Raw genomic sequence first — 60,948 nt, 5'->3', positions numbered from 1 at the left:
TGCCACAACTTGCAGTATAGGCATTTTGGAACAAAACCTCAGTCTGAATGAATGCCACTCTTTTGCTTCTATGAGAAACCATCACTCCTTGATTGCCACCAAGTTTCTATGGACCCAAAATGAAGTAAAGGAGCAACATGTTTTCTTTGCTTTAATTAGTGTAGCACTGAAGAAGTGATGGTATAATAAGGGTTGCAGGGAAGAAAGGGTCTGGATCAATATCAATGGACAGGACATGGGAAGAGGATGTGAAGGTATCCATATGTGCAAATATCTGGGAAAACAAGTGAAAAGAACAGGGACTAGTGAGGAAGGAACAATACCTGAAAGGACGCACTGATAGACCTACCCACACAGTAGACAGCCAGTGAGGCTTTCCTTACCTGTATGGATAGGAAGGGCAAGAAGCAGGGGAAAACCAACCAGGGTTTGCTGTGGTCATAGTCTGGACTGAGCACCTGCCTGGCCCTTGCCAACCCACTGTAATCTGAACTTTAATTTTTTAAAGTTAGCTTCAGGAGGAGCCAGCAGCAGCACAGAAGACAAGCAGCTTAGGCTGGTGTGCAGAACTGCCTTTTGAGTATGCAGATGAAGAGATCAATAGCAGGCAGATTGTATGAGTAATTGTTCTCTTCCCAGTTAATGACCCTTGTGAAATAATTAAAAGTGTAAAGATGAAAAGCTCTTTTAATAACACGAGAATGAACACAAGAATGCAATTTGTGTGCAAGTTTAGTTGGAAGCATTTGCACTCGTAGGTTAATTGCAGAAAACCTACCACTAATAAAGCATTGATATTTCAAGGTCATTACTGTATGAAGCATACAGGTAAAGAAAAGTAACCCATCTGCAGTCTCTTTTCTAGATGCTGAAACTGTGCGATGTGCACATAACCCAAGTCTTTCTATTGTAGTAAATTTTAGGAAACTTTTTATGTGACCTAAAGCACGGTTGAACAATCTGTGGCCCAGGGGTTGCCTGTAGCCCTCAGGATACATTTGCAGACCTCCAGCATCCCAAGGGAAAAAAAAATCACTTCCTAAATGGTTGCTTTTCAGTAGCAAGCTTTCTCACCTTCCTCCCCTGTCTCCAAATAAGGGAAGGAAAGGGAGCATTATTTTTACTTTTCAATCTCCCAGCAGCTCCAAAAGTGGTCCTAAATTGTTATTGTTGACATTCATCAACTTTGCAGTCAAATTAAAGTGGCAAGATTTGGAGTGTTTGAAGAATTGGGGGTGGTATAAATGGAATGGATTGCTTATTGGAGTCTCCCTTTCCTATTTTATAAATCCTGAAACAGCCCCCTCCCCAAGTAGGGCCAAATTTTTTTAAGCTTGCTGTTTCAAGTGATATAAGGACTTCAGTGATGTAAGGACTTCCTCTATTAAAGAAGCAAGATGTAGCCCCCAACACAGTGGATATTGCCTCTCACTATGGTAGATCATAATTGTTTAATGACACAGTTGAATCTTCTGACTTCATGTGTTCCATATAGTTTCAAGTACGACGTAGTTCCAGATTATCAGTGAAATTTATCATGTATTTTCCCCTTGGATGAAGAAGTTATTTTTCAAAATAATCAGTGTATGGGGGGGGGGGTATAGACTTAATCTTCTGTCTACTTTACTGAATAAAGCCAATTGTTTCTCCCAATTAATAGATCTTTGACCACAAAAACAGGCATAGCCAAATAAGCTACAAGAAAATACAACCCAGCCTGACTTCTCCTTTGATCTGCCTTATACCAAGTAGGAATCACCTGGGAAACATCTGATCACATCAGCTGAGGAAAAGATAATCAATCTGAACTCCCTTTTTTTTGCAATTTTTTTCAACCCAATGGTGGCATTAGAAAGTGGACATGGTCATACCAAAAAAGTGGGTTGGTTCATGTATAAAGAGAAAAAGAAATCACATAAAAAGTGGAATGCTTTCAAAGTGTTAAGTGTTTAGAACATTTTAAAGATATAATCTGTTGCTTGTTGATGGCATCAGTGTACCAGATACCAGTAGAAAATAGCTCAAGTTGAATTTCATTCACATTCAGAAGGAGGCTCTGGGGACCATGCTAGATCATTGGGCTGATACAAATAGCTCATGGACCATTGGCTGCCCATCCCAGGCTTGTCCTTTTCCATTTAGCCAATGTGCTGATTAGTACTGATGAGCCTCAACTGATCCCATGTTCCAATTTCTGTTTCCCTGGCAATATCCAATTATACTGGCTTGCTGAAGCATATGCCTTCACACATGCCTGGGTCTAATATGTTTTGGCTGAGGAACAGCAACTCATCTCTAACATTTGCCATACAGTAAAGTCTCCATATTGCTACAAGTGTCCTGGTGCATAAATGAATCTGAGGTAGAGTAAAAAAGGCGATGGAAATTGCATCCTTCTTTTTCTGGAAATGATTGCTTCATTACTGAAATGAATGTCTATTGCAAGCTATTCAAACAAGTCAGCTAAAAAGTCTCACAAAAACAAGATCATTGATGAATTGCACACACATGTTTTCTTTAACAGAGTTACATCCTGAACAACTAAAAGAACTAAGAGAGAGAGAGAGAATCAGCTTGAGTCTTGACTAAAAGCTAAATTTGGTTCAGTTAGACAAAATATTGGATTCAGAGTATTTCTGAAAAGGTTAGGTTGCACCTTTTATGTAAAATGGAAAAGAAATTCAACTTAACTAAGGCAAGGAACTTGATTTAGCTGGAAGGTGGTTTTTTCTGCCTTTTACATAATGATCAGAAATCTAGGTGTATTTTGGTTTGCATCCAATCAGAACCTGCCAATGCCAGAGACTTAACTCCTATGGTGAAAGGAAGGGTCCCCAAGGTGGGAAGGTGTTTACTCTCTCCATTGTATATTGCCCATAAAAGGGACAGTAGGAGATGTGAGTTGCTGTTACATTTATTTATTTATAATCCAAGATATTACAAGCAAAAGTAAGAAATGTCCTGCTCTCTTATGTGATTGCCTAATCACAAAGCAAGAGAAAAGCCAAACCCTTTCTTGACACATGTGCTATGCCCATGGTGAGATTTCTTTGTGGAATCTTCCCATCAATCCTAATACAGGTAGTCCTCATTTAGCAACAGCTAAATTTAGTGACCATCTGCAGTTACGACGGTGATGAAAAAGTAATTTTACAACCAATCCTTGCATTTATGACCTTCACAGGTCTGCAAAGCAAAGGAGAGCTGAATTAAGATGGTAAGCACAGTTGCAGTTTCACTTAGAGACAGCTTTTCTTAACAACTGAGTTGTCAGTCCTGATTATGGTCACTAAATGGGGACTACTTGTACTACAAACTCCTTGGATTGAAGGATTGTTATGGGAGCAGTAAGAAAAAGGAGTTCAGTTCTGTCCTATTTCATAGTTTTCTTCTGAAAATTAGCCTTTAGGTTGCTCTAACCTATTATGAAGGAAAAATAATGTTGCTTCTTTTCAATGGTAGTGAATTTAGTTAGAAGAAGCAATCTTCAGAGTCAAAACTGCAAGAACAGAAAGAGATAAAAAGCTCATCATGTCTGGCTGAAATTTTCCACAAATAGTAAGAGGACTATAGTAAATATACAAATTGGCTTTGAAAGGCTGTAAATTGTCTTTCCCTAACCTGGTTCCTTCCAACTGTTTTAGAACAGCAGTCTACAGAATTTTCCATTATTATCAATGAAGAACAAAATATTATGGCAAAGTTGCAACTTTTTTCAGGATAAGGCCCACATTTGAGTGAAGCCAAGGACCAAATTAGAGCTAACAACAACAACAACAACAAAAAATCTCATACAAATTTTATGTACATTTAAATATAATTGAAAATAATACAGTTTAATAAATCTCAGTTAATATACTTAATTATATATTTTTTTCTGTCTTTCCTTCACATTAAACATTTCAAGCCCACAGCAACTTTCTCCAAAGCTTTCTGGTCCACAGCCAAAGTTTGGGAGCGTACCTGAAGCCCTGGGGACATAGGTTGTGCCTCACTGCATTATGGCAATGTTTGCTTCACTTGTCAGTCTCCTCCTTTCATCTTATCTCATGTTTGTCTCACTATTTGCATCTCAGTGAGTGGATTTTTGTAGCAAAGTCCCCCGTCATTCAAGGGCAAGTCCAGCAGCCAGCAGACCTTCCACAACTTTCCATAGGAAGTTAACTGTACCAATCGAAGCAAATATTTGTAGCTCAGGGTTGAACTGTGGAGTCCTCGGTGCTCTTTGAGCCTTGCTGTTTTCTTGCGGACGTTCATTGCCAGACTCAGGCAATCAACCAAGCAGCAAACAACACCCCCAGCAACACAAAAACTCCCAAGGAGAGAAGAACACCCCTACCAACACAAGCAGGGCAAGCCACAGTATATAAACTGAGAGCAAGGCCCACTCTCTCTTTGCACTGAAGATGTTGCCCAGTCTGGCAATGAAACGTCTGTAAGAAAACAACAAGGCTCAGAGAGCACCAAGGACTCCAAAGTTAACTGTATTCTGCAGCATTGTGTTCTGCCCTCTAACAGTCTGAAAATGAGCTTGGGTTCCAGAATATCTTGAGTAAATGGGTTAGCGTGATCTTAAGTTGCTGAGAACCATGATATACAGGCATGACGAAGAAGTTCCCTGTGAAAAATAGAAGCCAGCATGACTACCAAGGCTAGCAACATTTTTCTATTGCTCTTAGATTTATGATGTTCTATCATTTTTTGATTCTGTCTCTGCACAACCACAGAACTTCCTATTAAGTAAATAGAGGATTTTGCTCTTAAAGAAAAATTAGACACAAAAAAGAGCAGAGTCAAATTTTATTGTAAATTTAAATCCCTTTGTCTTAATATAATGAAATATTTCAGTATTTTGAACCACATTATTAGCCAAATGGTTATGGTAACTGTTTCAAGTCCCAAAGAAATATCTAATAAGTACTATATTTACTGTTGAAAAAAAATACTTTCATTATATGTTCTCAAAATCTCAATGTTCTAGATTTATAGGACATTATTGGTCATGCCAATAGTTTCATTAACTATTGCATAAAATGTATCTGTTAATTTTTAAGTTAGCATAATTCCTTGTATGTTTCTCTATTGTTTGTATTCAGCATTTCTTTATTTTTCATACAATTGTTTCTATCAAGTTACAGTGAAGTTTAAAAAAATAGGTTCATACAGACAACAAAGTGGGAAGAGATGCATGGATGCTACATCATCTAGACAATGATTGATAATATCTCAAATGATGTCCCTTGATAGGTTAGAAAATAGAGAGATTTTTGTGGTATGTTCATGTAATGTTATATTAAGTTTATAACAAATACTTTATGGGATCAAGTAGTTAATATCTGATATGCTGGCTTATGTTGCAGCTGCTTATTGTTTTTAAAATTTCTTAAAACAAAATGTAATTATTCATTTTAAAAAGTGGAACCAACATTTAACACCATATGCCCATGTAACTTTTGAATACATTTCACAAATAGGCAAGCTAAGAGTTCTTGCAGTTTAAGGCCAATGGGATGCTCTCTGTGTCCAGATAAAGAGAAGGAAAGATTAGTAAGGCTACTATGTAACATACCAAATATTGAGATGCAGTGAAAGGACACGATGCATCACTTCAGCAAATGCTCTGTTAATTATTAGATGGAGTTGAATGACAATGTGCAACACATACAGCTAGGATCTGGAAAACTAGTGGAAGAATTCAAAATCTCTTTTGAAGCTGAATATTGGGGCATGTTTTCACTCAGAAAGGACAAAGAAATGTTCAAAATATTTTATTTCATTTAAATTTGGAAATGTGAACATCTGATTGCTTGAATTATCACCAGAAAACATTCTCTTTTCACAGCTGACTTCATATTTTGAACCTAGGATTTAAAAACGAGACAGCTCTCTTCTCTCATCTAAGTATACCTGGCTTTTATGCAAAGAATTCCAGTTTATATTCAGCTCCGTAGACTGAAAATAACTGAAGAGGTGGAAATTGCAGTAAAACTGCTCCTGCTACCTGTGATACTTGTGAGTATTCTGTATTTCCTGTTTGGGTTGAATGAGAGAATTACTCAGTCAACAAGACAAATGCTTCATGAAGTTAATTTCTAGATATCTACTGAAGCTGAATGGCAAAAAGGGTGGGCAGTCAAGAAGGGGGTTGGCCTACATTGTTGATCAGATTGCATAAAAGAATGCATTCTAGATTAGGAAATGCAATTTATTTTATCTCAGGAGATTGGAACACAGTGATAACAGATACTGGAGTCATGAGTGGATGTCCATTTTGGAAGAACAAATACCAGTGAGTACATTTCTCTTTTTTGTGAATAATATAGAAATCAAAATAGATATTTGGATAAACAAAAACGAACAAAACGGATATATAAATAACTATAATAATAATTTTAAAAAACTCCAGAAGCAGCTGATTTTTGGAACCGTATTTTTTATTTTATTTTTGCAGTGCTTTTAACTGACCAAAAAAAAAGAAAAAAAAGAATCAGTCTTGTTGTCTAGTTGTCATTAGAATAGAGTAACGAACATAGTTCTCTTCTGTTGACAGTACTTAGCTGTTATCATTTGTTTATTCATAGATTTAATTTTAATAAACTGTCTTTGGAAGATGGGACAGATGATAAATCACAGGAAGGATTAAACAAGGCTAGCAAAGGTGGTCTTATCTATGGAGAATATCTACATGTAAGTATGAGACTGTGGTACTGTTTCAAACATGACTGGTCTGCAACTGAATATTTCTCTAGCTTCTGTAGCAGTTTAGATAATCTTTATGATTGTGAAACACTTGATTATTGAAATGAACCTTCAAAAGACTTTCACATTTTAGCTGCAGCTACTTAATCTGTCTTGGTAAGCACTTGCCCCCCACCTTCAAGTGGTTTACCCAAGTGGTTGGGTGGCTGTGCATCCTACTTTATAAAGGTCAGTTTTCAGTTTGAACACTCCCTCCATTAACTATAGTCTTTGAAGACTCTCCATTCTAAGTCTAGTTTATAAAGAATTAACCATCAATAGCATCTCAACTGCAGAATGTATAGACAAACAGGCTACTGGCATAGTTCTTCTATGTTATGGTGAGATATATTGTATTTAACTTAAGCGGTAATGTATTTCCTTTCTTAAATGATGTGAAAGCTATTTTATCTACTGTAGGTGTATTGTTCACAAAGAATAATCAGGAATAGTCTGTCTTGGTGACATAATGTGAACTAGCAATTTTCTCTTTTCCTGCAGCAAAATATGTTTTGATTATTAGCACATTGGATTCATAGGTAGAAGAATATGTTAGACTCTGCCAGTTCTACTATAGATAACAATCACGTTTTTTTTGAAAACAGTAAGGAGGCAGTGAAGTCTTGATGGGACAGGAGGGAAATACCATGTTACACTTTTATTTTTAAATTATTCATCTCTTTTCCAGCAGCATTTCTCTGCCAGACAAAAATCAATAGGTAAAAAGTTTATCAAAACAAGCTCTACCAGTAGAAATGCAGGTTGAAACAAACATGTTCTTATCCAGATCTGTAATTCCCTGCATTAATTTTATGCTGAGAGTAACTTTTTATTAGCTATTGGGTTTTTTTATCCCTCCCTCTCTCTCCCTAAAAGTTATTCTTTTCCTGCTGCTACTGCGGGTAAAACTACAACTAGAGAAAGAACATTTTTCAGCAGAAAACCAGGCCGGTTTGATACCTACTTGCATTCACGTGGGGGGCCTGCAGTAATTTGGTCATATTGAACGTCAGTGCTGGCTCAAGAGTACATGGTGTCCCTAAGCCACATGGACTAACGGCACCACCTCCCTCCAAAGTGAACAGTTGCATTTTTAGAATGATTCAGAAGAAAGGATGGCATTGGCACCTCCTAGCTTTGGCACCCTACTCACCCTTAACCTAAGGCTGGCTCTCTTAAGCCTATATGTTCAAAGACATTGCAGTGTTGGTTCTACTTTAAGGTTGTTGTTGTTGTTGATTTTAAAATATAAGAGACTGAAAATCAACATTGAAGTGTACATATTTAATAAAGATCTGATACAGAATTAAATGACATTATCTGCAGAACTACTGAAATATCACCTTAGTCTTCTTTCTTTTAAAGCTGGATAAAATATTGAATGCTCAGGAACTTCAAAGTGAAAATAAAGGAAACAAAATCCATGATGAACATCTTTTTATTGTGACCCATCAAGGTAAATCCTTCTGAAAAAACTATGTAGTCTTTCCAGTTCATCTTATTATGCAGTGATTACAAATATATGTTTGTGTTTTAATAACAAATGGTATTAGTCTACATAATATATTAATATGAGTAAAAGCATGTGTGCATTTAATAACATTCTTTTTAATTTCAATAACTACATCCCATCTGAAAAATGCTGATGGGGGAATACTATGAAACAGTCTTCAATTTTGGAACAATTCCTGGATTTCTTAAAACCAAAGTAGGTTGAATATAGACTATATTTCTAACTGATGTCAAAACTAACAGGGCAACTGAATATCTATGCAATACAAAGGAAAATACAGATTTTCTGTGATTTTTTTTAAGCATGTACATACACGTACATGGACACAAATCTGATTTTGTTATGTGTGCAATTATTTGTATTTATGTTCTACACATGTTTCCCTGATTTCATTCAGTTTCCTTCATAACTTTCCCTGGTTTGGTTTACTCTAGTAGATAGGTGTTTCTAGTATTGTTTTGCTAACTTTTTAAAAGTTACGCTATTTTTAGTGCAGTAAAATCCAATATATGTATTCTATGTATTTTTCTTGAAACTACTCTTCTTGCTACATACTGCATCTGTGTATGTGTGTGTATAAGAGTGTGTGTGTTTGTGTATAATTGTATGTGTATGCATATTTTATAAATATTTGCTGTTTTGGACAACATTTTAACTGAGAACATGCACATTAGGAAGCACTGTCCCATAGGCATCTGCAGAGAGGGAGAAGAGGAGAAAGATGATGAAACATGCATTATGATATAATGCTGCCATGTCTGTCCTTTTTACTTTTGTGTTGAGATGTCACATGCAAGTACAGAAGGGGCAGAGCTTTCACTGTGACATCACAAGGTACATTTTGAAATTTTGATGAAAACATTTGCTACTGATGCCCCTGCCTTATCATTAGAAATGCCATTCTGCAATGGAGATGTTATTTGCAGAACACGTAATGTCACTCTAAAAGAACAACACAGTGAGTTTCTTTTACAATCCTAACAGGTAAAAACTCGTACTGGAAAATCTAAGGGTCAAATCCTCCATCAACTGCAAAACCGACAGAATGATCTTTGGCCCAATCATTTCTGTTCAATTAACCTATTTCATAGAGCTATTGGGGAATAAAAGAAGGGCGTGGGGAGAAAATTGTCCACACTCATTTGGAAGAAAGGTGACATAAGGGTAACCAGTTGATCCATTCACTACTAATGCTTATTAATGATATCTGTGAGAGCACCTTAGGCATTAAATTGTCTCCAGAATTTGGAGATTGGAGCATCTGGCCAAAATTATGCAGCCATAAAATGCATCATTTGACTAGTAACAGCAATTATACAAAATTAGTCATTTATATACAAAGTGGCAGCACCTTGAATTATCCGTCTCTTTTCAGCCTTCTCATGCTAAATTGTTCTTTCAATAAGGGTCACAGGGAAAATTCATTAACTTTAAATGACAGATAAATTATTTATAACTAGGGGCAAATTTCTCAGCTATATGCTTCTCATAGTGACAAACGTTTTCATATTATAATTTGTTGATACAGAAATCTCTATATAGGGGACTGCAGTTCAAATTATGAGAGGTGATTACAGGATGTAAGGCTGCTGGAGAGCTGATGATTGCAAGTTTAGTTACTGTTTAAATATTCAGATATGATTATCACGTTGTTTTCTCTGAACAGATTCATGGCATGCTTGGTGTGCTCTTTATTATTACTGTGAAAGTGCAATCTGTGACCATTTTCTGCACTGCATGATTACAACTAGCATCCTCTATTGTTTTGACATTGTAAATTCTTCAGATGTACATCTAGATGCAGTTTCAGGGACAAATGGGATAGTGTTTCTTTATAACACCATACTTTACCTATGGGGTTTGTATGCACATTGTTTTTATGTATTTAAACTTTTTCAAATAAGATGTTTGATTATTTGGCTTAAAGAATGAGATTAAGAGTTCTGGGAATTGATGTGATTCTAGTCTGAACCTCTGTATTCAGAGTGGTGAATGTATGAATAATACCAGGGTGGACATCTGAAATCTTTTATTGTCTATACTGAAACTGTCCTCTTAAACCATCAAATCTCAGCCAAAGTATTGAATTGAGCAGGAAAAGCAATTGAAAAAAAAATCCAGGTCAGAAGAACTAGTAGCTACACTGTATATCTACTTTCAGGGAATTTTAAGCACCTTTTGTGTATTAAAAATATTATAAATACAGAGATGAGGAATCTCTGTTCATTCATCTTTATTTATTGCTTGAGAAGTGAAACTAACATTCCTTCCAATTTTAGCTTATGAATTATGGTTCAAGCAGATCCTGTGGGAATTGGATTCTGTTCGACTGCTATTTCAGAATGGTCATGTAAGTAGAATAGAACTGTCTTATATAAATTCTTCTTTGGATTCTGATTCTCATTAAATAAAAATGGGATATTTGAAATTCAACTTGTGAGATCTGAATATTCTGAACATCTGAACACCAAGTTTTGAAAGAAGGATGGGTGCCAGTTAGACAATCCTAAATCTCATATGACTTAAGAGCACAGTTAAAATACTTTGGGCTACACTCCTATCATACTTACCAGGAAGAAAATTCCATTACCTGGAAGGAAATTCCATTGTACTCACTGATACTTCCAAAGACAGGAGGATATGACCATACCAGGCAACAGGAGATGGAAATATGGAAGTATTGAACCTGTGCTTCGAGGCTGTTAGGGATTTACTGGATGGCAGATGGGGCAAAACAAGCTCAGATTAAACCCCAGCAACGTAAATGTAACATAAATTGTAAATGTTATCAAATGACTTTTCTAATTCAAGCAGCCTACTGTGGGTTGTGGTTTTGTTGCTGTGGTTTGCCTTATCAACCAAGTCATAATTATTTCTTTTTTATATACATACAAACTAAGATGAGAGATGAAAGGAACATGCTGAAGGTGGTTACTCGAATGCAGAGAATTTCAATAATCCTTAAATTGCTTGTGGAACAGTTTTCCATCCTAGAAACAATGACAGCTCTGGACTTTTTTGACTTCAGGTACAAAAACTTCAGGCCTTTGATTCATTCACAGTATGTGTGACAGTTACTGTATTCCTAATGGTCCTTGAGGTCTTAAGGTGAATGTACAGGCTACAAAATACTGAGTATATTTCTATCAGAATCAATAGTAATGATACCAGTAATGTATGTGGCACTTCACAGAATCAAGGAAAAGAGGTCTATATCCTGACAGGATTAAAAATCTAGAATATAATAAAGAAAAAATCATAAAGAAGAGAATGATGAAGGCAGGGGAAAACAGGAAAGAATGTAGGCATATTCAAATCACATATATAGGCTTAATTGCAGGTTTAACTGTGGCAAGACTGTGGTAGACAACATAGTTGCAACATTCCTGGATGGCATCTAAGGATCCCTCAAAATAAATATATATTAATGTATTTTTAAAATGGCCAAATCTCACAAGATCACCAACTCACATGTGATTTTAATGCTCCTGAATGGAATTACTGAAATTTCACAAATTTGCTGCTCAGCCATTTTTTTTTAAAAATGGGGTTTTTTGGGAGGGGCTGAAGGCATTTTTCCTATTATACAATGCTGTTCAAAACCTGAAGTGGTCAACCTCTGTAGAACATCCTGCTAGCTAGGAATTATGCTAAAAACTTGTGAATGAGCTAATTTTTCTCAAATCTCTGAAGAAAAATATGAACACAGGAAGAGTACTTCCACCCTCATTCAGGTGTTTTGGATGGTATTCTGGATGTATTAAAACAAATATTAAGTAGTGAGTTCCAACTTAATCCCAGTTTGTAGAAACACATAACTGTGCAGATATATTTGAAAATAAGCCTTACTTAGTGTGTGAGTCACTTCTGATTAAGCATACAAAATGTAAAGGGACTGGGGGGCCACTAGAATTCACCTTATTAAAACCAATGTGACAAGTTAGCCAGGATCAACAGAAGTCTGATTTATTTCCAAGGATAAGATTCTATGATGAAAATTTGGATCCAGGCCAGGGTACCTGCTTGAGCAAAGACTGATTATTCAATAACTTCACCATTAGTTGATGCAATAGATTAACACAAGGAAACCAAATATGCTATTTTATGCAGAATAATAAGATAGTGCTCTTTCTCCTATCCTTAAAGAGATTATCTGAGTCCAGCTTCAGGATTTCAGAGCTTACAGTTCCGATTATTGGAAAATAAGATTGGCGTCCCTCAGAGTTTGAGAGTTCCATATAACAGAAGACACTACCGGGATAACTTCAAGGGGAAGGAATATGAACTATTGCTTAAATCAGAACAAGAGTCAACACTACTGCAGCTAGTGGAAGTATGATTCTTTTTTTTTTTTTTTCATTTTCTACTTGGCCAGCCATGAAGAGTTGTGATCACAAAGGAGCTCCTGCCAGTCTTGGGTTATGATTTGGTCACAACTTTTTCTTTAAAACCCCCCAGCAAAGTTGACTTTTGCCACACTGGACTAGGAGTTCAATGACATTTGCCAAGCAGAAATTGACCATCTCCAATTTACAGGGTTGGGCAAATATTGATAAAATATGAGGAATTAAAAACTGGGTGTGTGTTCTTGGGGGGCGGGTGAAGGGAGGAAGGCTGCTATTCCTAGTACTCTGTCTTGTCCAAGGAGCTGCCTGTCTGTGCTATGCTTTGCTATTGGTTAGTCACTAAGCACAAGCCTGCTATTCATACTTTGCAACCAGTGCTATCAGTTGATCTTTACTTCATTTTGTTTTATAAGGCATGGTTGGAAAGAACACCAGGACTTGAACCAGAAGGATTTAATTTCTGGAGAAAATTTGAAGTAAATGTACTTAAAGGACTAGAACAAGAATCTGCAATGATACAGGTACATATTCTAATTTATTGTGTTGCCCTCGGATACATGAATAAAGCCAGCTTTCCAGTGGTGGCCACCATTCGCAGCAGAACTTCCTGATTGCAGCTCTATGAGAGAGTACATATAAATAAGTTGTTCCACCACGTATGTGTGAGTTTGTATATGGATCAGTTTAAGCTTGCTGACATAGCTGTCTTTATTTATGCATGTGAGTATGGCAAATGGGCATTCATGGGCTCTGCTTGCTTTTGTTGAAATACTGAAAGCAGAATTGTGCTACAAGCTTTGGCCTTTTGGATGTGCGTGCAGTGTTGCGACACGTAATACAAAAGGGAGAGGTCTTACATTATGATTGCACAATGCTGCTTTTGTCATGTTGCCTTCCTTCACCATCCGACAGAAGCTACTGGTGGGGGAGGAGAATATTTACAGTATCTTGTGGCAACATTGCACTAATGTCTTCTCAAATAGTTCAGTTCCCAAAAGTTGGCACGCTGTAGATGAGAAGCAAGACTTATTTTAACATGTTCAGCCACTGAACCAAATAATCTGACAAAATCTAAAAGTTTCATTCATACATTTTTTAAACAGATCTAATACTCAAAGTAAATTAATTCAGGAATGGTTGTGTGGTTACAGGAAAACTGACTTTTTAAGGGAATATATTATTAATAAATGTGATCATCTTCATGTTATATGATAGACTCCTTGTTATTCATTTTTGTGCCCAAATTCATTGTAGGATTACAGCTGTGCAGAGAGTCAATAACTGCTATCCATGTTTAGGATATAGCATGTTTCCCCTAACTAGTGCCTTCCAGATGTGTTGAAAACTGCAGTCTTGACAAAACTAGAGCGTGCCGTGTTAGAGTAAGCTTGTTAACTATCAATTGATCCATCAGCATAGGCAGCCAAGTCCGCAATAGTTTCCATCTCATGCAGACGTCTTTGTGTTTTTTCATCACAAAAACATGGGACTTAGTATTATTGTGAATTAAACAGAGTTTTTGTGAAATAAAACCTCTGGATATATGAAAGACAATTGGAAAAATATTCCCTATAAATATAAGCATAAATAAATAAAAAGCAAAAGGGATTTAAAAGAAAAATTGTCTTTGAAAGGCTAAAGAAGACTCGGAGGAAAAAGAAGAGCAACTGGCAGAGCTTCAGAAACAAAAAGAAGTACTCATGTCATTGTTTGATGAAAAACTCCATGAACATCTTCATGGTAAAGGTAAGCATATATATTAGTATGTGCAGAAGTGAATTTTCAGTTCCTGAAACTATCTGCATTAGAATTTGTATATTATTTTACACTTTTTAATTTTTGCAGGTGACAGAAGATTGTCCTATAAAGCAATGAAAGGAGCTTTAATGATCTACTTCTACAGGTACACAAAAGTTGTATTTGTCTCTGTAAATGACTTTGCTAGTATTAATGTTGTTTCATTGGAGAGTGTTTCATTTTTGTTTTAACATCCTCAACAGACATGGTTAGTATTTTTGAGAATGACATGTACTGAATACAGGTAGTCCTCGCTTACCAACCACTCGCTCAGCAACTGGTTGAAGTTATGACAGTGCTGAAAATATAACTTTACAGCCCAATTATGACCATTTACAACCTTCCCAGCATGCCTCAGTCACGTGATCTTCATTACAGTCAGTATGCCTGACCTGTGGTTTTTAACCACCCACCTTGCAGAGCAGAGAGATTGGAAAGGAAGGGATTGCAAGAGCTCTTTGCTGTTCTACACATCAGAAGCAACGTGATCAAGCCGGCAGCCTGGAGCTGGGAGCTGCAGGCAGGCTACCCAGTTTATGGTACTCTTCTGAAATCTCTTTCTCTTCAATGTCTCTGCTCTGCGGGGTTAGGGTGGGAGAAAAAAACCAAGCAATTTCTGTAGGCAATCTCTCCTTTGCCTGACACCTGGAGTCCACCTTCTCTAAAGTTATTAGTCAAGCTGTTTGCAAACTGATCTCCCCACCCCCATGTAGAGTATAAGAAAGCAAATGGGGGAAAGCTGCCCCAAGTATTTGCTATGATAGGGCCACTTTCATTTATCTAGTTTCTGTTTATGCTTATTTCAGAAGAATAGAAATAGAAGTGACATAGTACTCTGAGAAGAAAAATTAGAGTCTATTTACCATTTTCTGCTGGTTATTTTTAGCTATTTTAGCAGGTCTCAACTTGCTTTAGCACACATATTTATCCCCTTGGATTTTCTTTTTTTGCTTTAACACAAACTGATAAATGGGAATTCAATCAATCTTCTTTTTTTCTTTAAGAGAGGAACCTCGCTTCCAGGTTCCTTTTCAGCTTCTCACTTCTCTTATGGATATCGATGTGCTAATGACTAAATGGAGATGTAAGTTCTCTTTGAGCATTCCTTTGATGCACATAACGTTACTTTCATATCACATTGCTACTATAGCCACCACGAAAGATGCTTTTAAGGTTGACACTCTAAGGTTTTGTAACAGATTAAATATTTATTCCACCCTGGAGTGCCCTAGATTGGGAAAAACTACAGGAAATGAATAAAACTGGCTTATTGCTATAGGCATAATGGTTTAAGTGACGGACCCATAAATTTGAAAGTATTCAGGTATAGCCTCCACCATGAAACTATTCACATGTAGCAAATCATTTTATTTCAACTTTACTTCTACTCATGTGGAATGGGGAATACATAACCCCTTGTTTTTTTTTTAATATAGCAAAGTACTATATGTGATAATATATTGTGTAATAAATATACTCCAAGGTTGTGATCTTATGCATACTTTCTTACAATTAAGTTCTATTAAATCCTGTAGAACATACTTTTAAGAAGACTTTTATAGTTATCCACTTTGAAATAGATGTGTATCTATTTGTTTATAAAGGAAGTAGAACATACTAATATACATAAATGTTAAGTCTGTGGAACTGATCAAACAATGCTCATTTATGACAGTTGTACTTTTTATGTATTAAAATTGAATATGCACTAAAAGAGTTTCTGTATGCTTAGACAACCATGTGTGTATGGTGCATAGAATGATTGGCAGCAAGGCTGGGACTGGAGGTTCATCAGGGTACCAGTATCTACGCTCAACAGTGAGGTAAGTCTAGGAAGCCAACTTCAGGTTTTGTCATCATTTATAAATGACAAGGCACACATCATGTTCATATCATAAACGGATGAAAACATGGAACAAAAATTATTTGGCATCAGCATACTGTCTTCTGAGAGTGAGCAATATTTCCAGAGCAGATTTCTTGTTTTTAAGTTTCTAGAGGAAGTTCATACTGATCTTTTGGTAGCAAACCCCCACAATATGGTAAAGTCTAAACTTTTGCCCACATAATCATGTCTTCCCCTTGTGAATTTTATTTCCCTCTAACCTGTCTGATTTCTGTTCTTCCCATCCCAGCCCATGAATATATATGTGAGCATGCACATGTGTATATACATACAGACATATTCATTCCTCAAATACATTCTTCATGCATCTGATCAGGAAGCATACATACAGAGTAAATAGGAAGAAAAAAAGGGCACTTGTTTACTTTCTCTTGAATACTAGTAAAATCGACTAAAAGCATTATCAGGATTAATGAAGGGATTCATAATTAATGCAGCAAATGTATTACCATAACTTATTTTGAGAACCACTAATTTAAGCTGGACTAGGTTTCTGTTGAGAGTGGTCCAAATTACCTTCATGCCCTTAACAGTTAATCACATCAATAGCTTATTTCATGCATCTCTTTGAGCTAATAAATTAAGTCATTGCTGATTTAAAATGTGGGCGACATCTGTTTGAACGTAGGTGGGAATTCAGGCAGTGGAATGGAGTTGGGGTTGATAGCTGATGGAAAACTGGCTCCCCCCCCCCCTTAATTTGGTTATATTCTGAGCCCCAAGCATCATGGCCATGGATTATGGATGTTACAGTCTAACAACATTTGGAAGCCCAAGTTTGGTTACAGAGAGCTTGCTCTAAGAACTGCATGTTAATGGAAGCAAATTCTGATGGTTGTACTTTGGTTCTATTGATGCAATTTTAGAAATTTTGTTAAATAACATTAAAATGAATGAAGCCTTCCTAAGTGGGAAATATCTGAGAAATTGTGTATAATGTTACATTTTCATAGCCTGCTAGTAGGCTTTCAGTTTGCTAAATAACTTTTTTCTTTAAAGTTTCTTTAAAGAAGCATAACAAATGAATTACCTCAAGAAAACTCTGGAAAGTTCAGTCTAATCCAGCAAGTTGATTCTTATGTCTTTATGATATGTGTTATATCCCAAATAACACTTTCAATTGTAAGAGTTGTCTGCCGTTACAAACAACCTCTTCTCCATTGCCCCTACTGCTCTATTGACAGTATCAAGCATTAGGTGAAAGGCTTTCCCCACCTGTGCATACCTAAGTGTATAGTTTCGCTTTTAAAGATAGGACGATAAGGAGTCCTGGGATCACTACAAAGCTCATCACATTCTAGCTGCTTCTCTCCTGCTGAAGTGACCATTACCAATGCTTAAAACTAGATACTAGTACATCACAACACTGAAAAGCCTTGGAACAAGTCTAGTGTTACAGCTTGAGCCTGCCAGAAACTATAGAATACTGTGGAATACTATTTCTCTTAATATATTTCATTTTCTTTTTCAGCGACAGATATAAAGTATTTGTGGATTTGTTCAATCTTTCAACTTACTTGGTGCCAAGAAACTGGATCCCAAAGCTGAATCCAACACTTCATAAATTCCTTTATACAGCAGAATATTGTGACAGCTCTTACTTCAGCAGTGACGATTCAGATTAAACACTCTCTTTGGACAATCCTTATAACCCATGTTTTCCATATATTGAGCTCCACCTCTGATAATGGTTATGGTGGCAGAAACGTCTGGAAGTTGTGGTATCAACACACCTAGTGGCACTAGATTGGAAAAATTTATAATACCACGTAGATTAAATAATTTATATATGTTTATGTATACATGTTTATGTATATTTATGCACATTATACCATAGGTTTTAATATATACAGTAACTATTTCAGTTAAGTCATTAGAAATATATTTTATTTCTGTCATCTTTATATTTTAGACAACCAGCTCTAAATATTTTAAGTTTTAGTATTATGTTTGATCTGATTTATTAGGCTAGCCCAATGATATTTCTGATTGCTGCATTAGGTTTTTAATAAAGGTATGATTTTATGTTTATTACATTTTTTAATTATGTCTTCAAATTTCCTTGGAAAAGCTTGCCCCTGAAAAAAGTACAAAAATAATGGGCTAGAAAAAGGAAGAAAATTGCATTATATATTAAAAACTGAAGAAATCAGAGATTTGTGCAGGATTGGCAACAATATGTCAGAGTAGAATTGAAGGAAAATGCTATGGCATGTTGTAAAATGCTACGTTCTGAATGAATGAAAAGTTTTTTGAAGGAACTTTCTTCCCATTTTGTTATATAGAAGTGAGAGTTAACTATATCAGCAGAAGCAGAACATCTGAATGGAAATGAGATACTTAAGAATTGTATGGAATAGGTCAAGAATGATAGGTCAAAAGAGATATATCAGAATGAATGGGTGCTAAGTGAATGTGGACTGAATACAAAAGTATGTGATCAGTAAAAAAACAGTTGAGATAGTTCGATCACATAGAGAGAATGAATTAAGACTGAATTGCAAAACAAATGAAGGGAGAATGACTGGGTCAAAAAAAAGTTTGAAGATGGAGGAAGTTGGGTGTAGTTGATGAGATCCTCAAAAATAGAGAAGTTTAAAGAACAAAAAGCAATAGATGGAGGAGCGTATGGCTATAAGCAAAGCAAAGCAATTACAAGCTAGAAAGGTATAGTGAAAAGTTTTATGTAAATTAGAGTTAGTTTTGCATCGCTTTCATTTCTTGTGCTTTTAATTTCTTTGAAATACAGTTTCTTACTTTTCTACATTATTTCAAAAAGAAATAAATAGGTAAGAACATATGGAGGGATGCGGTGGCGCTGCGGGTTAAACCGCTGAGCTGCTGAGCTTGCCGATCGGAAGGTCGGCAGTTCGAATCCGCGTGACGGGGTGAGCTCCTGTTGCTAGTCCCAGCTCCTGCCAACCTAGCAGTTCGAAAACATGCAAATGTGAGTAGATTAATAGGCACCGCTTCGGTGGGCAGGTAACGGCGTTCCGTGTAGTCATGCCGGCCACACGACCACAGAAGTGTCTACGGACAAACTCCGGCTCTTCGGCTTTGAAACGGAGATGAGCACCACCCCCTAGAGTCGGACACGACTGGACTTAATGTCAAGGGAAACCTTTACCTTTACCTAAGAATATATGTAGCATGTTATAGAGGCCCTATCAAACTTTACTGGATGATGGAATCGACTTGCTTTGCTTTAGGAAGAGTCAGCTAACCCACAATCATGACAGATTTCCATGAATTTTCCTGTCCCAATTATTACTGAATCAAAGTAGGATATCATAATGGGTAGCAACGTTTTAAGTACAGACGCAAAGAAAGTAAGTTCTTTTCTGCTCACCTTTATTATTAAAAATCGGATGATATTGGCATGAATATACAGAAAAAATTTCATATAACTTTTCAAGACATTTAATTGAAACTAATTATTATACTATTAGAAATATTTCAACTGTGATCAACTGTTGATAGCAAAAACTTCAAAATTCTATCTATATTATGTGCAAAAGGCTTCTGTCCCCCACTATTATCCAAGTTGGCAATTCTAATTACTGTTGTTTGTTATCAAATTCATCAATGGAGAAGCAAAAACTACATTGGAATATGCTTCTAATCATCAAATGGTGTTCCAGAATATAAAAGGTCTCAAACCAGAATAGAAATATATCTCAGTAGTAGCAGAGTATCAAAGAAAATATGGCTTCTGAACGAGTATTTTTTGAAGTTGGTTCATACATTCTGCAGCATAGCCAATACACTAGTAGATCAAACAGTAATTGAAAACTGTTGGGATAAGCAGATAGGAATCATGTATGCTGTGTATCTCGTGCAGCCAGCACCTAGTTCTGAAGGACTGGCTGGAAGATTCTTCCAGGATCCCAGAACTGATATTGTCTGAATGCTGGCAACAGTCCTTTCTTGACAATAAAATTCATTGTTATAAACTAGTGTCTGCAATATTTGCCACAGATCCTTAGTAGCCATTTCACACAAATACAGCAGAAACTAAATCAGCAATACCTAGAAGGCAAGAAAAACAAGTTACCATTTAATCTTTAGAGAAATCTATTGTGCCTTTTACATAAAAAAGTATTATGACATTTCTTTTGCTCTTAACCTGAGTAGCATACAGAATAACAACAGAACATCCATAAAATATAACACAAAATATAAACATCTAAGTCAAAATAAAGACAATAAAAGAGTCAAGTTAACACACCTTAAAATAACCAATACAACAATTAAAATCCACAGTAATACTGATACAACCATTAACAAAATAACATCAAGTCACTGCCTACAGATTCTTCCCTGATACTTATAGCAGCACTTTGACAGTAGCACATCCTACTCTCAAAGGCCCTCCAGAACAGTTCAACTGTTACCACTTTCTACAAAGCCACCACAGTTGGGCTAATCTGATGTCTAAGGGAAACTATTTCCTAGTAGTGCAGCTATAATGGAAAAGCACTGTTTCCTGGCTTCTGCCTTACTTCATAGAAATAAGGGATCATTAAGAGCTTTTCCTGTGATGACTCTTCAGCCCACACCCTTCATTACACATGACTGGTGTTTCCAATAGCTTTAAGCATGCAGGAATTTCAGGAAACAGTCTTAGTCACTTTTCCAAATGAACAAGAATTACCTTCAAATAAGTGAATGTATACTAATAACAAGACCAACATGTAAATAAAAGGGTTTATAATTGCATGTCCACAATTTTGTTCCAATTTATGACTGAAACTTAATTTTTAAGAAGCTGAATTTACAGCTGTCTTAATCAAGTGTAATTAAGTGTCTAAGCTACACTCAGGAAGGCACTTGGACAGTCTCCAGTGTCAGATATTAGATAACTTAGTTTTCCAGTGTACAAGATACCTGTCTGAATATTCAAACAGGCTCTTACAGGTTTTGTCTGGGGGATCATTCATACCTACATCCAATATAAATCAGAACTTACCGCAAATATTAGAACCCATTTTAACATGAGCATAGCCATTTATTCCCCATGTATGTCCCCAGGAGTTCCGTACAATCCAATAGGGAATTCTACCTGTAAAAGGATTTTGTTAAGTATTTAAGTATTTGTCTTTAAAAAAGAAAAAAAGATGTGTGAATCTGGTTTCGTAGGGTGGCCATCTCACAATACTTCAATATGCACATGCTTATTAAGTGCACAGATGCAGTTATATGCAGTTCCAAAATATAAGCTTCATAATACAAAAGCTGGAGCAATGGGATTAAACTGAGCAATTAAGCTTATAATACGATCTCAGGCATAATACCAGCAATTTGTTATAGGGTTTGTACATATGTATGTTTATCCAGCTATGGAATGTATGCAAGGACTGTTCATATATAGCAAATATAAACTATTTTCCACTGAAGTAAATAAATAAGTAAATAAACTCAGCAAACTAGTAAATTAAATTTACCTGTTCTATCAAAACCAGTTACAACTACAGCATGATTTGGTTCCCCACTAGAACAATGGTATTGTATGATACCACCAAGATAATCTTGCCAGCTAAGTGCATCTACAATTACTGCCAAAGGACCCCATTTAATCAGCATCTTCATCATTTCGTCTTCATGGCTGCTACAAGACACAGAAATAATCATACAGTCAGAATGCAATCAATCATCAAAACACCACTCTGCAATAAAAAAAGCTCTGGACAATGAGTATCAAGAAGTTGACCATTCCTATGTCTATTCAGAATCAGTAGCAACCTGAGCCAGTAAAAATATTGTGGAAAATGTATAATCAGTTCCATAAATTTGATCCAAATGCAGCAGAACTTTAATGCAATGGGCTGGGGGATGGTTAAATGTCCATTAAAGGCAAACATCTGTTAAATGCAAATTTACATAATGTATGAAAAAATTACCTAATTTACAAAACATGCAAAATTTATATATAATTTATGTCAATTTGTACACTTTACACAAGTGCTTTAGTAACTTGGGTGGACTGATTCATCAAACAGGTTTTTCTATTATTTGATGATGAAGTCAAAAGCCAGATTTTGTCTGCTGCATCCAAAGTCTGCTGAATGGGGGTGGGGGGGGGCAAGGAGGCATTAAGGCTTTTTCTATACACATACTTAATTTAGTTCCCAAGCAGAATCCCTATCCAATCTGTCTGTGGTTTTACCAATCACTTGAATCACTTGTTGAAAAGATGCATGTAATAGATTGTTCTACATGAGTCTGCTCTATATCTATCCAGCAGCTGCAGCTACATTTTCAGACAGTTACAAAATAGAGGAACTGAATGTTTAGATCTGATTTTCTTCCCCTCTCCTTGGGGAGTATCTCTACTCACCTGAATAGGACTGCCTGCTAATATATGTATCTACTGGGCAAAACTATTTAGTCTCTAAACAGAGATTTATTTGATATACGATTTCTCACACAGTTAGGAATTGTACCAAAGCCTGTTATTTTATTATTTATTACAGCATTTATATACAAACAATTCCAAATAACTCCATGTGCTTACATGTTTTTTTTTAATATGAAACATGAGCTGTAGAATACAGGCAATGATTGCCTGTATTTTAAAATACTTTTATCAATTTGTCTTACAATAGGCATAATTTTCTTTGAACTGGTTATTCAGAGTTGTAATGATAGATGTTATTTAGCTACTAAAATTGTCCATTCTAGTGTTATTTTAATGAACTCTTTTATTCAACATGTCAACGTCAGTTGAAAATCATTAGCAATCAACCAACAAAATAAATATTTTAAAATATACTGATTTAAAGAAACAAAAAAGAAAATGGGTATTTTTCATTTATACACTGATATTGTTTATACAGATTTATGAAGAAATAAATATTGGTTTTCAACTGGTTGCAAGCATTTGTGATTTTCTTTTCTATTCTGGTTGTTTTGGTGAAGTATTCAGCTATATAACCCCAAACATCTTTAAAGATGTTTTCACTGGCACTATTTATTCTGGCCACAAGAAAAAAGAGTCATGAGAGTGCAAACAGTACCGATTCATTTTATGGACAAATGGGTAAATGTGTAACATATATTTGTCTCCTCACAGATTGACCTGATTTGAATGATGGCATTTACCACATATTTTCCTGCATTAATAAACCATTCTGCTTTGTCATCAGTAACTGTCCTGCATTTAAAAGCAGAAAGAGAATAGTATTACTTATTTGCCATAAGTATAATGGATAGAATTTATTTTGTCTGGAGTACCAGGGAACTCATTTAAAATTCTAGAAATAGAGAGGGACAGAGTCCAAACTACTACTAAATTTACTGAGAACTGTGAGGTAGCTTTGTATCATCTCAAGAGGATCTGTTAAGTTTTTACTGTGTTAATGATGTTCACTCATTATCAAGCTAACATACCTTTCAATATATACGAAGGATACAGACATTCTAAAGATTATACATATATTTATGTCATTCAGTACACCAATTCCTACAGCCTCGTGTGGCACAGAGTGGTAGGCAGCAGTATTGCGACTGAAACTCTCCCCACGACCCTAGTTTGATCCCAGCAAAAGCTGGATTCTCGGGTAGCTGGCTCAGGTCGACTCAGCCTTCCATCCTTCCAAGGTCGGTAAAATGAGCACCCAGCTTGCTGGGGAAGGTGACGACTAGGGAAGGCAATGGCAAACCACCCTGCTCTATAGTCTGCCAAGAAGACGTTGCAAAAGTGGCGCCACCCAAAGGTTCAGACATGACTTGGTGCTTGCACAGGGGACCTTTCACCTTTCACACACACCAATTTCTATTTGTAGGAACCAATTTTTGAACATGACTTCCACCATTCGTGGTCCCTAGTCATACAGACTAGAGTGAGCTGTAACATGTGGAAGGCCAATGCTTCCCCACCTTAAGCTAGTCAGGAGCAACATATTCACATTTATTACAGCCCTAAGGCCAGACACAATAAAGCTATACAATAGTAACAATCTTACATTAATACATATACATACATACATACATACATACATACATACATACAAACAAAAGCAATTAATATACTACGATCCAAAATTAATTAAGAATGAAAATACTAAAATGAATTGAAATAAAATATTATATTAAGAAATTCTAAATCTAAGTGATGGTGTGGTGTATTGTGCAGATGGTAGCACAAAACTGGGCAACCTGGGAGGATATTTTCGCGTCCTTGTCTAAAAGAAGTAGCATTAGATAGAAATCACTCTCCCTGCCTGGAAATTTCCTCAGTAAAGGATATATAAGAATCTGCCTAGAATCCTTATATAGGGAACAATATAACAACATGTGGCTTAGGGTTTCTACTGAGCCATCACCACATGGACATAGCTGAAGGTGTGTAGGAACACCCTTAAAATGTCCAAAAAGGACTGCTGAAGGCAGTGCTTCCAGCCTGGCTAAAATGAAAGCTTTAAGAAATTTCAAAATTGTGATAGATGATAAATAAGCTGGAATGAACCCTTCGGGCAGAAAATGACAGATATTGGGGTGTAGCACCTTACTTAAATTTGTTTGGAGACTCATTGTTTCAGGGTGGTTCTAGCATTATCAAATCCTAATGAGCACAGACTTTCCATAGAAAAGCCCAGCAATTTAATTTTGTCTAAGGCTTTTTTTTTGCCAAGATGACTTAAAACGATCTCTAAATATTAATGGGGCTAAACCTATAGACAACAGAATTAACTTCAGCCAGAAGGTAAGGAGAAACCATGCTCTGGCATCCAATTACACTATACCTATTACTACCTGTACAATGGCATTAATGATACTTTCTGGTACCATCAATATGGCTCTAATAAACTTATTCTGGATGGTTTCAATAGAATTGAGCTTAGCAAGGGAGCAGATTTGAGAGCCATAGAGAAGCTGAGGGACACCTTAGCTTGAAAGACCTTGCAAGCTGCAGGAATATAACAGGCTCATTTGGAATGGTAGAATCTTATAATAGCTGATGTGGTACACTGTGCAACACTTGCTCGGCACAGAAAATGAGCGTTCCAGGATAAGGAAGCATGGAACTGCACTCCAAGGTATTTATGGGTGCGCACCTGTTCAATTGGAGTCCCATTTATTTGTCATATGTGAACCTTATAATGGTGTTGGGCAAAAACTAAAACTATTAGTTTTCTCGTAATTTATTGAAAGTTTTTGATCTGTGCAAAATAAAGCTAGTGCCCTAAGGCTTTTCTCATTCCCACTTGTGAGGTAGACATAATGACTACGTCGTCATACAATGATGCTAGAATTGCAAGATCAGCCAAAATAGGTGGATGATGGGCTGAAACAGCAAGCGCTTGGATTATTCGATTCAGATACAAATTGAAAAGTAATGGAGCTAATATGCAGCCTTGTCTTACACCTCTATAAGTTGGGACTGCTTTAGATAAATGTCCCCAGGGGGTGCATCTAATTTTCAGGGAGATATTTGAATAAAGCAACTGAATAAGCGCTAGCAGCCTTTTGTCAATCGTGGAATGTCTCAGAATATCCCACAATCTCTCCCTTGGTATTAGATCAAAAGCTGACTTAAAATCAACAAAGGCTGCAAAAATTGAACCATGAGAAGGTGTAGAATATCTTTCTGCCAAATGGTGAAGGACCAAACAATGGTCTAGCGTTGAACATTCCTCTCTAAATCCGGCCTGTTCTTCAGCAATACTATTTTCATTTTGTACCCAATCCACTAACTTTGAATATAAAAATCTGGCATAAAGTTTATTTATTGTGTTTAATAAACTGATAGGCCTGTAATTTGTAGGGTTTAGTCTATTTCCTTTATTTTTGTATATTGGTACAATGGCCTCATTCCAGTCAGATGGAAATTGTCCTGTGTTATTAATGTGCGTAAACAAGGTGGCCAAAACTGGGGCCCACCAGTCTTTATTTTCCCTTATTAATTCTATGGGGATAAAATCACCTCCAGATGCTTTACCTGGTTTTACTTGGACAATAAGAACTTTAACCTTCGCTATGGATACTGGCGGCCAATCTGGGAGGTCATTGTAGGAAGGAATCACATCTGCGATTACAGCAGATTCCCTTTTAAAGATGTTCTTAAAATGATCCTCCTATTTATCTACAGATATTTGTGTAATACGGCCAAACTGTCTATCTGTGACTTATTTATTAAATGCCAGAACCAAGTGGAATTCTTGAGTTTTGCTGCTAAAATTAAATTACTCCAATTTTCTCTTATAGCCTGTCCTCTTTTAAATCTTTAAGAGATCTTTATAATTTTGTTTTGAATTGTAAGTAATTTTAAGGCATTTGCAGAGTTTTCCTGGTGAAAGGAAGTTACTGCATTTAAGAGAGCCTTTTTAGCTTTGATGCAGTCATTATCATACCAAGATAGATTTATTTATTGATTTGATTTGTCTCTGCCCATCTCCTCCCATCAGGGGACTCTGGGTGGTTTACAATAAAATGATTGATTAAAACCACCACCATACAATATAAATATATACATGTAAAATTACTCTTAATAAATAAATATAAAAATAAGGGTAAAAAAGTAAAAAAGTCCAAGTGGCAGAGAATCTGATGCAGCCCATATGTGGGAGGAGTGGTCTAAGATACCAGCCATCCCCATGTAGAACTATTCCCTTCTCCACCCCACGTGAGGTGGCAGAGCCAGGTCTTCAGACTCCTTCAAAAGGCCAGGACTCATGGGGCCAATCTCATCTCCGGTATGGAGTAGCCAGGAGTGATGGGGCCAATCTCACCTCCAGGGGCAGCGTGTTCCACAGGGCAGGTGCTACTGCAGAGAAGGCCCACTTCCTGGACCCTGCCAAACTGAGTTCTCTTACAGACTGGGTCTGCAGCATGCCCTCTCTGCATGAATGGGTGGGACGGGCTGATGTTATGGGGAAAAGGTAGTCCCTCAGGTAACCTTGCCCCATGCTATGTAGGGCTTTAAAGGTGATAACCAACACCTTGAGTTGGACCTGGAAGCAAACTGGTACCCAATGCAGCTTGCTCAGAAGCAGTTTAGATCTTCTATGTGCACAAACACAATTTGCTGTTGTGAATCTTGTCAGGGGGGCTTGATCAAACAATAATTGATTGATATAGTGATATTACTTATTCGTATGAATCAGATGAGCAAATTTGGGTATACATTTGAAGCAGGGGCTCTGAGGTCAAAATTCCAGACATAATTTTAGCCAAATCTTGAGACCATTTATTCTGTACTTGCCCCTTCATTGTAATGTCAATGAGGCAGTGGGCTACTTCTAATGATTTGAGATTTGTTTTGGAATCAAAAAGACAAATTAGTGGAAAGTGGTCACTATCAGGGCAAGTTCCAATATAAAAGCAAGCTATGTAACATACAAAGTTCTGGGAAATCATAATATAATCAACTACACCAGCCCCATTTGGGCACCAGAAAGTAAACTCCCCTTTTATGTCACCCCTGACAGTGCCATTTAGTATAACTAGATCTAAACTGTCCATAAATTGAGCCAAACGAAATCCTGCAATATTAAATTTTTGATCTTTAGATTGTCTGGCTGATAAATAGCCCACATCAATTTTAGGGAGCATTGGCCACTTAAAATTAATTTGCAGAAAGGCATCAGATTGGCCAATACATGCATTAAAATCACCAGCAATCATTAAGATAGAATCTGGGTACTGACATGATAGTGAATTTATGTAGGTATTCAACTGATCCCACAAATTATTTATTTCCCTATGCCCACGAACTGGAGGAAGTATGAATTAACAAGTAATACAGCGTAAAATTTAAATCTAAGTAGGAGGGAGAGGAAGATATAAAAATATTCATTAAATGTTACCTTAGATCATATGCAATATAATCTGTAATTGAGATTCCAAAATCGGAACGTTTGAAGTAATGGCACAATCCTGTATGAGCTTTAAAGACATACTCCGAATCTCTCACCAGTTTCACATGTGTCTTCAGGAAAATAAACAAACCAATGACTCATGATTAAATATCAATATATTTATGCTTTTCAAACCTTATGTTTGATAGGTTCTATGCAAATAGGCCAAGGTAATATTGTAAGCAAACAAGTGTAAAATTCCTATTTTCTTCTATTACATACTATAAACAGAAACAGATCAGGAACACAAACTGTTCTGAATTCCTGTTTTTCTGAGGATTTTGTGGAAAATATTATTTGAAGAACTCATGTAATGTCCTAGGCCCACTATCAACATAGTCATTGCCAATCTGCTTGCTTACAAATTCAGTGAGGCATTTGAAGGAATTTTCTGGATAGTCTGACATTGCATTTAACCAGAGATACGGTTTTAATAATTCTCAGATTTGTCTTCTCTTACAAAAACTCTTCACCTATCAACAGAGATTTTAAAAAAATTAATACCTGATTTAGCCAACTCAGCGCAGTAACGGTTGAACCACCATTGCAACCATAATTATTGTATGAACAGTCAATGACCTGCTGTACGCTGAGTTCTTCCAGGACATTTCCCTTAACTGCATAAGCAGATTCTATTCCACTAACAACACTGAAAGCCCAACAGGCACCACACTGAAAAGAAAACAAGCATGTGTATTATTCTTTGAAAAACATTGTTTAAGAAAGCATTTTAATCATACATATTATGTATGCACTATATGGATTTATAATGTTTTTCCGGTAATACATAGTAATCAATCAACTTTCAAAAAAACTCCATTTGATTCCTTTCAAAGAAGTGGACAGGTATTGGTCATTTTTTTAAAACTGCAGAAGTTTTTCCTTGGGTCTTCCAGACTGTTGCAGTATGATCAAAAGACCTGTCTCTAGTCAGGTGTGGAGTTTACTCAAGTCACTTTGAGCCAGTCATGATCTCTCACCTATCTTATGTCACAGGCTTGTTGTAAGGATTAAATGAGGGTGAGGGAAAGAACCATGTATACTGCCTTTAGCTCCTATGTAGTAAATATAAATTAAGTAAAAGCTACACCATGCAAAACTAATATACAATTTTTTACACCACTCCCATGAAAAGAATGGAGAAATATCCTTGCCTAGAAATAGTACTCCTCATATTACAGTGCAAGGCTGCCAGAGAATTAAAGTCTATATGTACAAATCTAAAACACTGGGATTAAATAAAAATGAAATGCAGAGTTTACCTCTCTTTGATTTCTCACTTCTGTAACAACATTCTTGTCCCTCCAATCAAACTTTGCTGGTAAAGGTGAGTCTGTTCCCTGTAATGTAACTTGAGGAACATATCTGGGAACTTTAGAAGGTCTACTTTGTAGGTAAACAGCTTTAAAATAAGACAAATTATTTATTTTGGCTTTGTCACTACTACCATCAGCACAGACATCTTGTTTCGAAAGCAAAACACTTGTATCCTTTCAACTTAGTTTTATATGTATTTATATTTCAAATTTCTATCACCACCCGTCTCTCCTGAAAACGGGACTCTAGGCGGTTTACAGTCAGAATTAAAACACATAAATTACAATATAAATAACTCTATAAAAATAGAATATAAAATATTAATAAAAATATGACAATTTTTCTCTTAGAGATTGGAGGGTTGATTATATACTTAGCTTTCCAGCATTATGGAAGCTGTGGTCCAACATATAAGGAATATAGTTCAAGAATGCACTCTGTTTTTCTGAAGCTACTTATAGACAAGCTGGATAATACCAAATCCTTAGAACATGTTCATTCAAGATAAAGTGATACCACTGGCAAAAAGTATACTTGGTAATATAATGCTCTGTACCTTTAAATTCTTCAGGAAATAAGTGAGAAAACTGATTTATTCCATACAAAGCAGTAATATTGTCACCAAGTGATAATGAATTCCAATGCTTAATTCTCTTAATGCTTTCCTGGAAAAATAAATATACAATATATATAATTATAGCCAAACAATTCTCAAATAGCTGCACTGAAGCCACTGCATACACCTCTGCTTTCTACCAACTACAGACTTGATCCTAACAGGGATGAAAGCTCTTGCAGAAATCAGTGCATCGATTTTTCACTATGTGACCTTTTTGGAGAATACATTTTGTATCTCAAGTCAGGCTATTTTCCTCAGTTCTTCATAATGCAGCTCTCCTGCATAGCTTTCCCAACCTTTAAATTTTTAAAAAAATATTTTTGTTTATTACACATTTAAATCGGCCAATAGCAGAAGTTCTCTGGGCGGCTTACAATAAAACCTGCCCCGTTCAGTCGGACTTCTACTTGACACCAACTAGGGAAAAACGGATTGGTCATCTCGTACTAATTCCCATTTTAATATAACTACTGTCCTTGCTTCCTAATCCCCGTTTATTTAAATGGCAAGCTCTTTGGAAGCGGGGTCGCTGGCAAAGCCTCGCAACTGAGTGAACCGGGAAGGAGAAAGAGGGCGCTCGGAGCTCAAAGAGCGACGCCGCAGGCTGAGAAACTGGAAGGGCGGAATAATGCAGCAAAAAGCAGTGGAAAAACCACGAGAGCAAGCCGAAAAGCCGAGCCTGCAAACTGAGCCTGCGTCCAGAAAGGAGGGGGGGGGAGGGAATACGTTTCGGCCACGAGGATGCGAGGAGCCTCTTTCGCCGTACCTACCCGCAGGGCGGCTTCCTTCTTCCACTCACTCCCCCTGGGATTGAGCAAGAGAAAGGAGAGATTTGCTGTTGGAAATTCGGGGCGGGAGCCATCCCCGAGTAAGGGAAGCAGGAACGAGAGGACGCACGGCCACAGGGTCATGGAGAGCGCACCGCGGCCTGAAGCCGCCCGCGGCGTCGAGTTTCCCTTTCGCTTTGCTGGCCCCTCCCCATCCGCCCGCTCCTGAGCTCAGCCTGGGGCGAAGGCCGGGGAGATCTTGAGTGTTTGGGCCGGAGTTGCCATTTGTAATTGTTTTTCTTGCTTGAATACGTGGAAAGAGTAAAAAGATGCCAAAAATAAAACAAAAACAAACAAGGGGATGGAAGCATGGTATGCTACACACATAAACAAAGCATTAAACCTTGACCACATAATGATCGTCTTTTCATTTTTATTTTTTTTTACTGCCTACCAGTTAGTGATGACAACTGGTAACTGCCTGGATAAGAACCTGCAATTTTCTTGGTGAGATTTCAGAAGTGGCTTGCCATTACCTTCTTCCTAGGGCTAAGAGGGAATGACTGGCCTAAGGTTACCCAGCTGGCTTTGTGCCTAAGATGGGATTAGAACTCAGGGTCTCAAAGTTTCTAGCCTAATGCCTTAACCACTACACCAAACTGGCTCTCCAGCTTTCCATTTGATTGCCAAAAAACTGATTAATAAAAACAGTAAATGTATATCATTCCAAGACTGTAAAGCCAAGCTAGGGCTGTTCCTGTATGGTAAAAGAGGAATCTGTTTTGCTCCATGCTCAGAAAAGCCATTGTTCTTTGTATATGAATAATGCTAATTTCTTAGTACATGCGTACTTTGTTTTATTGCACTTCACTTTATTACACTTTCCAGATATCGTGTTTGTTTGTTTTTTACAAGACCACCAACAAAAAGATCATGACTTGCTGAAGGCTCAGATGATTAGCATTTTTTAGCAATAAAGTATTTTAAATTAAGGTATGTACATTGTTTCTTTTAGACAATCACACACTTAATAGACTACAGTATAGTGTAAACATAACTTTTATATGCACTGGGAAACCAAAAGATCTGTGTGACTTGCTTTATTGCAATATTTGCTTTATTGCAGTGGTCTGGAACCAAACCCACAATATCTCTGAGATATGCCTGTATATAATTCAATATCACTCTTGTTGGTTTCTGCCCACTGTTCCAGCTTAGCAAGATCTTTCTCCATCCTGAAATTGTCCTGTAAGATAAAAATCTCTTCACTTTGTTACACTTCACTTTGTTACACTACACTTCCTAGATATCGTGTTTGTTTTTTACAAGACTCTCCACCAGCAAAAAGATTATGACTCGCTGAAGGCTCAGATGATTAGCATTTTTTAGCAATAAAGTATTTTAAATTAAGGTATGTACATTGTTTCTTTTAGACACTTTATTCTCACGCTTATCTTTGTGGTGTCTGCAAATATGTTGAATAGTACAGGGCCTAGAACAGAGCCTTGCAGTACATCAGCTGACACCTCCTTATCAGTTGAAATGAATCTATTGACATATGCATGTTGAATGTGTTTGTTCAACCAGCTCTGTATCTGTCTAATGGTAGTATAGTCCAGCCATTTTCGATATTAGTTTTCATGCAATATTTTGTTTAATGCTTTACTGAAGCCTAGGTACACTATATTTACCACTTTCTTGTGGTCTTTATATTGAAAAAGGAGAATGGATTGGTTTAATATTACTTGTTCTTGATGCTGGCTCCTGACAAGCAATGCATTGTTTTCTAAATCCTCCCAAACCAGCTATTTCAGAATTTTGTTCAGTGTTGACATCAAACTATTTGGTGTACAGTCACTGGGTCATCTTTTTTCCCCTTCCATTTTTGTTTTTGAAGATAGGAATAACATTTGCCCTTTGCCAGTTCTCTGCCACTATGCCTCTCCTCCTTGATTTCTCAACTATTACAGAAAGGAGCTCCAATATGATGTGCTTTTTCAAGGCTTGCAGATATAAATTGGTCTGGTCCTGGAGGCTTATTCTTACTATTTTTTTTAGTAGTCATATGCTCCCTAACCATATTTTCCTTGGTTTGCCACTAGTTCCTTGAGTCAATTGTTCTGCTTAAGTCCCTTTGAATACAGTTCCCCTTTAGGAAGAAGACTGAAGCCAAGAAAGAGTTAAGGAGCTCTACTCTCTCCACATCCCTTGTCACCATCCTATCATCTTCTCCAAGCAATGAGTCCACTCCTTCCCCACCCCCACTACTGACCATTCTATTGTTTTAGTGTCCCTTGAAAACCTAAGGTCATGTTGTGTTAGCCTTTTTTTTTTAACTTTATTTATGCAAATATTAGCAAATTATTGGTATCCTTCCTCAGTGATTACTCTTAGCTCAACTGAAAGTTCCATATGCATTCACAGTGGTTTCCTAAACTGCCCCTATTTTTTCTTCTCATTTGAATTTTATTTCCAGTATATTATTTTTGAGAAGTTCCCTCTTGCAGTCCTTTCTGAAGGTTTCTGTCCACAGAACCTACCTAGTATTTTGCTAAGCTTGTTGGAATTTGCTGCCTTAAATCTAATGGGTATGTAACAATAATAATAATTTTTAAAACTTGTATGCCATCCAACTCTGGGTGGTTCACAATGACTCTCGGTGAAATTACAATAAAACCAATAAAAGAAGACAGGTGTGGCAGACCGGATGGAATGAAGCAAGGGTTGGGTGAAGAGCTCTTCTAAACAACAGTGGGGGTCAGGGGTTAGGCATCTGGATCTCAGGGGAATGTCATTCCAGAGGGCAGATGCTGCTACACAGAAGACAGGCTTCAGGGTCCTGATAGATGCCGTTGTTTAATCAAAGGAACCTGGAACACTCCAACCCTGCAAGATTGAATTGCCGGGCAGAGACTATGGCAGTCAGGCAAGATAGCTGCCCATTGCCCCCTTTCCAAAAGGGAGTTGGTCACTGTAAACATGCCCATGATACAATAAGGAAGGAGAAATAATAATACTTCACCTCTCTTATCACCATGATGTAGGCTTGAGCTTATCTCCATGCTTATTCAGTTTCACTTACTATCTTCCACTGGTCCTCCACTCAGCTCTTCTGCCACTTCATCTTCTGAAGGTGCTTGGTATCTAGAAAGCAGTCTGGGATCAGCTGACAGAGGCTGTTCTGGGTAAATTGTGTCACGTGCTTGAGTCACCATCTACTGCCAGTGGCTAACCAGACAATCAACAGAACTGACTGCAAGATTACTGGGAAAACTCCCAAGAACTTTCTGGAAACCATCTGGATCCATGAGACACCTGAGTGAGGCAAAGCATTTTTATTTATTACAGAAGTCCTGGGTGGCAGCCAATCTGAATCCATGCAATCAATACTGATAATAATTCAAGAGGTTTAGAGGTAGTGAGACTGGACCAAATTGGAAATTAAAATTTGTTTTAATTGGATATATTACCAGTCTTCAGTTTTAGGCAATCCAAATGCTTCTTGCAATCACTCAGATGGTGTAAAAGCTTGTTTGCCAATAAGCCAAAGATTAATACAGTACTTATTCAGAAATCCAAATACATGCCAACTAAAGAGTATCAGGATTGGTAAACTCAGTTTGTCATGCTGCACTGTCTATACACTAAATTTCCTATTCTGTATCTGTGGTCTTTGAAAATGTCAAATATCAGTGAGTTCAAATAGGATTAAGTGTGCTTGCTTCTGTGTTGAATTATGGCTATTATGTTAGAAATCAGTGATTGGTTACAAAATGTACATGCACAACATTATTTATCATTATCTCATATGGGTATAAATAATTTGTGTTATTTCTTAATATTATACTTATAAAAGGTAGCACTGTAAAGATTATTAGCCCTTATATTTTACTCTTTATTAACGGTTTTCATTACTAGCTTGGTGTACGTTGCTCATACTGACTCTTCAAAAATAATTCAGTTGTAGTTTATTTTGACCGTTTATTCTCAATTTAAACTCATTATTAAGAAAGTTACTGTTTTTGATATTGTTTGCATGTTTTAGAATGGCTAGATACTATCTAACACATCATATTTATTTTGAATTGAATTGTTCTAATGACATATTATTTTAATGATAGATTATCTATTATTCTGTTTACGTGATTTTCTATGGTCCGATGTCTGAGAATAAATTAGTTACTTACTAGACCTTACTTACCTATGCAAGGTCAATTCTAAAATTTAATAGGTAGAAATAATTTTCTTACCAGACACTTGGGGGCACCATTGTACTTGGAACATGTAAGTGTTGAAGGTTGTTCAAAATAAATTGTGGCAGAGGTACATGGATCCCAAATCAAGAGAAAAACCAAGAGTAAAGCTAGTGTTTTTCTGAGTTAGGCCTAAATATAAATGGAACAGCTATATCAAATATATTTTGTTGGTGAAAACTGAGAGATAACATTAAACCTAAAGTATGGCTGGCCTTTCAATCAGCATTAATTTTAAAGGGAGAATTAAAACGATTTTGTGTGAAAAATGTAGTCTGGTTATTGTACTTCAAGAAACTGACATGAAGACTCTTCTATGTTGATGTTGCTTATAGATGTTTGGCCTACTAATATCCAAATGTAATTTATATTTCAGTTAGTATGATGTATCTGAATAATTACATTCTAATAAAATGGTTAGACTTTTAGTTAGACTTAAGAGCTGTTCAGAAAGTAATATACTTTAAATCTGTTAAACAAATTACTACCTCAGTAAAATGGCCTTTTAAAGAGGCCATGGTTTTGAAAAGAGAATATGATAGTCAAGCAGCTAGAATTTTTTAATACAATTATAAAAGTTGTTTTCAATATTCTTTAACGAGAAGTTAAATATTCTTGATTAGAATAGTAAACCACTATGCTTAGTGTGGTTATTCCAGAGTTTCCTACTGCGATAAATAAGATAGGGATAAATAGGCCAGGGAAGAAAATGATGGTAAGTATCAAAAAAGGGACTGTCTCTGCTGTTGGTATTTTTCTGAGTGCAGGTTGTGAGAGTCCTTTCACTCTCCTATACTGGGGCTAAGGGAGAGTGCTAGTGAGGTGCCCCTCGGAAGATAGCAGGAATTACCAAAGCACTACCTCATAGCAGGAGTCAAGGCATGGTGGTAAAGACCCAGAGAGCTTCTGGTAGAGGTCTGAGACCTCCAGCCTTCCCTCCTGTATACCCAGCCAGGGTCTGTTACACCTATGCCTATAATAATATGAAACATTTTTTAGAATAAAATTCTACCAACGTAAGTGGACATAGAAGTGGAATTGGCCATGGCATATTGATTATCCAGGGTAAATTCTAAGTGGATTTTGACCATTTAGCTAGTGAGGGTTGCCAGAAGGTGGGAAGACAAGAAGAAAACAAAAGACTCATTTTAAGTCTTTTGTGAACTTTTAAGACAAATACAATCAAATTCCAGAAGAGAAAGTACCAGCAAATGTTCCCAGGTAAGTTATTACCTAAATTTACACACTGAACAAGGGACGCGGTGGCGCTGCGGGTTAAACCGCTGAGCTGTCGATCGGAAGGTCGGCGGTTCGAAACCGCGCGGCGGGGTGAGCTCCCGTTGCTCGTCCCAGCTTCTGCACACCAAGCAGTTCGAAAACATGCAAATGTGAGTAGATTAATTGGTACCGCTTCGGCGGGAAGGTAACGGCATTCCGTGAGTCATGCTGGCCACATGACCCGGAAGTGTCCTATGGACAACGCCAGCTCCAAGGCTTTGAAACGGAGATGAGCACCGCCCCCTAGAGTCGGACACAACTGGACTTTACGTCAAGGGAAACCTTTACCTTTACTTACACACTGAACAATTCATCACAGCTAGTTCATACAACCTAATGTAGCAAAATCAATGTATGTCTTCATATGATATGTGAAGCAGACCACTGCATTGTTGGGTTTTATGTGAGCATTCACAGAGATGACAGTACATCAAATCCTCTTCAGACATTAAAAGATGGATAGCCCATCCCTTTCCCTCCAGTGCTCATCGAGAAAATCTGTGAAGGTGGTTATAATTACCTTGGGTGAACATACTACATGGACCTGCAAACCCTCATGATCTAGGATTGTGCTCCCATTGAGGACTGTAACTGAAAGGGTGATTCATGCCACACTGAAACAGGACATGATGTTTCTCCTAACAGCTGGTATCATTTTTGTTTCTGGCAGAATTGGAAATGACAGTTGCCTCTTCAGAGAGGTTAAATCCTGCCAATTTTCAGATAATTAGATTCAAGGGCTTTATGTGATTGTTCAGTAATGCCCAAATCAAATATTGTTGTTCTTGTTAATAATGACAACAACAAAAATAATACTTCATTAAACTTGTATGCTGCCCAACTCTCAATGACTCTAATGAAAAATTCCACCAGCTACATGACCAAAGTAAAATGTAGAAAAGATAACTCGGTAAAATTTTTCTTAAAAGAAATTTTTGTTTAATAACATACTGAGATACTCTTCTGTTTGTTTGTTTTCATTCTTGACTCACTAGTGTAATTTGTATCAATGTATAAAAATGTTTCAATGCTGCAGCTTTCATGCTGGTGAACGTCATGTTAATTTGAGTTTGATTCTCCTGGCTAGATCCTGTAATTCTCACAAGGGAGTTAATTTGATTGAATCCCACCATTATGTACATCTAATCACAAACACCCCAGTTCATATTTTGCAAAACTGTATTTTGTCTTTGGGTTTATTCATGTTTTTAATTCTACCTTTGTAAACAGCCCAGAGTCTTGAAAGCTGGATGGTATATAGATATATGTAAATAAATAAACAATTCTATCCATAGAAATTAAAGTAGCAAATTTACACTTTGTTAGATGCTACCATGTTATTTAGGTATTTATTTGTTAGATTTATACCCCACCTTTTCTCCATAAACATGAAACTGCTTATGTGGGATCTCTTTTCATGTTATCCTTATAACAACCATATGAGATAAAAGGGGTTGAAAGACTGTGATTAGCCCAAACGCCCCCAGTGAAATTCCATAGCTGAGGATGGACTTGAAGCTCGTTTTCTCCTGTCCTATTCTAATACCTTAATTTCTGTACTGTACCACACTAATAAATAGTTGTACAATCAGGAAAAAATTCTGTTTAATCAATTGATTTGATTTAAGTAACTTGTTTAACAATGCAAACTGATTTATCTTTAAATTCAAAAAGTAAAATTGAAGGGGGCTGTTTCAGATGTCCTAATCTTGTATGATTTGGAAAGTTGCTTCATTTTAAAGATTTGATCAAATCATACTTGGCTTCAATCTTGAAATAAAGCATTAGCACAGTCATAATAATATAATATACTGTACTGTAATTCTTTAAAAGCAGTTATAATATAATTGTAATGTAAATCACATGCATTTGTGCCATGCTCAAGCTAATAAAGGTATCTAGTCTTTATGTTTCCTTATTTCAACTGATTTAGGTAAGCCTGTTTATATATAGCAACATATTCTTAGTCACCGGGACGCGGTGGCGCTGCGGGTTAAACCGCTGAGCTGTCGATCGGAAGGTCGGCGGTTCGAAACCGCACGGCGGGGTGAGCTCCCGTTGCTCGTCCCAGCTTCTGCACACCAAGCAGTTCGAAAACATGCAAATGTGAGTAGATTAATTGGTACCGCTTCGGCGGGAAGGTAACGGCGTTCCGTGAGTCATGCTGGCCACATGACCCGGAAGTGTCCTATGGACAACGCCGGCTCCAAGGCTTTGAAACGGAGATGAGCACCGCCCCCTAGAGTCGGACACAACTGGACTTTACGTCAAGGGAAACCTTTACCTTTACCTTTTATTCTTAGTCAGATCTCTGCTAATAAGAATGATGGAAGCTACACATGTTTATTTTAGGACATCTAACTAATTTGGGTTTGCTTTGTAGATATCATTCTCCTGCTTTAATATAATAAATAGTTGCCTTTCTTTTTAAAATGTTGCTTATTGAACTTGTACGAGGACTTGAATACATATGTCATGTGTAGGTCTGTGCTATGTGATGTATAGCTGACCTCCAAATGTTCAGGGCTAGTAGGAAATCAAAACTGCATGTATTTTATAAGCAAATTTTTTTTTTGTACTGATGTCATTCTGTAAAAATTTGAAAAGACAGATCAAATGTTATTGGATACCACCCACCCCCTCCCACTACAACCACAGTCCACCTGGTCCCACACAAGGTCCCGATCCCCCCCACCAGCTGCTCTGCTCCCGGCACGTTGAAACTGTGAGGGACCAGGTCTATCAGGGAACCACAACAGCTCTGCTCTAACCTTTCAGCCTGCCCTCCAAGTTGGACTGGTAAGTAAAAGCTACGACCACTGCAAAGCTGACACAGGCCCAATCCACAAGTCCACAGGTGAGAAGGCTCTGACAAGATGACTTGCTAGAGCCCAGCCTCCAGGTCAGCACCTTTGGGCTGCTGGAGTCTTCCCAACAGAAAGACCGGCTTCTAGATGGACTGGCGCTCCCAACAGCACCCTGACACTATGCTGTACCTAGTCCAGGGGTCACACTAAGGTCCTCAGCCTCAGGCCAATAGCATCCCAGAGGAAGCCAAGTATTAACAGATATCATGGCTCTAAGTCTACAATCTGCTCTGCAGTGTCCATTGCTTGGGAGTGTTATTTTACAACCTTCAATGGATTTGTCAATTATGACCATTCCTGGGCAGGGTTAAGATGTGTCTGACAGAAACATAGTGTTGGATCTGGTCTGGTGCTGACTATAACCCTGTACCTGCTTTTATGGGACAAATGACCTCAAGGGATAAGGCTTAAAGGAAAGAATTCCTACTTCTCAGCAAAGGTTTCACCATTTGATATCACAATTTTTCTACGGGCAGAGAAAAATTATCTTCATCTCCTACTGTACAGAGATAAATGTGTATGCAGGATGAAGTGAGGAGCATTTCATATTGCATGGGTCCTTTGATTTATTTTCCTTTTAAACAAACCAGTGAAGTTAATTTTCCAAATGCCTTCCCCCGTCTTCTCCCCCCATTCACTAGATACTCATAGGCATCATTCATAAGTGATTAATACTAAGCTTTGTACTTTGATTTCATTCATTTTGCTTTATATGATAATTATTAGTCTTCTGAATGGATAGCAGTGTCAGATCAAACAAAAATATGTTACCTTAGTTATTATGAAATTATTAATTTTTTTTATTTGTCACCTAATGCCTGAAGAGAGCGAGAGAAAGGAGAACAAACATCTTGGAAATTTAAGTTGTAAATTACAGTCAGTATACAATTAATTTAGTTTCCATTTGTTTTAATCATTTTACAGAACCCTCACTTAAACAACTGAACTGTAGAATCTAGTGTATATATTATGAGAAAGGACTTCTCTTGCTTTGTCACAATATCCTAGAGATAGCAACTGGTGATTCAGTATTTCAGTCAGAGATGATTGGCTGGGAAACAACAACAGCAGCATTTTCCCAGGCCTTTACATACCATACAGCCTTCCAGCCTAGCCTTCTATCTCAACTCATTATACAATTTGCACTTCTAACATGAAACCTTGGACGTATATGATTAATTTTATTTATATATTCCATAGTATATCACTCTGTTCAATGTCTCAAAGAAGTCAGGTAACCCCATCATGAATTTTCCTATCTGTTCCTCCACTGAATCAGAATTCACAATTACAAGTTGTTCTAAACAAAGCCATGGAAAATAGGCCACTTGTGACACTGTAATGGGAATCCCTAGGATGAGATCAATGTCTATAGCAACTCTGATTCTTTTATTCTATTCAATCATTTCAAAAAAGAACTGGTTCTTCGAAAAAGTATTGGTAGCACACACACTTCCCTCACAACTATGAAGTCTCAACAATCACAGAAGAAAGTTAAACTGAAAAATAGCTCAAGGACAATGCCACTGTTTATGTTTCATGGTGAACATGGATTAAAACATAGTCCTGCCTCATCATAATCTGTCAACAGCTACACTTGACAGGCAACTCTACCTACCATGACTATAAGATGTATGTATGTACGTATGAAATCTCATGAATGAGATTGCCAAAATTTCACAAGAATTAGAGATCTTGCAAAAGTTGAGCCATTTCTAATTTTTTTAAGTGTGCCCATCATATGAAAAAGTTGCTAATTCCTATGCCTTTAAATAGGAAGAAGGATATGATATAATATATGAGGTACAGACCTTTTGCGTATCTATGTGATACAGACTTCCAATTATTTTTAGTGTGCTTACACAATTTTTAGTGATTGGGGTGAATGCTGAATTTGTTAAAAAGGAGGTCCCTTACTGTATTGTATAATGAGGTATAGCAGTTTCTTTTCTTTAAGCAAGTAATATCAGATCTGCCATTTGTTGGAAGCATACAAGAGAAATGGGAACATTAGGAAATAAGATGAAATATTAAGAGAAGCAATGGATAATACTGTTTCATGTGGTGACATTAAGGATAGGTACCCAAAATTAGGACTCATTCTATAGCAGGCTTTGACATTTTAGACCATATTGGTAGGAAGTAACTTAACCACAGCCAGAGGGGAAATAAGCGTATATACCCATAGGAAATATTATTTTTGGATGTCTCCGTTTCCATGGCATGCATACAAATTATACTGGCTCATATTTTATTTGAGATGAAGAAATAAAAATAAAACAGAGCAACATTTTATGTAAGCTGCTAGCTTTCAGTCTCACAATTTTCTATTTCTCTCAGATTTTCCTGAAGTTAAAAATAATAACAGCAAAAACTAGAGCAAAAATTACCATCAGATCTTTAAGCAAAGTAACATTTCACCATCTTAACTGAACTGTTGTTATTTATTCTGTTTTATCATAGAAAAAGCTCCTGCAAGTTAAGTCTTGAATATTAAAAAGGAAAGCAAAAAGACAAGGTAACTGACCCAACACATATACACACTCTTTGAAACAGGCTAAATTAAAAAAGACAGAGAATGTAAATTATGTAGTTTATACTGAATGCATAGAAATTCAAGGTGGTTTCCATTTGCTTCAGTTTGGTGGGATATTTATGCAGCATACAGATACTTAATTATCAGATTGTGAGCTCTTGGTCTATACTGAAAAATCTAGTATGATTGTTTTCGCTAAGTCATTAGCTTATCAGTTGCCAGACACATTTATATTTTTGAAGTACATTGTCAGTTTTCTCTGGGACATGTGTCTCCAGGGATCATAGATGGAGAATATTTATCTTCAAATAATTATCTAAGGCATAATGCCTTTCTCTCCTTCTATTAAAATACAAGTCAAATACAAATTTTAATAGGTAAAACTGTATTAAAAGGCTACAAAAGTATAGCATAGCATAGAATTTTTTAATCAAATCACTCACACATTTCCCCATTAAGGCTTATCAGAATGACTGTTTACCAAGTCTATTTGAATCACAAAACTTCAGAAAGGAACAGTCCTTTTGAATCAGTCTGTTTGAATAATTGTCCTTTAAGTGCTTTTTCTAGACAGATTATTTCTTTAATAATTTATTTCTATGCTTGACAGACAGCTTTGGCAAACAATATAGCACATTTCCCCAAAACTATAAATGATTTTTATGTCAAACATTTGCATCAACATGTACATTCCTGAAGAAGGTCTATCTGTCTGTCTATCATCTATCATATTTATATAGATTTAAGGTAGGTGAAATCTTATTCCCAAATTTTGAGATGTCTGTACATTGTTCTCTACTATTTTTACAACTTGCTGTTAATTTCTAGAGGGTTAGTGAGATGAGTCACACAATGGATTATTTCAACACTTTTCATTTTATGTCCCACTCTTTCTTAGTTCTCGGTTGACTAACATGGCACTACCCAATGCCAGGCAAAATAATGTGGAATGTCTTCTATCAAATCCATTTTCAATCTCTGGTAAGAAACATTTTGCATTTCATTTGGCCCAGTGGTGGATTGCTGAGGTTTATAGGATGGAAGGCTGGATGACCCAGCCTTCACACCCTAATCCCATCTTCTGCCTGGTAGTTCCAGCCTGGTGGTTCCTGCCATCACCACCGGTTTTCCAGATCATTTCTCTGGCATCCCCTCTCTAATTCCAATGAGTGATAAAGGTAGGGCTGCCTTTCTGGTGATTAAAAGGTCAAAATACAAAGGTTGAAATCATTTTTATACTGCTACCTCCTGGCCATATACAATAGAGATATGGTGATTAAAGTATTCAGCCCTTTCTTCCCACTTTGGAAGACAGAACAATCTCACAGTAGATAAATAAAAGACTTTATTTTAAAAGAAAATATAAAATGTTAATAATCCTTTTAAACTATAAATTTGAAAATACCATCATTCAGTGTGGAAGAAGGTAAATTACAGAGCTTCCCAGATCATGAATGAATGGCAGCTTAAAATTAGCTCTTTCTTTTCTTTTTTATAAAAAAGAAAAATCCAAAAGAAAAACCATATTCTTGACAGACTACAGGATGTTGCTGCCCTGCTACAAATGATGCCTTTGGTCAGAATATCAAGAAGATACTAGAGAGATTTCAAATTGTTATTATACATTGCAAGGAATTCTAAAGACAAATAAAGCAGCAAAAATGGAGATAAAGCTTGAATTAATGCCAGAAGGAGAATGTGTTGGTTCAGATTCAAAGCTACTGTTCAGTGTACATGACAGAACATATTTTCAGAGTCAACTGTAAGGACAGAAAGATGCAGAATAAAAATCAGTTTAAGAACGATGGCTTCCAATAGAAGTCAAACCACTCATCAAAAAAGCTGCCAAATGCATTTCAGAGCCTTTTATAGGGTTAATAAAGATTTGTTTGTTTGTTTGTTTAGTACAATATTTATAGCCCATTCCAATCCAAACAAACTATGGGCAGTGTACAACAAAATTCAAAGAAGTGCACTAAAACATATATGGATAATAAAAGTCAACAATTTAAAAATATTCATCAAAGGCACAATGCAGCAATTAACTTTGGGCCAATTGCTGGGCTTGTTTTCAAATTAATTATAGTATTTGGGCCATCTGTTTCTCCAGGGGTCCACACTGAGAAGAACTGTTGCCTGTTTGAATAGGGGCACTGAAATAGGTCAAAACTAACTTAATTCTCAGTCATTTCAGTGGACCTTCTTTAAGAAAGTTTCAGTCTGAATGTAATACAATATTATTAGTTTTCCAAATTATCCCACGAGTAATTAAACAATTTGTATTTTAACATTTGGATGCTAAACCCAAAACAGAGGTAAGAAGTTTTCAACAATGTTATATGAAGATACATTCATATCAGATGAACTGAACCCAACTTCAGAATCAAGAGTATAATCCATATATTTCATCTGAACCACTCAGTTTTCTGGAAAGATCTTTATTGATATTAGGGGATTGTAATCTAGGCAGATACACAAATTATATCTAGACTTTTTCTCACATTTCATTCCTACCCTGGACTCAAGGATCTCTTCTGTAACAACCCCATTTCCTCCCTTAATTGTCTTGTTGCCCCCTCTATATTTTCAAGGTCTGTTAGGCATTCTCTCACAATATCTGAAATTCATATATATCATGAAAATTCTGCATCTTTTTGATCTAGGCATAGCAAATCATGGGTTTGTTTAAAATTTGCTTATATGTAAAATAAAGCCATTGAGATAATCATTTATTAAACCTGCAAAAGACATTTAAGTTGGCTAGCTATGATTAATTTAAGAAGACCATTTATATCAATGGCTAAAATGTGTTACTGAATCAGGTCATGTGATACTTCATTGATACTTCATGTGTAGAAATGCTTATCTTATGGATTTCCTATTAGGGACTGCAAAATTAAATAGAGGGCTTCTTGTTTAAACAGGTTCCATGCATTCCCATTATACTTTTACTATTAGGTTTTATAGAACAATATCAGAATTGGAATTTTAGGTCATTGTAGTTCAAATGCAAATCAACAACGGCACCCCAAAAAAGTATCAAGCCTGGAAGTATAAAGATGCCTAATAAATATAGTACAGCTTGCATCCATGGGTAGTTCATATATGGAGCAGATGATGCAGCTTTGTGTGGGTATTGTTGAAACTATACAAATTGAATGTTTTGCTATGAACAGGATTAATCTGTTCCCAAAATGTGTGAAGACATTTTGAGTTATATCCAATATCATATTAGAAGATTTTCAGTTGCATAGTAAAAGTTACCTTTGCTCTCCTGTCCATTTGTACCATCCCCAAATCTCTGGAGAGTTCCCTAAAGCTCTGGAGCGTCTCTGAAGAAGTAAAAAGATCTGTATATTTTGTCATCCAACATTACAACAGAGCAGCAGAATAACCTATATGTGGTAGTTTTCTAATTAGTTTTCAAATGTATGTATGTACATATGTACGTGTGTGTGTGTGTGTGTGTGCACGTGTGCGTGCTTGCGTGTGTGTCTATTAATGTATACGTATATATATATATGAAAGAAAGGGGGCTTGGGAGGATGAAGATCTCCCAATATTATGCTCTTTGGTCCTGATGCAGTTCAGGCCACCATTCTATTGTAATTTTTTTTTTTTTAAATGGAAGTAGGACAGGATGCCATCCACATTTAGTGCAACAATTCATTTGCTCCTTCAACTCTGCTTTTGAATTGCAGCCTAGCAATTTCATGCTGCTGCGGTGTCCTGATGTCACTCCAGCAGAAGGCTGTCTCAGGCAGTCTATAGCATTTTGTTTGGGGGAGTGGAACTTTGTGGTAATGTAAATAATTATGCATAACAAAAGAAAATATTTTTTCTAATATTTATTTCATATGTATATAAAATTCTTATATATGTGTGTGTGTGTATATATATATATAGAGAGAGAGAGAGAGATAGAAGGTTGTTCATATCATTGACTCTCACTTTATAAAATAGATTTAAAGAAATTGCTCTTGTTTTTCATAACTCTCACACACTATGAGCAATGTGGTATAGTGGTTGCTATGGTAGCTGTTCTTTTTAGAATAGAGAACAAATGTTGAGAGAGAGAGAAAGAGAGAGAGAGAGAGAGAGATTCTTTGGAAATATCAAACACATATTATTAAACAGATTGATAAAGGAAACTGTGTTTTGTTTATTTGACTACCTAAGAGCTACTTTCTACACTTGCAATTATATTCCATGGCATGCAAGAGTGAAAATTCTTTCATTCTCATATGAAATAGCACGGTATTTCTTTTGTCTTTTTCAATAACATTTTTAGTCACCATGCCAACCAAAGGAGTTCATAAATGCACCAGGGAAAGAAAAGTGTAAAATAAAGGACACTGAAGATGAGCACTAAGGGGTTCAGCAGAAAATAACCAGTGCAAAAGGAATACTGTCCATGCCCACTGAGCTGATAGGATTAGCCAATCAGACTCCGTTCACCAGTGCTCCAGAATGATGGTACACCTGGGATATTGTGAAAAAGGTTAACAGGGAGGGGAGGAGATTTTGCCCTCCCCTTGCCAGAGAATATATATTAATGTCTCTTAACTGAGCATGTGGCTCAATGAAGCTCCTTCGGGGCAAGTCTGGCTATTCTTTCCAGGGGTAACATGAGTGTTTTCCACTTTTTAAATTTTTAAATTTTATTCATTTTGTTGGGCTTTCCCTCAACTTTCACTTTCAGAAGAGTAAGATTACCCACTTGTCCATGGTTGAGAGTTTAGTAGGATTGTCCTGATTGGCTTGGGTGACTCCTTTTGTCACCTGTTGTCTTTGAGTTAAACCACTTTTGGTTTCATTTGTTTGAATTTGATTACAGCTGATGGTTAGGTATAATTTATCTGTAATTTGGCTTATTTCATAATCACTCCAAGACATCAGGGGCTGAGATGTGGTTAAGGAGATCTACACTTCATCACTGACTGGCTTGGTGGATTTCAAAAGGACAACTTTGGCTTTGATAGTTTCCAACCAGCAGACAAAAGACAGTAGAGCGATCAAATGCTGCTTGCCTGCTTTTATGGCACAAAGGAGATGATCCAGATAAATAATAGGTTCATATCCTAGAATCAGATGGAATTGCCCTTAACTACCAGCTAACAAATTGCTTGGAATGTCCTTGAATTGCTCCCAGAAGCTTACTGGTAACCAATGCAGCTCACACAGCAGAGATATTACATGAGCATACCAGATACACCATAACTGCTCACATCACTGTGCATATGGATTTTTAGTGGCTAGCATGGCTGCTGTTGTGCTGGCATGAGTCAGCAATTGGAAAGAGAAAAGGGGAAAAGAAGCACAATTCTGGCCTTGAAGGACTCTCACAAGGCCTGATGAGCTGATCTGCCTGCTAGCCAGGGTTGTGGGGAGATGTACTGTAGAGGCAGCAGTCCCATTGGCCAGCCTGGTATAAATATGGGGACTAGAGCCCTTGGGGAACAAATTGGAGAAGACAAAAGAAGAAAGAAAAGGTCTGTGCAAAATGGAGTGGCTGGAGAGAAAATTTGGAGAGTGAAGTTACGTGAGTGTGCAGAACAGTTGTTGATTCTTGGTCAGGAAGGAAGAAGAAAGGTCTATGGTTGGCTTCCCTGGAAGAAGGGAAGTGAAGACCCAGAGAGATGACATCCTCATCCAAGACCCAAGATGGGAAGGAGGGACCCAGCTTCCTGAAAGAACCAAAATGAGAAGGCAGTGTTTGTCAGCCATAGGTGAAGCCCTAGTCTCTGGGGAAAGAGACTGTAACACAAGGCTGAGGCCTCAGGGACCTCAGGCTTGACTTGTCATCCTAGGACTGGAAGTGGCCATGGAGAGAAGGAGGAGAACCACTGCAACACCATGCCTTCCATTCCTAACCCCTACAGTCAATCCATAAGAATACCATAATCAATGGTACTGAAAGCTGCTGAGAAATCCAGAATAACTAAAACAGTTGCACCACCTCCAAAGCTCTTCTGTCAGAGGTCATCAACAATGCAGTCTCCATATTATATCCCAGCCTGCTTCCTCCAGGGCTCTCTGAAGCTGAAATCTTCTTAACAACCTTCCTTTTTAGAAAAGGTTAGATACTGGATGAAATTGTCCAGAAATGTTGGGTCCAGTGATGGCTTGTTGAGGTGGGGGTGCACCACTGCCTTCTTCAAGGCAGGTTGAACTATCCTATCACTCAAGGATACATTCATTACTGCATGAATCCAACCACATATTATGTCCCAGGTAGCTTAACTAACCAGAAGGGACATGGATCTAAAGGACAGGTAGCCAGATTTGCAGTCCCCCAAATCCTGTCTGCTTTATCAAGAATTACAGGGTCAAACTCCTTTCAAATAACAGAACAAGATGCTGCCTCAGTCAACTCACATGTACTTGAATGGAGAGGGAATTGAACTGGTTGGTAAGATCCCATGCCCAATGAGAATGAAGATCAGAGATCTTTCTAACCTTAGTAGATGCCCTTCTAAGCAATCTTACTAAAAGGGATGACCACAGTGGAAAAATAATAATCTATGATTATAGTAGACAGGATAACTGGAGTGGTATTTTTAAAGAAGACCTCATTTTCCAAACTCTGTCAAACAAATAAGAGAGGAATTTTTCTAATGTTGCTGTAAATTATGAAGACACCCCTTCATAAATTTTACTCAGCTCCACTCTTTCTGGCTTTAAAATAAGAGTTGGGATTTTTCTCCTTTAAGGAAAGGAGTCAATTTTTAGCAGGGATGTGCAAAAAAACAGTGTTTTACAGATGGAATGTTATGCTTGTCTTCCAGACTGTGCAATCTGGCAATTTCAGGGGTGTTTCATAGTTTTCCAGAAGTACTGTACATCTCCCAGAACAAGAAACATTTGGCAATGTTCTGAATGTACTTTAGGACTATTTCAAAGTTAGATGTTTTAGGAATAGACCAGAGCCCTGCAAACTTCCTGTTCTAGAAGATTTACTCCATAAAAGTGTAAATTAACTGGTCAGCACATAGAGCAAAATACAGTGCACCAGGTAATGTTGGTACAGTCCATTTCCAGAATGCTGAGTTTTGCACACAACTACTTTTCAGGAGATATTAATTAACAATAATTTCAATTACTCTGAAACCAGCTGTTAATTGTAGGTGTTTTATCTTTACTGCTAACTACCATGAGGTCCATCTGGCAGGAAGGTGGCATAAAGATTAATAAATACTAATTATGAGATAATTCCCAAGAACCTATGAAAAATGGTACAGTATTGCTAAACTTCCTCAACTGACAAAACTCATAAAGTGGTATTATCAGAAACATAAATATTTAAGTTTTTCATTGGATTTATATATGAGCACATGCATATACATACAAGGGCACACACAGTCAATTGACATATCAAATAATCAGAAGTCACAATGTGCAACATTTATCTCTTTGTTGAGCTTCTATGTTCAGTGTTATTGTATCAAGGAATAATATATTACACAAAAAGGGGTATACAGGAGTTAATTTAGTTGATCCTACTATGAAAATTGATCAGTACATTTGGAAAACCATTACAAACTCTATGCAGGGAGCTTAATGCAATGCAGACATTGATGAGTGCAGATGATCATTTTAGCCAGCTGCGCAATGGTGATGTAGAAGGAATCCCTTCTTCTAGGGATGAGTACCTTACATCTGAGGAATATGTAAAGATAAACAGGCTAAATGAGTCAGGCAAACATCTGTTGTACCCATAAATTTATATGAAGCTGTTCAGCTGCACAAAACTGGAATTATTCTTTACTAGCACTGATTTTAATAAGCCATAAAAGAGATGCAATTGCAAATTACAACTGCTGCTAAAAGTCTCAAAATAAATCTACTGCTTTTTCTTAACTTGAAAGACTGAACTCCACCATAAACAGATCTAATGTAACACTGTACTTCCTTAGCATCATTATCAGTTTTTTACACATCTTTTTTAGCTGGGCAAATGTCCTTACAGTTACCTAAATGTTGTGTGAAAAACCAATGTACTGTAGGATTGCAGGGCCAAATTCTTCCAGCAAATAGTCTTTTGGCGCTTTAAGGAGTAACAACTTTGTCATGGTGTAAACTTTTGTGGGCTACAGTTCCCATCAACAGATGCATGGAAATTATCATGAGAGAGGAATATACAGTTTGGAATGTGGGGACTAGTAAAAAAGAGAGGTTAAAGGCCAATAAATTATCTAGAGACAGAAGCTCTTCAGAAAAATCTTTATCCAGTATATGCAATCCTTTTTGCTTTGGAGAGCTAATTAACATACAATATATTGTGTGATAAGAAATACTGGTTTCTGTTTAATCCGTGGAAAATAAACCTTTTAATACAATTTAATCCAGATATCTGTTTCACAATGCAACCATTCTTTGTCATTCTTTTGCTCAAAGTTATCTTGATGTAACTGACCAACTCTTCTGGGAAGCTGAAATGTTCCCTTCCTGTATTGCTGTTTTAATTGCAATCGATTTATATCCCTTCATAAATAAACCTAGATAAAATGTGTACTAGGCTATGAGTGAATATTCTGTGAATTGACTCCCATTTCTGGTGAAAAAGAAGGAGAAGCTTTGGGATATCATGGAAAAGGGGCAGGGTTAGGCACCTGATCTTCCTACCACACTCACCTGCTTTTCCCTGGAAAAAGTCTAGATATTTGCCTGTAACATGTGGATGCGTCCAACCCATTCATAGTTTGCATTATGCCCTGAATGATTTCTCCCAGATTTCCTACATCTGCCTCAAGATGGGGCTGTTTTCTTTCAAATGGATAATGGGAAGGCGCACCAACATCACTCCTTGTCCTGGAATTCTGCATCTAATTTTGAAAACATTTATAGCCTGGGCTGGCAGTGAGAAATAGTAAGCTATTTCCATCACTCCTCCTCTCAGGCTGAAAAGTTCAGAGGAAGGTAGTGCACTCAATGTGTCATGCATTTGGCTAGATTTAGACACAGAGCAATTTTATTTAAATCAATGGTGCTTTTTGTAGGCCAAGGAAGACATGTTCTTTCCAGTAGTAATAGGCATCTCTGGAGGGCTTATACAAGTACATGCACAATGCCTGTCCAAAGTGTCTTGTTTGTGCAGCATCTTTTACTTTTTTCTGGTAGGCAATCTTTTGAGCAGACTTCTGAGCATATTTTGCATACTAATTAGAGCTATTTTGTCAAATCACTGTTAGAACTAAGTGTATTTTCATCTGCCACTACCTAAATAACACTCCTTTAAATGCTCTTAGGATCCGGAATGTTGTACAGGCCTTTGAGTAATGGTATAACTGCAGCAATTTGAGAGTAAAATATATTAATCTTTCACAGTCCACTTCTGCCTTAAGAAGACAAACATTTATCAGTCATCATGAAATTCTGGATAATGAGAAAGCAAAATTCATTGTTTTGTGAAAACTTAGGCTGATACCATTTCTTTTTGCTTTTTTCCTTCTAGAACCAGTTGATAGACCAACCTTTTGGATGTCTGTATCACTGAAAGCTGTTGTACATTCTGTATTAAACAAGACATTAGTCTGTGAAATCGTTGGGACAACTGTGGACGTCCAGGTAATTTGTTCCCATTATCCTGACCTGTCCTGATTACCAGGAAACACACTGAGGCGAGGACTTGGTCTCTAATATTTATTAGTAGTACTTAACAAGAATCCTAACAAACTGAGAAAGCGTGGGAAAACCCAGCCATATAAACCCCAAAGGTTAAGGCGGTCCCGATCTGTGTCTCTTTGAATGGCTGAACAGTTCCTCAGTGCTACGCATGCGCTTGACAGTCTGGGTGAGAGCCCCCTGCTCGCCATCCTTACTCATGACATCACCATTGGTCATGCCAGCTATGGCTACAGCAGATGGCAGTCAGGATGGACCACAGAAGGGGAGAAGAACAGGAGGTTGGCATGCAACAGGCTGCCAAAGACTTCACTGTCCTGGTCAATAAAGGAATGGATGCTGCATTGCTGACGTTAATTAGTACGAAGAGCTCAGGTCGTAATGGCTGTTTCGTGTGAACTAAGGCTAATAGGAGTTGGAATCCAATAAAATTCGAAGGGCCAGATTTCCTTGTCTTGATCTATGGCTCTTAAAAATATTCTTGATATACTACCATTTACTATTCTTTGCTCTTAATGTTTCATGGAATTGTAGGAAGGCCAGGTCAAATGTTATTTCCTGTTTTTTATATCATTTCACACTTTAACTTAATTATTCTGAAATAACATACAATCCATATTTGATAATATAACTCCCAGTATTTTAACTTTTTTTCAGTCTTAAAACCAGCCTTGTTCATCAATGTTTTTTGGTCTTGAAGAGTTGTATTTTTAACCAACATCTTTGTTTTTTTCTTGTTTATTTTAAAACGAGCCAGAGCCCCAAAGTCGTTCAATTTTTTCATCAGAAGTTCAATATCAAGCAAGGGATTTTGTAGGGTTAAAGCTAAGTCATCGGCAAAAGCCCTCCGTTTGTAAACTTTCTGTTTAACCTTCAAACCCTTCACTCTTTCATCTTGTCTAATGTTTCTATTTAACACTTCCAAAACTAAAATAAAAAGCAAAGGGGAAAATTCTATTTCCTACCTATACTTCTTCCAGCCATTTGTCCTGTTTCCATATTCATCATATATTTTAAAAATGATAACATCTTCCATTTATTCTTCAATAAGCATTGTTGTTGTTGTTATACCAGTGTTTGAATTAGTTGTTTTTGGACAGAGGAGCAAGGAAGTGGATATTTGAGAAACTTCTGATTTCTCCTTCCTCTTCTTTTACTCCCTCTTTCATTTCATATTATGGAAACAGGACAAATGGCTGGAAGAAGCACTTTTATAGTATTATTCTGTTAATTTACACCATATGTTAGTTTAATATTTTTATAAAATTGTTAATATTTGTATGACACTATTTGTAATTTTGTTATTTCCCTGGGAAAAAAGCAAATAAATGAAGAGGTATTTTATAGAGGCATTCCTCAATGAACTTTCTCTCCAAGTGGGTCTTTGAAGAGGGTCTTTGTGACCCTTTCTTGTCACACCTGATGAACCCAGAACTGAATTAGACCATTCAGGAAGACCCTGTTGGCTAAGTATTCTGAGCTTTCCTAGCCATGTCAGGACCCTCTTGGGGAAGGTCATTTAAGATGTGCATAATTTCCTAAGATCTTCTAATATCAAATTATTCTGCAGGAATTAATTAAGGTATTTATTTGTTAGATTTCTAAACTACCACAATGATGTGACTCTTGGACAAATTGGAGCAATATAAACAACCTATGGCATTCTGTCCGCTAATTAGAAAGGCCTTCTAAAATAACTGTTTCAACTTACTTCCAGAAGAGATAACAACATCTAGCTAATCTAGTTTCTTGTGGAAGACTGTTCCATAATATAGGTATTATTATAAGAAATGCCTCCTTCTGGCTTCAGGCCCCCTAATTTTATGGTACTGGAGGACTACAAATAATTTTTCCCAAGATGTTTTTATTGGGTGGATTGATCCTAATTGGAGTAGTCATTCCTGAAAATGCCTTGGTACCAAGCCATTTAGGGTTTTATAAGTTAAAAACAGCACTTTAAATTGTGTCCATAATTCTACTGGCAATCAGTGTAGGGCCAACAGCACAGATGTAATGTGCTTATGGCATCTAAGGCCAATTAACACACGGGCTGCTGCATTTTGTACCAACTGCAGTATTCAAATGTTCTTTAATGGCAGCCCCATATACAGCATGTTGCAGTAGTTTAACCAGTAGTGATGAGAACATGAGTTACTGTCACAAGATCCTCTCAATCCAATGTAACAGCCAGCACTGGGCAAAAGTTCACCTGACAACAGCTTCAACCTGCCCATGCAGTAGTAGCCATGAGTCAAGGAGGCACCCCTCAAGTTGGGGAGCTGTTCAAGAGAGTTTTTTTTGAACAAACAGCAGTCCAGCTTGTTTGGGTTCAAGTTCAGCCTGTTTCTTCCTAACTAGACCCCAGAGCTACACCAGGAGAAACTTCAACTGCAGCAACAATATTGGCATTTCACCACCTTTACTGCCACAACGCAGCCCTTAAAAGTGACTCTATCTTGTGCTTGGTTGGAATAATTCCTCTTTGTCTTCCAGCACCATTCTAAGCATCTTTTCTTCCATTTCATCTCCCTCGACCCTTCTGTAAACCAAGGATTACCAGGCTTCCTTGGGAGAGGAGAGGCTGCATATTCAATCCAGGGCCCCTGTTGCCAGTAGCTAGCTGGAATGCAATCAGTGGAACTGCTGACGAAATTGTTGGGAAATTCCCCAAGCCCTACTGGTATCCCTCTGGATCCATAGGACATCTGGGATGAACCATTGAAATGTACCCATTCACTCCATGGAGGTTACAGGTTCAACCAATCTCATCTGTACCAGGATGTGATCTGGCCATAGTAAAGGGCTTAATGCTATGTCCTCTATACCCAGATCACTAAGGAGCAACTCCAAGGCCTGTCTGGAACCAATACCCAAGATATAGTCGATGAAGTCACCAAGCGTCAATTGCTACCCAAAGTTTATTTTCTCATATCCTCCTGCTTTAATGAAACATGCCAAAGCTGGGTCCGCATACTGCAAAAACTGTTGCTGTGCTACCAAACTGCAGTTCAACCAAGGAAAAAGATAAATATACTCTTAAACAGACTTTGAAATTTCTGTGATTATATGGAAATATCCATGCTATTTTCTTGACAATAATAATACAAAAGATAATGTTGTCTTCTTTCTGGAGGTTTTTCTCAACTTCTCAGTCTACAGCCTTGGTATTCCCCATTCTGATCCTCCTTAGTTACTGAGCCCAGACAGCATTGATCAGATGTTGCACACTAAATCTGAAATCTAGTCATTAAATTTGTTAAACATCTTTAAAATAGCTAAGTAGAATGTAGATTTCATTTTGACACAATAAGTTAGGTTATTAATTGTTTCAGGACTGCATTCATCTCTTTGTAAAGAAATATTAACAACTGTTTTACTGTAGAATACTTGATATTTTCTGTGCTATTTTTCCAAAGGAATAAAGAGAGCAAATAGATGAATCCTGAACAGGATGTCATTCAATTTCAGATTTTGCTGTTGGTATATTTGTCTCAATGGCCCCAGGCCATCCTAAAAGAAGTGATTTTTTTTTCATTTCAACATAATAAAATTATATGCTGTCTAAGTTTACAAAATAGCTTCCCTAGAGAAACATTTGCTTAGTACTAATATTTATTTCATTACAGCCCTGTGTAGTTTAATTTTTAATTTGTTTTTTAATGTCCATGTTTGATGGCTCATTTGATCTGTCTTGCTATTTCTGCTGTTGTTTTAACTAATGAAGAATGGTTTTATTATAATAGTTATGCTTATTTTAATTGTTTCTTGGTTTTGATGTTTTAACAGAAGAAAATCAGGAAGTGCTATGTATAAATATAACACAAAACTTTTTAGTTTTAGTTGACTTTAAAGCTACTCTATTTAGAAAGCAATTTAGGTGGCACAGTAAACTGGTTATTCCACAATCTTCCAAGTAAAGGTGTGTCATGCCAATGAAAAATTTGTAGAACGCTCAATCTTGTAGCCTTCTTTTCCACCACAATTCCCCAAATTACAAAAGTCCACATATTTTGCCCAATACCACTTTTCACCCTATCAGGTGAAGATTTTTCTTTTAAACTCTTCTTAGTTCCCAATAATTTATCAGTGTGGGCCCTTCATAAAGTACAACACATAGTTTCAAAATTATTTTAGATGCAATTTTATGTTTATTTTACCTGATAGATTGAGCACGTGTTTAAGGCATGACTATGAGTTATGACATCAACTATGGATTTCCTGTAGTATCAGCTGAATCAACAAAGCACTCTCAGGGGAGAGTTGGAAAATGAATCCATAATGAAGTATCAAGGACTGTTTGGCCTAACACTAGGCAAATACCAGCTGATGTTCCATTCTTGTTTTTTGTTAACTGGCTATATTATATGCCATGAATCCAGATGTATGTAGTCAAAATGTTTCATTCAATCAACTGTATAATATGAACACATGCATATACACACATGCAAAAGCCATGGGCATACAGAATAACAGTTAATGCCCTAAAATAGTACAACCCAGCAATAGTCTAGAAATAAAGTTTAAATGAGAGGTATCCATAGTAAAACAATTTGTTTAAGTTATGACCTTCCTCTTGTTGAATTCAATCAAGCTAAGCATGCTTAAGAAAAGTTTTTCAGATGTTAGTGACAGGGAGTTCTACATATAGGACGCTGGTGCAGAAGAAGCCACCCCGGTTGTCACTATCATACTTCGGGAAGCAGAGGCATGCACAGCAGGTTGAAATCAATTTCATGTGGGAGGGGCTGAGTTGAAAGACTTTAAATGTAACCACTAACAATTGAATTATGTTCAGAAACACACCAACAGCCAGTGCAGCTGGCTCAATAAAGGAAGTCACATTACTTCATTAACATGGTACCAGTCAAGATTTTTGGAGCGATGTTTCTTAGCAAGCAGACTTCATTAAGCATATTGCAATAAGTCTACTTGAGATGCAACTGATGTAGAGATGTTCCAAGATCTGCTGAAGATAAAATCATTCCAGGATTTGCATGGCATAATTAATAGGCTTTGCTTTCACCATAAACATAGACATATTTATGGCTTTTATTTATTATTTATTTTGCAGAGCATTGAGTTTTCTGTACTTACTTTTCAGACTGCTGATTTTTCTCTCTCTTAACCTGAAGATTTTTAGACATTTTGCTAAGCCAATCTCTACCACTTGCCCTGCCCTTTTTCTGTCATGATGATACATTTCATTACACAGCTGATAACTGCTGACTTTAAGTGGAGAATGCTGTTTATCTACCAAAAATCATGTTATCAGTTACATTTCTTTGCACTTGGTGTGAATGTTTTTGAAATGACTCTCCCAGATAAAAGAAGGAAGTAGATTGGTCTAATTTGGCACAATTCCTGACCCATTTTATAAGCTTCATGTGTAGCTAAGAAAGTATGATAAATGGTTTTAAATATTAACTCTAAGAGTACAATCTCCCACTGATTTCAGGGTTCAAGTATTCAAGCATGTGAACAATTTAAGCAAAATTAATTGGATTTTTAAAGAATTTAGTTTGTCTGGGGTGTAGTCATGTTGAATATGCTGTAGAATTATTGCAAATATTTGTTTCTGATACACAGTTTGAACTGAAATTTGGAAACCTATTAAGTGTACTTTATAAACCAGTTCTTCCATTTTGCAAATTTTGCAAAGAAGTACTCCTTTGAAGTTCTCACTCCAAACTACATATGTCAAAAACTAGTGTACAAAAATGTATATCTTAGGGGAAGTAGCACAAAAATGCAAATATTAAATAAAATGTTACATGTAAACAAATGATTGTTTTTTAAAAATACAAATGAAATTAACACTTCCTAGAAATAGGCATATTCATGCATTCAGACAGATATATTCTCTTCCTCTGGTGTATTTAGGGTTGTTATTCTGAGTGTTTTTTTTTTCAGATTGAAGGAAATTATTTTTACAATAACCAGTGAATGAATCAGAAATAAAAACATAATAAGTGGACCAGTTTGCTTGTTCCTGCCCTACTGTAATTTGAAATTGAACAAATGAGAATTGCTAATCAGTGGACTTGCTCCTTTATCATAATAAACTAGTAGTGTACTGGCGTTTTTATCAGAAGTAAAATGGACATAAAACAAACAAGAACAACTTTCCTTATTTTAGACATCTGCTGTCCATGAACAGAAATGATTCAGGTGGTTAGATACCTGCAGATTGTTTATTCTGCCAATTGTTTATCTGCAGAACAGGAAAATTAGAGGTGGTCCAGATTCCTTCTGCCAATGTGTTATGAGTTACTGAATTCATTTTTTTCAGTTTTTAAAAATGGCATCTGTCTACACCTCATCTGCGGGAAGTGTTTGCTAGGTCATCAGTTGTTGTTTATTCATTCAGTTGCTTCCAACTCATCGTGGCTTCATGGACCAGCCAGAGCTTCCTGTCAGTCATCAACGCCCCCAGCTCCCCAAGGGATGAGTCTGTCACCTCTAGAATGTCATCCATCCACCTTGCCCTTGGTCGGCCCCTCTTCCTTTTGCCCTCCACCCTCCCTAGCATCAGCATCTTCTCCAGGGTGTCCTGTCTTCTCATTATGTGGCCAAAGTATTTCAGTTTTGTCTTTAAAATCATTCCCTCAAGTGAGCAGTCTGGCTTTATTTCCTGGAGGATGGACTGGTTTGATCTTCTTGCAGTCAAAGGCACTCTCAGAATTTTCCTCCAACACCACAGTTCAAAAGCATCTATCTTCCTTCGCTCAGCTTTCCTTATGGTCCAGCTCTTGCAGCCATATGTTACTACGGGGAACACCATTGCTTTAACTATGTGGAACTTTGTTGTCAGTGTGATGTCTCTGCTCTTAATTATTTTATCGAGATTAGTCATTGCTCTCCTCCCAAGAATTAAACGTCTTCTCATTTCCTGGCTGCAGTCAGCATCTGCAGTAATCTTTGCACCTAGAAATACAAAATTTGTCACTGCCTCTATGTTTTCTCCCTCTATTTGCCAGTTATCAATCAAGCTGGTTGCCATAACCTTGGTTTTTTTGAGATTTAGCTGCAAGCCAGCTTTTGCACTTTCTTCTTTCACCTTCGTCATAAGGCTCCTCAGTTCCTCCTCACTTTCAGCCATCAAAGTGGTATCATCTGCATATCTGAGATTGTTAATGTTTCTTCCAGCGATTTTAACTCCAGCCTTGGATACATCAAGCCCAGCATGTCGCATGATGTGTTCTGCATACAAGTTGAATAGGTAGGGTGAGAGTATACAGCCCTGCTGTACTCCTTTCCCAATCTTAAACCAGTCCATTGTTCCGTGGTCTGTTCTTACTGTTGCTACTTGGTCGTTATACAGATTCCTTGAGAGGCAGACAAGATGATTTGGTATCCCCATACCACTAAGAACTTGCCACAATTTGTTATGGTCCACACAGTCAAAGGCTTTAGAATAGTCAGTAAAAGAGAAATATATGTTTTTCTGAAACTCCCTGGCTTTTTCCATTATCCAGCGGATATTGGCAATTTGGTCCCTAGTTCCTCTGCCTTTTCTAAACCCAGCTTGTACATCTGGCATTTCTCGCTCCATGAATTGCTGAAGTCTACCTTGCAGGATCTTGAGCATTACCTTACTGGCATGTGAAATGAGTGCCACTGTTCGATAGTTTGAACATTCGTTAGTGTTTCCCTTTTTTGGTATGGGGATATAAGTTGATTTTTTTCCAATCTGATGGCAGTTCTTGTGTTATCAGTACTCTGTCACAATTTCCCTCTCCATTCTTACTTACACTGCCCGTACTTCCATTCAGGTTTACTTTCTAACTTGTGTGGTATATCACAAAGTTAAATAACCAAAGGGTAATTTATTATCCTTACCAGAACTCACAGATTAAGCATGATCCAGCTTAAAGTTCTTTGATACTTGGAGATTCTTTTTGCTTCCTTTGCATCTCTCCCAGATGTGCAGAATTACTGTAACTGTTTGGTCAGGTGGTTGGATTTTTGTTTTTGTTTTTTTTGAAAAATTGTAGCTAAAATGTGTATTTTCCTTTAAGACCGTGTTTCATTCAGTAGCATGAAAGATCTTGCTAAAGACATGCCTACATTATTACAAAACAGACTTTAACACCCAACTGGAATGATAGAGACCTATAAAATATTTTACTTACTTTTTCTTTTGTTTACTCTAATTCCTGATAGGAAGGAAATAAAGATGTTCCTTATATTTGGAGGAACAACTGATTCTCTATTCTAGATAACATATATCCATAATTGCTCACTTAAAAATGAACAAGTTCTTCATAATGTACTGTGATTAATGCACTACCAATTATTTCAGATACTACCATCAGTTATTTATGCCTTGGAGAAAAAAGAGAGTTGATGTGAGAGGAAGGAAGGGAGGGAGGAAAAAAAGGAGTGTATGGGGACATTCATAATCAAGCAACCACAAGCAAACATTTATATTCGAGATCTAAAAGTGCTTCACCTTTTAAACTTCCCTAAACTGTTTGCTCTCCTGAAACCTCATGAATTATTTATTGCTTACTTTTCTGTTGATCAGAGAAATGACATAGTAAAGCTAACTTATTCAAAAAATTAATATTATGATAAACTTTGTAGCCAAGTTTTAGCTATTTACAATCATGGTATAAAAGAGCTCTCCCTCCTTGTCTCTTTTTATATGAGATTTCCTTTATATTTAGCATTATTAATAATTACATGTAAAGTTTACAAAAGTTTTATTCAGATCTCATGGAAATATAATTACATATAAAGTTTACAAAAGTTTAATTCAGATCTCCTGGATTTTTTTTGGTGGGGGGGGAAGAGTTGTATAGCAGTGACAAAAGTGAGTTTCTGTCAGCCTTGCGAAGTAGTCCAGACAAGAAGCATGCCTAGTACTAACTCTAACTTTATTATAATTAACAGAATCTTGCAAGTCTGAAAGTACACCTAGGGAAGGTCCCTTCTGAGACTTTAGCCATACCACTATTCCTTCTGTGGACTCAGCTGCCTCTTATCTGACCACTGTCTAGTCTGCGGCTCTTCCTCCTGTCTCCCAGGATCATTCCCACATACCATTATGGTTTCTTTGGAATCCTTTTCTGATGTGAAGTTTGCTGCATATGAAATATTAGGAACACCATTTCCATGACTTCAAGTTTATCAGTTTGAGAGGCTGTAATCTATTTCATGAGAAGCACATAAGAATATGTCAAGAGAGGCATTTATATACATTAATGGTTGTGAGATAAGAAAACAGAACAATAAAAAATGAAATGTTGGGAGACATGGAAAATCACTAGTAGACAGTGGTCATTCACAGAACAGATGTGGTATAGTCATTTCTGAGTTGATGAACTATTAACATAGCATAAGAAAGTTCCATTTCTATTTAATTGAAAGATGGACAACATGTAGTTTTCCTGGTATTATGAACTCTACCTCCCATTTGAGTAGTCAGTGATGGGAATAGCAGTTCAAGAACATGAAGAGGATCACACCTGGGACTTGTGAGAAATAACATTAATTCTCTTAAAGAAGTCTAATTTATCTACCTTTC

The 60,948-nt window shown here is 36.9% G+C and overlaps 2 protein-coding genes across 6 annotated transcripts; one reads left to right on the top strand and one right to left on the bottom strand.

The window, feature by feature from the left end:
* Positions 1 to 5,593: 5,593 nt before the first annotated feature.
* Positions 5,594 to 18,331, top strand: TDO2 (tryptophan 2,3-dioxygenase). Of its 5 annotated transcripts, XM_063310793.1 has the most exons (13): positions 5,594 to 6,012; positions 6,220 to 6,289; positions 6,582 to 6,687; positions 8,104 to 8,194; positions 10,531 to 10,601; positions 11,152 to 11,279; positions 12,398 to 12,584; positions 13,011 to 13,118; positions 14,232 to 14,343; positions 14,443 to 14,500; positions 15,399 to 15,478; positions 16,127 to 16,217; positions 17,772 to 18,331. In XM_063310793.1, the coding sequence occupies exons 2-13, from the start codon at positions 6,255 to 6,257 to the stop codon at positions 17,923 to 17,925; spliced, it is 1,221 nt and encodes a 406-aa protein (XP_063166863.1). In that variant the 5' UTR covers positions 5,594 to 6,012; positions 6,220 to 6,254; the 3' UTR covers positions 17,926 to 18,331. The 5 variants fall into 5 exon arrangements, with proteins under 5 accessions (XP_063166863.1, XP_063166867.1, XP_063166864.1 ...); XM_063310797.1 differs by lacking the exons at positions 5,594 to 6,012; positions 6,220 to 6,289; positions 6,582 to 6,687 and having other exon boundaries at positions 8,104 to 8,446; positions 10,531 to 11,279; XM_063310794.1 differs by lacking the exons at positions 5,594 to 6,012; positions 6,220 to 6,289; positions 6,582 to 6,687 and having other exon boundaries at positions 8,104 to 8,446; positions 8,926 to 11,279.
* A 1,303-nt stretch (positions 18,332 to 19,634) lies between these two features.
* CTSO (cathepsin O) lies at positions 19,635 to 31,060 on the bottom strand. The gene is made up of 8 exons (XM_063310799.1): positions 30,865 to 31,060; positions 30,032 to 30,140; positions 29,421 to 29,560; positions 28,663 to 28,830; positions 28,108 to 28,229; positions 21,745 to 21,908; positions 21,270 to 21,362; positions 19,635 to 20,329 (listed from the first exon to the last, which is right to left on the bottom strand). The coding sequence occupies exons 1-8, from the start codon at positions 31,003 to 31,005 to the stop codon at positions 20,295 to 20,297; spliced, it is 972 nt and encodes a 323-aa protein (XP_063166869.1). The 5' UTR covers positions 31,006 to 31,060; the 3' UTR covers positions 19,635 to 20,294.
* Positions 31,061 to 60,948: the final 29,888 nt, after the last annotated feature.

Source organism: Candoia aspera, chromosome 8 (genome assembly GCF_035149785.1).
Source record: "Candoia aspera isolate rCanAsp1 chromosome 8, rCanAsp1.hap2, whole genome shotgun sequence".
Taxonomy (NCBI): Eukaryota; Metazoa; Chordata; class Lepidosauria; order Squamata; family Boidae; genus Candoia; species Candoia aspera.
The sequence above is the reverse complement of the archived record's forward strand: the minus strand, read 5'-3'. Positions and strand labels throughout refer to the sequence as shown.

What these genes read in the sequence shown, in the direction of transcription:
- TDO2 (XM_063310793.1), top strand. Translation starts at nt 6,255, where the DNA reads ATGAGTGGATGTCCATTTTGGAAGAACAAATACCA. An exon ending in TGAACATCTTCATGGTAAAG is followed by an intron (nt 14,344 to 14,442) that starts GTAAGCATATAT and finishes TAATTTTTGCAG; the next exon opens with GTGACAGAAGATTGTCCTAT. An exon ending in GCTAATGACTAAATGGAGAT is followed by an intron (nt 15,479 to 16,126) that starts GTAAGTTCTCTT and finishes CTGTATGCTTAG; the next exon opens with ACAACCATGTGTGTATGGTG.
- CTSO (XM_063310799.1), bottom strand. Translation starts at nt 31,005, where the DNA reads ATGACCCTGTGGCCGTGCGTCCTCTCGTTCCTGCTTCCCTTACTCGGG. An exon ending in AAGTGAGAAATCAAAGAGAG is followed by an intron (nt 28,831 to 29,420) that starts GTAAACTCTGCA and finishes TTTTCTTTTCAG; the next exon opens with TGTGGTGCCTGTTGGGCTTT. An exon ending in AACTGGTTTTGATAGAACAG is followed by an intron (nt 21,363 to 21,744) that starts GTAAATTTAATT and finishes ATCCTTTTACAG; the next exon opens with GTAGAATTCCCTATTGGATT.